This window comes from Eleutherodactylus coqui, chromosome 5 (genome assembly GCF_035609145.1).
Source record: "Eleutherodactylus coqui strain aEleCoq1 chromosome 5, aEleCoq1.hap1, whole genome shotgun sequence".
Taxonomy (NCBI): domain Eukaryota; kingdom Metazoa; phylum Chordata; class Amphibia; order Anura; family Eleutherodactylidae; genus Eleutherodactylus; species Eleutherodactylus coqui.
Genome location: NC_089841.1, coordinates 251,248,192 through 251,320,280, shown reverse-complemented (window position 1 = coordinate 251,320,280; position 72,089 = coordinate 251,248,192).

Genomic DNA, 72,089 nt, shown 5'->3' with positions numbered 1-72,089 from the left:
CGGCGGGAGCACTGTAAAAGGATGGTGAGGGAGTACGTAGCCGATCGCACGACCGTCCTCCGTGACGCCTCTGCCACCTACAACTACTGGGTGTCGAAGCTGGACACGTGGCCTGAAGTAGCGCTGTATGCCCTGGAGGTGCTTGCTTGTCCTGCGGCTAGCGTCTTGTCGGAGAGGGTGTTTAGTGCGGCTGGGGGAATCATCACAGATAAGCGTACCCGCCTGTCAACCGACAGTGCCGACAGGCTAACACTCATCAAGATGAACAAAGCCTGGATTTCCCCAGACTTCTCTTCTCCACCAGCGGACAGCAGCGATACGTAAGCAATACGTAGGCTGCACCCGCGGATGGAAGCTACGTTCTCTCTCACCATCCAAAACGGGGACATTTCTGCTTCATCAATCTGTGTCTAATATTCCTCCTCCTCCTCCTGCTCCTCCTCCTGAAACCTCACGTAATCACGCTGAACGGGCAATTTTTCTTAGGGCCACAAGGCTCACTCATCTAATTTTTCTAAACAATTTTTATATGTTTCAATGCTCTTAAAAGCGTTGAAACTTTAACTTGAACCAATTTTTCGTTAAACTGGGCTGCCTCCAGGCCTAGTTACCACTTAAGCCACATTAACCAAAGCGATTAATGGGTTTCACCTGCCCTCTTGGTTGGCCAGGGCCAATTTTTCTGATGTACATTAGTACAGTTGATACAGCAATTTTTGTGGGCCCTCGCCTACAGTGTAATCAAATTAATTTTTAGCCCACCTGCATTACAGCTAACGTTACATCCGCTGTGTTGGGCAATGCAATGGGATATTTTTATGTACCGCCGGTGGGTTCCAGGGAGCCACCCATGCTGTGGGTCCACAGGGAATTATAAATGCATCTGTTTCCACTTGTAAAGAACCACAGTCTGACTGGGTCATGCAGTGTGGGCCGAAGCCCACCTGCATTAAGCACGACATTACTACCTCAGCTGTGTTGGGCAATGCAATGGGATATTTTTGTGTATCGCCGGTGGGTTCCAGGGAGCCACCCATGCTGTAGGTGCACACAGAGTTTAACCTACATGTGTCCACTTGTAAAGAACCCCAGTCTGACTGGGGCATGCAGTGTGGGCCGAAGCCCACCTGCATTAAGCACGACATTACTACCTCAGCTGTGTTGGGCACTGCAATGGGATATTTTTATTTACCGCCGGTGGGTTCCAGGGAGCCACCCATGCTGTCGGTCGACAGGGACTTCACAATAGGGAGTTGTACGTGCCTGTGTCTATGAATTAAAAAGCCCGGTCTGACTGGGGCATGCAGAGACACCTTGACAGAATGAATAGTGTGTGGCACATAGGTTCCCCATTGCTATGCCCACGTGTGCAGCTCCTGATGGCGGTGGCACAGGATTCTATTTCTCATTGCTTCTGTACAGCATTGTGGGCTATCGCCCTGCCCCTTTTAAAGAGGGTCGCTGCCTAGCCGTGCCAACCTCTGCAGTGTGTGCCTGCGGTTCCTCCTCATGGCAGACGCACTTCTAAATAGACATGAGGGTGGTGTGGCATGAGGGCAGCTGAAGGCTGCGCAGGGACACTTTGGTGTGCGCTGTGGGGGGGGGGGGGGGTAGGGGGGGCGGTTGGGCAGCATGTAAGCCAGGAGAAGTGGCAGTGGAGTGTCATGCAGGCAGTGATTGTGCTTTGTTGGAGGTAGTGTGGTGCTTAGCTAAGGTATGCCATGCTAATGAGGGCTTTTCAGAAGTAAAAGTTTTTGGGAGGGGGGTGGCCCCACTCTTGCCGCTATTGTGGCTTAATAGTGGGACCTGGGAAATTGAGATGCAGCCCAACATGTAGCCCCTCGCCTGCCCTATCCGTTGCTGTGTCGTTCCCATCAATTTCTTGAATTGCCCAGATTTTCACACAAGGAAACCTTAGCGAGCATCGGCGAAATACAAAAATGCTCGGGTCGCCCATTGACTTCAATGGGGTTCGTTACTCGAAACGAACCCTCGAGCATCGCGAAAAGTTCGTCCCGAGTAACGAGCACCCGAGCATTTTGGTGCTCGTTCATCTCTAATGGGCGTTAAAAAAGTTGCGCTCGAGATTCTCGGGCCCAACTCAGATCGGACAGTACATGGATATCCTTTCCATGTGCTGTCCAATATACAGGAGATTGCTTCTGAAGGCCGGCTTTACACGGATGTATTTGCAGGTGCAAACTTTGCCTGGCCAATATGTAGATAATAGAACCCATTGATGTCAATGGATTCATTCACATTTCCATGATTTGGCGCATGCATTTTCGCTGCACAAAAAAGATAGAACGTGTTCTATCTTTCAGTGCATTTGTGCACCAATGGTCCCCATAGAAGTCAATGGGGGGTGCGCTCAAGGAAATGCTTGAAACACTGGGTAATTCTGCTGGAAAAAGAACTCATCTGCAGCTCATTAGAACAGTGGTTCGCAAACTTTTTCAGCCATGGAGCCCTTTTTCAAGCAAAACTTTCTCATGGAGCCCAAAGAAAGCTGGACAGAGTGTGTGGTCATGGGAGGAGTTAGGGGCGTGACCTATCACAATATTTGATTTTAACCTCCACCATTATGAAAAGGACAGGGCCGTTAAAAAAAAGAGGGAGGAATGTTGGAGCACAGGATGGGCTAGTGATATACATTATACTTAAAATCAACATGCTGCAGAATTAAATCCCCCGCATATCAATATCCACACTGGTTTTGGGCAGATTTTTTCCACAGCGTGTGGACGAGATTTTCAAAATGTCATCCACTTTGCTGCTACAGCAACTGTAGATTCCACAGCAAATCCGTCCTGTGTAGTAATAGCGTCCCCTATATTGGTAGCCCCACTAGTAGTAGCATCCCTTGTATTGGGCCGAGTAATAATAGGGTCCCCCATTGTGACCCCAGTAGTAATAGGGTCCCCTATTGCCACCCCTATAGTGATAGGGTCCCCCACTGTGGCCCCAGTAGTAATAGGATCCCTCATTGCTGCCCCAGTAGTATTAGGGTCCCCTATTGTCACCCCAGTAATGATAGGTTCTCCAAATGCCGCTATGCTCTCCAGATGCAGGGAGAGGAAGAGGTTAAATTACTTACTACACCCAGCCTTCCCTGTCTCTGCCGCACTTCCAACCCCTTCCTCTACCTGAAGCTGGAAAAATAACAATAGGGACAAATGAGACAGCAGTGCGCCCCCTTGGAGTCTCAGGCCCCGGGGTGGTCGCCCAAATCACCCCTATTATAATCTTCCATTGGTCCCTGCTCTACTCACCACTGTAGCAGTTTTGGAATAGCCTGTACTGCGGAAATGAACATGCAGGACCAGCGGTCAACATAGGAGTGCAGATCACATGACCGGAGCCGGCTCATACGATCTGCGTTGCTATGCCGACTGTAGGTCCTGCACATTTATTTCCTCAGTACAGGCTTTTTCAAAACTGCTACAGCGATGAGTAGAGCGGGGACCTAGACTCTCCATCGGAGCCCCTGATAATCACTTGCAGAGACCCTGCAGGGCTCTGCAGGGCACACGTGTTCATCTAATTCAGGGTTTCCCAGCCATTTCAATTGGCATTTGTTTGAGTCTCGTGGGCAGAAAAAGTAAAGTAGAATACGCTGACACATGCGCAAAAAATCCTCGATCATAGCGCAAAAATGTTGTGCTAAGGTGTGCGCAATTGCACATATGCTCATGTGTAGATGGCCTTACATGTGCTGTTCTCATCCAGGAATCGGACAACAATAGGACATGGTGAGATTTTATTCACACGGACTATTCCTGAGAAGCCCATGTGCATACAGCTGATCAAATGAATAGGTGCTATTTTCATCCAAAAATCATACAGAAAAACCCCTGTCTGCATGTACCCTTAGCTTGTTAATTCACCTGTTACCTTGCACCATGCCCTCCCCCACACAGTCATACTGTACTCCGACAGAGAACTGAAATAATCAATTCCGCCAACACAATGTTCATATTGAGCACCGTGTCCCTGAATGCTAAAACAGCTGCTTCTGCATCCCGGTGAAGGCTGGGGAATCCGGTGATGTCATTAATAATTTCACAGGGATTACTTGTGCAGCGCGGATTTGGGGGCATGCAGAGACAACATGATCTGCATACTGCATCTGTGTATATAGATGACCGATAAGTGATCTAACGGGCTTTTACTATTAGATCGCTGTCATCTGTGTATGAGGAGTGTAGAGTACACAGACATCATGTGTTCCCTGTTAACCTCAACTCTTCATGAAAAACTACTTGTACCTGAATGGTCATCCACAGTGTGCAAATGCTGCAATTAAAGCTAAAGGAAGGAGATGCACTTACAACCAGCATGGGGCTATAATCTCATCATGTGTTACACAATGTACACAGCGTTTGTATCTTTATGCACAAGAGAATTAGAAGATACATTTTTGAGACATATATCATTTATTGAATTATATATATCACAAAAAAAATGTTCTCAAACATTCCTCTACATTATTTGCCTGTGCAGTATTGCAACAAAGCAGAGCATAGTCAAAAAGAAAGTACTGTCTTCCAAAAATATGGAAACATTTACAAAATGCATAAAATTTTAATCATTAGCACTGAGCTGCCCCTTTGACTCCTGCTTGGCTGAGAGCTTTCCCGCCAAATTTGTGTTTACTTTACCTCTTGCCCTGCTCTTGGTGGTTTTGGAGGGCAGTTGGTAACAGCAGCTGAGTGGCTCAAACCCCTGACCAATGGAACCTTGTTTCTCCAGCAGCATCTTTGTCATATTCTCTCCACTTAAAATCGGTCTCTACAAATCTTATAGAAATATAATCCCATGTAACTTAGGTCATGCATTTCGTACAATGTTTCCATATTTTTGTCCACCCCCTATAACTATACCATACTGCAGAATGCCCTGAAACAAAATAGCCAATTATGTTTTGACTGCCAGCTCCAATCTTAAGTATTAGAAGTTTATTCTTCAAGAAGATGTACCACAATTTCTCCTCTATGAAATAAACATTGTAGTATTTACATGTACTTTAGGTAATACTAATACCGTGTTTTCCCGATAATAAGCCCTACTCTAATTTTCAGGGGGGAAAGGGTGGCTTGAAATATAATCCCTCCCCTGATAAATAAGCCCTAGGTACACTACATGTAAAAAAAAAACAATACTCACCTAGCAGCCGTTCGGGTTCCTGGTGCTGGGCTACGGCGCTGCTGCAGGCTTCCATGTCCTCCTGCACGCCGACACAGAGCAGTTCTTTCTGGTAGCAGGGTTTGAATACCCCGCCTCAAGCAAGCTAATGCTGTGATTGGTTAATCAAGCGCCCCATCAGCCAATGAAAACTGGTGCTTGATTAACCAATCACAATGATGTGATTCAACGAATGGCTTTGATTGGTGTGATTTCAATGGGTTTCTTCACATGTGCGTATTTCTCCTACGCATTTCTGTTGTGCAGAAAAGTCCCAACATGCTTTATTTTCCTGCGCATTTGTGCACCAAATGTCCCCACTGGGGATATGCAAATGTGCACAAAATACGCTAGTAGATGCGTGAAACACTGCGTAATTGTGCAAGAAAAAGAACACGTCTGGAACTCATTAGACTAATTATAACTAGGAACATCGGTACAGTTTTTTTTTGCCACGCGCAATTGTGCAAAACTTGCAAGCACAAAAAGTACAGTAAATTACGCTGATGAGCGTGCAAAAAAGCATGGATTGTTCTGCTAATTGGTGCGCAAATACACATCCGCTCATGTGAATCCAGTCTCAGAAGTCTGCTCTGGTGGGTTCTAGATGTAGGTGACAAACAAAAAAGTGTTTTGTCTGCAATTAGGGCATCCAAGTGCTAAAACAAACCTTGTAAGTTTTGGTATGTGCGCGTGCGAATCTCACTTGAGAAACTTTGAGAACGCTGTCCGGTATTCACAGACCCTACACATTGCAGCTGCTGTTCTTGTAGATTAGGACGTGTAGTGATTATTTTTCTCACCTAAGCCATTGGTCTGTATGGAAGAACGTTCATGTGATCAGCTTCATTGGCCATAATAGAGCTGTGTGTTTGTGTGTTGCCCGTGGAATACAGCGCCAGAGGACCAAATCTACAGCTGTCTGAATGGGCCCTCATCAAATGCTTAACATTTTTTCCCATCCAGTTAGCCCTGCTTTAGCGAATCCTGACTGCTGCGTGACATGTATGCAAGCAACAGGATTAGGGTGGTTTCCCATCTGTGTTGGGGGTTCCGTTACCTAGGGGAGCAGGAAAGGGGAATCTCCTGGCCGAACAGGTCTGTACTAAGATGGAACCGAACAGAGCCAGGCAGCCTCCATTAACTATAATGGGGTCTGTTTAGTTTACGCTCAGCTCGGCTTTTTACAGAGACTTTTCTACCGGTATTGTGTACCGGTTCTGCGACGGAACCATTGACTGGAACCATTGACTGGAACCATTGACTGGAGATGTGAAACTGCCCTTACCAGTTACTGAGAGCAGAAACATAAGGGCACTTTGTAAATACAATAGAGGGTTATTGGAAAAGAAGGAGCAGATTTGGGAATTTACTTGCAAACAAACTACAAAAGACAAATACACAATCCACACATCACTGAAAATAGGAAGGTTCAAACCTTTTTTTATGACATACCAGCAAGTTCCATTTTTCTGCCACATGGCAGCACTGTTTCTTGTTTACAAGTTATTGGAAAATGGACACTCCACAGGGCAAAATTGTTTGTGTGCTTGAGTTTGCTAAGTGTGAATCCATTGCTTAAGTGCAATGTGAATTCTGGCATTGATTCCAAAAACAGCCGCCTCGTCACAAGCAAATTTACGAGTGGCACAGAAAATTTGTTGAACTTAGTCGTATATGTATATGCACCTCAGGGACCATAAAACTGTACATGAGATACCCAGCGCTGTGTAGCATAAAATAGAGCATACTGCTATGTTATGAAAAACTTTGAACCTTCCTCTTTTCAGGATTGTGTACCTCTCTTTTACAGTTTGTTTGTTTGTAATTAAATCCTCAAGTCTGTTCTTTTTGAATAACTCTGTATTATGCCAAAATTCAAGATACAGTTGTTTTCCAGTAAAATAATGAAGCATCAAAGACTGTCTGAGTCCTTGTAAAGAATTTTCTACACGGCCAATTTCATTTGTAATTGTAGCCCTCTTGTAAATTGTTACCAATTAACCAAACTACTTTAAAAATCACAGTTTCATATGACATGACACCCGGATACTTGCAGGCAGTCCTAATGCCACACTTTTTGCTCAAACTTAGGGTTCTTTTCCACGAGCGTATATCGGCCTCCGTTTTCACGGTCGGACGATATACGCTACCTTCTCTGGCATTAAAACTCCTGAATGGGCACACAAATCTAACGTTTGTGCACCCGTTCACACGGCATGGGCCCCGGCGCATATACGCCGAGGCCACCATGCCGTCGCCCCTTTCCCCTCCCTCTCCCTTGCAGGCTCACCTCTGCTAGCCTAGCTCCGCCCTGTTCCGTCCCTTTTCCACAACCAGCAAAGGGAGAAAGCAGGACGGGGTGGCGCTTAGCTCCGCCCTCGTCACCTCCCATTGCAAAGACTGAGTGGGGAGGAGAGCAGAGGGAGGGAGTTTAGCAGCCACGCTGCTAAACTCCCTTCCACCTCCGGCCACTGTCATTGGCTCCCATTGGAGCCCATGTAGCGGCTGACGTATTCCGGCTCAAAAGATAGTTCCAGGACTATCTTTTTGGCCCGATGGAAAAATATATTGGCCGGCCAGTCGCTTTTACGTCACGTGAATATGGCCATGTGATCTGATGCATTGGAATCCAATGCATCAGATCACAGCGTATATCAGCCGGCCGTGAAAACGACGGCCTATATATGCTCATGGGAAAGAAGTCTTATGGAAAGTCAGCTACAGAGTGTGCAAATATCTTCATTTAATTGTATTCATTTGGTAAGGTTATTTAGACAACTGTCTGGCAGTGTTATTCGGGTACAATATGGTGGTGGTATTCAGGTATTCCATGGTATGATTAGTTTTACACTGTAAGATTTGTCAGAGTAACCTGTGTTTATACAATATTTTATTCCGCAGCGGGTTGTGAATATGTGTTCTCTCTGCAAGCCTTAAGATAAGATAAATGCCCATTTCAGCATTTAGCAATTGTATGTTTACAGCAAGCCTGGGATAATGTAACTGTTAGCTTTAGCAATTTTATATGCTGTTTTGCCAACTTGAAAACAAATTTGGATACGGCTTTAAAGAAGGACAAGTGGGTTGATAAAATAACATTTATTATTACAAATGAACAAATGGTAAAAATAAAACAGTTACATAAAAGCAGGTGATATTGCATATACGTTTTGTAAACAATTCTTAAACAATGGTCACATCAATACTCCCATCACCAAGAGTCTTATGTATACTTAATCTGCTTTGTGCATCAGCCTGAGAAGCAGCAGTGAAAAGTCAGAGAATAGGGGGCCTCTTGGGAACCACACTGTGAGAGGGCATTCCCCATCACAGGTCCAAAATGCTTCTAAAGGCACATTTACACACACAGATATCTTTCAAAAGATTGAAAGATCAGGGATCGTTTTGTATAAAGTACAAATAGGCACTAGTTGTTATTACTTTATTAGCTTCATTTGCATACAAATGAGCTTCTGGAAGCTGTTGCAGAACTCAGCAGGAGGTCTGAGCTCTGTAATTAGCTCCATTCTTTAGCTATGGGCTCCCAGTGGAGAATTTAGCACCATGGACAGAAGACACAGTGTGTTGTCCTGCTTATCAGCTGTTCTGCTGGTGGGGCTGAGAACAGCTGTAACAATGTTATTAGCTGTAATTAGCTCCCTGCAGGCAGAACACAGTGTGCGGTCCTGCTTATCAGCTGTTCTGCTGGACAACAGTGTTCAAGCAGAATTGAAAGCCATCATTTGGTCGAACAGTGAAAGCTGGGCACATTTAGATACAATGATTATTGCTCAAAAGACGTCCTTTGAGCGAATTTTGAGCGATAATCATTGTGTCTAAATGGGCCTTAACACTCCAAATCTCTCCTGTGTTTTATATGTTGTATGATTTATAGCTTGAATGTTTGTATTGCAAATATCAATGCATAGAGCTGCTTGTCCGAAAAGGGGACAATCTGACAAACAAAACTGATTTTTAAAACAATGGCAGCACTAAGCTTCAAATATACATAAGCTTCCATCTTAATACAATGATAGATTTGTATGACTAATTAGACAATAGAATCACAAGACTCTATAGATAATGGTGGTAGAATTACAAGACACTAGTGATACTATGTCCATATATTAACATGGTTCCAGCAAGTCTATAAGGCTCAGTTACACAATCCTTATAATTAAAGGCCCGTTTACACTGAAAGATGATTGCTCAAAAATTGCTCAAACGACAGTTCGAGTGACAGTTTTGAGCGATCATCTTTGCATAAACTTTTAAGTAGCTAATTAGCTATTTAAGAGTTAAATGCAGGCGGAGCGGGATACTGCTAACATTTCCGAGAACAGCAGCTGCTTTGTATATGCAAACAGCTGCTTTGTTCTCAGAGCTATGAGCTGGTATACTGCTGAGCAGATAGCGTGGAGGAAAAAAAACAGGAGCTGCTTTGTTCTCGGAACTAAGAGCTCCATGCGGGATACCAGCTGAAAGAATGCTATCAGCTGGTATCCCGCTGCGAACTCAGCGCGCGGCGCTGATAAGGCTTGTCACTGACTTTTAGCTAGCTAAAGTCAACGATCAAAGAATAGTGCACAAACAGTGCACGATGGCAGCGCATTTACACACAACGATTATCGCTCAAGAGATGGCTTTTGAGCGAATTTTGAGCATTAATCGTTGTGTCTAAATGGGCCTTTATCAGGCCTTAGTCAGACGGGCGTTTTTTGCCGCGATTTGCGCATGCGTCCGGCGATTTTATAAAACCATTGCTTTGCAATGGTATCGGACACATGAGCGCTTTTTATGCGCTCGTCCGATTATAGAACAGAAATCGCAGATTGCACCTATCTGCGATCTGCGATTCCTGTTCTCTTCTCTATATGCGCTCAATGGGGCCGGCGGCAGCAGCGCCGACCCCATTGAGAACATATAGAAGACAAATCATTCTTCTCTGCCACAGCTGTAACAGCTGTGGCAGAGAAGAACGATGTTTGCCCATTGAATTCTATGGAGCCGGCAATACAGCCGCTCCATTGAAAGCAATGGGCTGCCGGCGTGCGCGGGGTGAATTGTCGTGAAGGGCTTAAATATATAAGCCCTTCCCTGCAATTCATCCTAAAATGTGTTAAAATAAAAAATAATTGTATACTCACCTTTCCGCTGCAGCCGGAGTCCAGCCGCGGGCGCTGTCAGTTCTCCTGAACTGCTTCTCGGCACTATTCAGCCGGCGGGGCTTTAAAATCCCCGCCTGCTGAATGATCTGCCTCTGATTGGTCACAGCCCTGACCAATCAGAGGCAGGTTTCACTCACACACCCATTCATGAATTCATGAATGGGTGAGTGACTGCTGCCTCTCAGCGCTGAGCCAATCAGGGGCAGGTCTGACTCACATCCATTCATGAATTCATGAATGGGTGTGAGTGAGACATGCCTCTGATTGGCTCAGCGCTAAGCCAATCAGGGGGCAGGTCTGACTCACACCCCCTTCACACCCACTGCAGGACGGCCGCGCGGAGCTCCGGCTGCCGGGAGAGGGTGAGTATATATATATTTTTTATTTTTACACATTTTAGGATGAATTGCAGGGAAGGGCTTATATATTTAAGCCCTTCCCGACAATTCATCCCGGGCTCGCCCGCAGCGCATTGCTTTAAATGGAGCTGGCTCTATTGCCGTCTCCATTGAATGCAATGCGCTGGACAGCTCCGGCCCGTTTCTAATGAAACGCGGCTAGGAGCAGATTTTCGGGCGATTTGCGGGCGACTTGCGCGCACCGGTCACGCGATTTGCGGATGCGCATCCGTCATGCGATCCGCAAATCGCGTGAAAAAACGCCCGCGTGACTAAGGCCTTAGAGATGAGCGAGCATACTCGCTAAGGACAATTACCATTTCAAGCATTGTCCTTAGCGAGTACCTGCCCGCTCGGAAGAAAAGGTTGGGCTGCCAGCATGGGTGACAGGTGAGTTGCGCCAGTGAGCAGGGGTGGCCGGGGGAGAGAGGGAGAGAGAGAGAGATCTCCCCTCCGTTCCTCCCCGCTCTTGCCCCCCGGTGATCCCCGCCCGCCACCGGCAGCCGAACCTTTTTTTCCGAGCGGGCAGGTACTCGCCAAGGGCAATGCTCAATCGAGTAATTGCCCTTAGCGAGTATGCTTGCTCATCTCTAGGCTTTATACATTGAACATTCACGACTGTTTGAATACAAGATGGAGGGTTACAAATAGCCAAATATATTTGTCCCACATATGTTCACATGTAACTTTGAGATAATGTAACTGCCATGTCAATTGTAGCTTTTAGAATAATTTGATGATGATTGCTGAGTTAGAGAACCCAACCCATCTGTTATATGATGATTGGATGACAGGCGGATAGTGCCTGCTCATGATCAGCTTGTGCTACAGTGTGTTTTTCTATATGTACCTTTTACTCAACAAAGAGCTTCAGAAGAGGAAGCGAATCTTGAAACATCACTTGTCTGTTTCACGCTGTATTCTTCTCCAATGCACAGTCAAATTCGGCATACCTGATTGATAAGGCTATGATACCCTGTGAGTATCACCTAAATTAAGTGATTATTCCAACAGATTGTGTTATTTGTGTACAGTATGGCATACGATAAGTGGGAGGTCTTCTAAATCAAGTTCGGCACCACCCAACCTAAAGCACAACTGTACAATATGTACATTCAGTTTTATAAGGGAGCGCATAGTTTTTTTCCCACTAATTTGTGATTGGATTCCATGAGAGAAATGTTCCAAAACAGCTGTATTACAGTATTGCTTCTAGAGAAGAACATATTGCCTCAGAGAGGCGCCCTGCAGTGGCACACAGTGCATACGGCTCTGAACTCCCATGGGCAGTTTATGCAGCTCTGCAGGGTCTAAACTTGCAGCTTTGACATGTGCATAGACCTTAGCCAGGCCCTGATACCTCTCATCCATGAGGAAGCAGCTGTACTATAAATGACATGTCAGAATGGGGTTCTCCTGGTAAAGATTCCTAATGCCCATCAGCTGCCGCTGTCTAGTCACAATGCCTACTGGGCACCAAGAATACATTTACAGCTGAAATACCAAATGTACTATTTGCATAATGAAATACCCTCACATCAGTTATGCTATTTTATCCCATAATTACTGTCTACAAGGTTATATATTCCCCTTTTACCACTAGGGGTCCTACTTTATCTACTTTCCATTAGAATAGAATCAGAGGCACATTTTATTTACGGCACTTGTTATACGTACATGCATGTATTCATTTTCCCAGCATTCATTTAGTGTCAGTTTGCAAACATTTACACTGACATAATCCTCGTAAATGTTTACTTCAAAACAATCTTAACCCCATATCAGTTGAGTATGTTGGTTTTCTTAATTATTTTAAGAAGTGTTTGCAAATTTAAGTGAGAGCTGAGGATCTTTGATATTTCTACTTAAGGATTGTTTGCAAAAGGGTGGAAATTCTTAATTTAAAATCTATCCAAGCAAACATAAATACTTAGAGGGGTTGTCCGATTACTGAAAAACTCAGCTTCAATAGGGCTTAAAATAACAAAATGAAACATACTACTTACCCCTCTGCAGCCACCAGGATCCAGCGCTGCAGCCCCGCTGTGGTCCCGGTGGTTATTTTGATAGCTGTCATTACAGGAACTCAGGCGATCACTGCAGCATCAGCTTTCATTCTCCTGGCATTGCCGCTTACACCCTGACTGCCATGATGCCAGTGATGTGGCGCTTCAGCCTCTCATTGCAGAGTTCATGCGATTTCATGTGATGCTATTGAAACAACCACCCGGACCACAGCGGGCTTCAGCAATGGATCTCGGTGGCCACAGAGGGGTAAGTATTTTTTTTATTTTAACCCTTACAACCATATTGAAGCTGGGTCGTCCGGTAATTGGACAACCTCTTTAAAGGCATAGATTTCTACATTTAAACTACTGATAACTAGGCTATGTTCACATGTGAGTGAATGGCTTCCCCCACAGCCTCTGTCATAGATTCAGTCATATTTGACAGGAAAAAAATGTTTAACAGGGCCTAGGATGGTGGGGAGCCCCTGTTAGGAGGAGGCATGGGCAGGAGAGGAGCCTCAGCCAAGGCCTTACCTAGACTTCACCGATACCCTGGCAGATAGATCCAGCCGTCAAGTTGCTGATATAGGAGAGCTGCGAGGAGGTGCCCACTCCCCGTAACTCGGGCTTAAAAAATTAGAAAAATCATGGTTGCTGGCCATAGGGCTAAATCGTCTTGGGGAAGAATAAAGGTCGCTACCATGCCAAATTGTGCCATGGTACAAACTATAATCAGAACCCAGTTTGTGTGTCTCACTTCAGTTCATGGTTCATGCAGGTGGCTCATAAGTATTGTGGATGGCACGAAGGTTAGCCTTTCTCTACTCCTTCTTCAACTCCAGTTAACACTCTGATCTCATTCTTAGCCCATAACAGTGGTAAGGCCTCGTTCACACAGGCGACAAAGTCAAGTGATTTTGTCGCATTGCGACAATGCTACAAATCGCATGTATGTGAAGCCCATGCTTTCCTATTGGTTACTTCACACATGCAATGTTTTGTAGCATGTGACATCCTGACACAAAAACCTCGTGGATCTCGCGATATGCATGTGACTCGTGAGGTTTTCTAGCCCATGTTTCTCTATAAAGCCTTTGTTTCTGTTGCATTGCACGAAAACACAAAGCCATAACCTAAGCCGTAGCTGCAGGAAAAAATTTAAAAACTCATACATCACCTTAGAAGCGCTGTTAGCTCCGTTGCATCTTCTCCATGGGTCCCCGGCACTATTCTTCTACATCTCTTCTGTTCGGGGATTGAAAAATCCCCGCCTCCTGGAAGCACTGCCTTTGATTGGCTAATGCTTAGCCATTCACAGTCAGCGCTCGATGAACCAATCACAGCCATTCATCGAGCGCTGGCTCTGATTGGCTAAGTGTCAGCCAATCACAGCCAGTGCTTCCAGGCGGCAGAGATTTTTCAATCCTCGAACAGAAAAGATAAAGAACAGTGTCAGGGACCAGGAAAAAGCTGCAGCAGAGCCCCGGACAGCGCTTCTAAGGTGATGTATACTTATTGTTTTCTGCAGTTAGGGCTTATTTTTGGGATAGGGCTTATATTTCATGTGATATTGCTGCGATTTTCACGCGGCAAAGCTGTGTTGCCCGTCTGAACAAGGCCTAATTAGCATTATCTGCTGCCTTTTACGCAGTTGTCTTGAGATGGCTTCAAAACCTCCGCTTACTACTCTGACCTCTCACACAATTTGGTGCCACCTTTTCTTCCGCTGAATAAGGTCCAACAGTATAGGCTGCAATTCATTGATGCCATACCCTGAAGATAGGCCATCCCTTATGTGTCTGGAAGCCTTCTTGTCTTCTTCAATTCTCATCGTCTTTATGTTTTATGATCTTCTAAAATAAAACCATCCTATTCCCAGTAATACAGTTATTTTCCGGTCTCTTTCAGATGCTGTTTACAGAAATCAATTGTGGTGACTGGCAGACAGATTTTTAAAAATCCCAGATCTGTTTTCTGGTAGATGAGACAGATTTCATTCAGATCGATAGGCCATTTACACATAAATTTATACTATTAGTATATTGGATAGAAATTGGAAGATATTGTATGCGGAAAGACACCTTGCTGTAGCTTTTCTTCCTCTTAGTGGATAGCACCATGTCTCAGCTTCTCCTAAAAGGTGATGTGGGAAAAATTACAAATTTGGTTAACTACAGTAGAATTAGAGTTTTCCGATTTAGGGTGAAGTTAGGCATTGAGTATTTAATATTTAGCAAAATATAAGATTATAACCTTGTATCTATTTGAAACTATATTTTGAGTTTATCACTCGACATAAGGTATTGTGTCTTTGCACATGAATGATACAATGTCAGATACATAGTGGATACCGTGTCCTTTACTATAAAATGCATATAGTGCTCAATGACATTAGACTCAATAACCGACCATATTTTACCCTTCCAGATTCTGAAGCTCATCTCTATACTTTGATTCACAATGCAATGCTAGTAATTATGCTTTTGCAGGCAGCCTACTGTACAGTAAGACTGGTAAGGTCTACTTTATGTTACTAGCTTTATCATGTTTTCAAGTTTACAGGTCCCAAAACTGTTGGGATTATTCATTATTTGAGAGGAAGGAAAGGAGACACCAAGGGCAAATGGACAACAGCTAAAACAAAGGACTTTCCTTCTGGATTTGGAACATTTGGCAGCATTCGTTTATGATATATCTTATCGGATATGAAATGCTATAATAAATGGTTGATTACAATATCATAAACATGTTTATATAGTTAATGGGACCCTCCAATTCTCAGGACAAAATTTGTTCCAGGACTGGAAGGGAGGTGTAAGCGTCTTACCGGTGCTGGATTGGAGCCCAGGTGTAGTAGCAGAGTCGGTTGCTGGAGAATAGTCAGAATAGCCGGGAGTCATTATCAGGAAGTCACAGAATGCAGTACCAATGGGATGAGATGGAAGTGTAGTCAATGGAAGCTAAAGGTCAGCGGCAGGAGGTATCGATATGAAATAGAGGAGCAGGAGGAACAGGAGGTTGATCAAAGGGGTGGAAGACAATAACCACGCATTGAGGGAGTGGCAAAGCCAGGCTTTTATAGGAAGTACAATCGGGAAGAGGGGTCAGGACCAGGAGGCAGGAACTAGGTAACTTGAGAAATATGCAACAAGGCTAGGTTTTAGCAGGGGAACTGCCCAAGGACTAGCTTAGCCTAGTGGTGAGAGCTGCTGACTGGGACACAAGAGGTTGTGGGTTTCAGCCCTGACAGGAGGAATAATATTATCTCTTTCTGGCCCTTATCCCCCCAATCTGCCGGTTCTCGGCCTCCTCTTTGGTCTTACAAGATGTCTTGACTACTGTATCAGGTAGTTAAAGGTCCGTTGCAGCCATCTTGGAAGACCAAAGAGGGGCCCAAGAACCATTGGGATCCATAGTAAGTAGAATGCTACAAATAGAGTGCAGCAGGTAATATTACTCTTCTCCTCTGTTCCTGGGGCAAATGTTATTCTCTGGACCAGACAGTTGCTTCAAAGTATAGAAAAAAAGAAATATTCCTTGATGGACTCTGAATTTTATGCAATGTCATTTGTATCTCAAGATTTTATCATGCAAATATTTTACTTCAAAAGAACCTTGTTGAGGCTGTCTAAATATACAGGTTTTATTGGACAAATCAGGAATAGCTGTAGCAGCTGTGGCACTTACTTTGTAACAGGCATTTTGTCAATGTTCTGAGAATTGAACAATGAGACGTTCAGATATTTTCTCGCTCCTAGTGCGGAGCACAAAGTGATGTTCGTTACAGCACACTCATTCTAAACACAATTAAAACAAAGACTTTGCAGTTAACTCTTTTATTGTAAATGTTTAGAGTTTGTATGCCAAGAAAAGGGCTCTGTGACTGCAGTGATCCTTCAAGTTACAATGGCCCCAGGATGCAATATTTTCAACTTACAATGGTCTTTCCTGGGCCAGTGTAACTTGAATCCAGATTGAACATACAATGTCCCAGATATTCTGGACCCGCGGAGCCAACACGTTGACGGAAAATCCAGCCAATCAGCATGAACCTTTCACTGATAAAACATCTGTATTACTGAAGTGCCTGCACCATTTGGCTGTTGAGTAGAGCCCCTCTGTAGTATAATCTGGTAGTATATGCTCTGTCAGGCTATGTACTTGTTTCTGGATGAGCAGCTCCATTGGACACCGGGTGAGTTCTGTACAGAACCCTGAAGACGCTCCTGTCCTCACCATAGAAAGTGACTTACAGTTTCCAGCAGCTCTTACTGACTTTTGTATGGGCTTAATTTATCTTTATCTGCTTAATTCTCTTTAATCTTCATTTTGTATTACTTCTGTTTGATGTTTTAGGGCTTTAGAAGAAATTACCAGTTTTCCATAGAGTTATGTTGTCAATATACAATATTGTCAACATATAATGGTTGTCCCCAAACCAAGTAATGTTGTATGTTGAGGGGCCACTGTATTGCAATTCTACTTTCTCTGCTTCCTGATACTAAATGTGAAATGGTACCCTTCTGGGCATCATTCACACGTGGCAGACTTGTTGCAGAAATTTCTGCACCTGGTCGATTCATCTGAATGTGGCTTTCAAAAATCCTTGTGCAGAAGAACGCCATTCAGAATTATGGAACTAAGTTTCGAGCGCAGAACTTTCTGCAGCAAATCTGCCACGTGTGAATGTACTTTAGAATTCTTTCACTGTAGAGAAAATTCAATGTATGTAACTACAATGAAACTAATTACACCACAGAACTATGTGATTTGCAATGTTGGACTTAAAAGGCATTGTGTGGTTTAGAAAACACATTTTCAAATACCCTCTTAAAGGGGTTGTCCAAAATAATTGTTTTTAAAGATAAAAATTCCTCCACACTAAAGCATAATAAACAAGTTTGCTTGTCTCTCCCCAGATCTCCACATGACCCGCAGTGCAGCTTTTTCCTCCAGGTCCGTTTTTTGTCAATAAGCTGCAGTCAGACTGTGCACAGGATGTGGCAGGCTGCTGCAGCCAATCACAGACCTCAACATGCTACTGACGTCTGTGATTGGCTGCATCAGCTTTTGATGTGCCATAAACAGGCTGCTGCCTGTAAACACTGAGTCACGGGGGATGTGATGTGACATAGGTTATCTAATACGATGCAGACTACAGAGTTACAAAAATAGCAAACTCTTGATTTAAATGAAATACTACAGGAAAACAATATTATTCAACTTTAGAAACAATTGCATTTTAACAGGACCATTACATATCCTAGCTGCTAAAAGCTAAGACTTATAACCATTATGGTATGCGTACCAGTAAATAAGCTTTCCACTCTTTGTACTGGTTGATTACAATGTTAACAACTCACAAAAGGAACAAGGCAAATTAAACTTCAACATACACAATTAAGACAATGCAGCTTAACGTGCACAGTTCATAGGTAGCAACAATGCTCAACGCAATCAGCGGAATCTTGAGGGAGTTTGTAAGACCCCCAACACTAGTGTCTATGAATTTCAGGCTTGAACTTGATAGAAGTTCCAGACTCAGTTCACTGTCAGTAATCCGAGTCTGCTTACAACTACCAGTGTTCCCTGAAGATTGATGTTTAAAACGTCGTTATCAGTCTGCACAATGCTCAGCTTTTATTGAGGCACACCTCACTTACGACCATTCAATGTAGGAGCACTCCTTGCTAGTTGGTCTTGGTTCTGGATGCTCTGGCTTCACCTTACATCAGTGCTTACCCTTACATCTGCGACAGATGGGAGACTTGGAGCTTGTGGTGTAGGACATGCAGGTAGCCGAGAGAGGAGAATATAATCTTATTTAATATGCTTTAGGATTTAGCAGTTTTTTAGAGCTCCATTTTTTCTGGATGCTCTGGCTTTTCTCAGTCCTGATTCACTAGCTCTATAGCACAGTTATCCTGGGACTTTGTTCACACAATGACACAAATAGTACAATTGGGCCCCAGCAGTCCTCTGTTATGCAGCAGCAGCTTCTCCTAGTACACAGGTCTCTGTAGACCCTGCAGTTCATGACGTACTCAGCCTCAGCAGAACACTCTTCATGTCACAGTATCAGCTGCCGCCACTTTCTGCTCCTTTTATTGCAGACAACAGCGGTCCCTCTGCCTGCTGTGCCAGCTCTCTCATAGTCCCTAGTAAGTTTTCAAGCCCTTGCTGGAGGGAAGGACCTCTCTCTGTAGTGCCTAGTAAGTTCCAGGACCTTTCTTTGCACTGTGTAAGGGGGTGCAGTGCTTCCCCTTACATCTGCAACACAAGTGAGACTTGGAGCTTGTGGCATAGGACATGCGGGTAGAAGAGAGAGGAGAATATAATCTTATTTAATATGCTTTAGCATTAGCATTTTTTAAAATTCATCTTGAACAACCCCTTTAAGTCAATCTAAGTTAAAGGGGTTTTCTTCTCTAAGATATTGATGACCTATTATCAGAAAAGGTCATCAATATCAGATCGGTAGTGACCGCCGCTCAAGATCCCATCAGTCAGCTCTCTTTTTTTTTAAGTGGCCACTTCAGTGCATATCAAGCATAACACTTTAACAGCATAACACCTTTAATAGTGGCGGTGCCTGATATAGCAGCTCATTCCTGTTCATTTGAATCATATAGTTGAATTTAGACGAACTGATGGAATATAACGAGTTTCTTCAGCCTTAAAATGATAAGCTAAAATAAAGCCAATTCATAAGTAATGTCATTGAAGATTAATTTATTAGTTAATTAACCCTTAACTACTTGATTAAAATGTTTCTTGTCCCTTCATATGACTAGATAATAGCTTGTTCACAATATCCCCGCAAGAAAATGACAGTGATATTGCATCTGTGTTCTGTGCGATATTACTGCGTTTTCTTGCGGCAATATCGCGATTTTGTGTTAGCTTTGTAGCGCTCTTTTGTCAGGATTTTGGGGGGATTGAATAAGCCTTACCCTGAAAACAAGCCCTGGTTACATTAAAAAAAAACAAAAACAATATATCACCTAAGAGGCACTGTCCGCTCTGCCGCACGTCTCCTTCTGAAGTTCTGGCACTTGTCTGTAGTCTTCTTTCAGTGCTTCCTGGTCGGGGGTTTCAATAACCCCGTCTTCAGGAAGCGATGGCTCTGATTGGTTCTCAAGCACTGCGACTTAGCCAATCACTCACTGCAGCTCTCGATGAACCAATCACAACCATCGCTAATGGGAATTAACCCATTGAAACATTTGTAGCGCTGTCGCATAGAGAGAAAATCACACGTTTTTGTTGCCTGTGTGAAAGCGGCCTAAAGGAAATCAGTGATGGAGGCTCTGAATGGAACCTCTGATACTGTTTAAAACAGGCCCTTAGAAGCACAACTAGAATTCGGTTTGACTGAGACTACAAATGTGGAAAGAATAATGTAAAAAACAGCCAATATTATGCGGGTACAGTATAATGGTGTCAAGAAGTAGCAAGTAACCACGTGGTGATGACATACTAATTCTTATGGCATTGTCAGCACAACTTGTGTCTCCGTGATGCCAAATAGTGCTTCCCCTATCAGCTGCAATGTCTTATAATATTTTCTTTCCCTTCTTACCCTCGGATGACATTGGTAATTTGCATATTGTCCTATGCACGGTATATTAAAGTAAATCTTCAGCTTGTGGATTGTAAATGCTTTGTGCTGGCTCTACTTCTGCATTCTAACATCTTGTGGCTTTATATCCATGATACTCACGTTTCCTGTGCCAGCAAATAGGTGTCAGACTTTGCCGTCTTTTATTATGTTACTTCCCATACAAAGGCAGCAGTTGGCAGGTGCACCGCTATGTGAAAACTATTGGAAAGATATAGCAATTGCCAAAGGAAAGTGACTGCGTCATGGGACATAACTCGAATACAAATGTTTAAGCCGGGTTACCAATGATGGAACATGAATATTATCTGCCAGATCAGAGGCTCATTCAGTGATTTGTATGTCTAGGAATAAGCTGGTAAGTGTAACACTGAATGCTTAATGTCTTTTGGCAAGAGATGCAGTCTGTATCCAGGTCCCAGGGGGTTAGTGAAGCAGTCAGCATGCTTGATTCCAGTCCATTGTGGTCAGTGATACAATCAGTGTTTGGCCACTTGTGGTCAGTAGTAGCCAAGAGTTCAGTGATGTCACCGACGGTCTTGAGAATAATTTTCATATGGAAGTTACATAACTTCTTTTTATATTTAAATTCCATATCTATAATGGATAACATTAGGGCTCCACTAATTGGGGTTTTAGTAATTGATTTCAAGGATCTCTCTAGGATACCATTTCGCACGGAAGAAAATAATAACTTTGTTCTTAATTACTTACAAAGAAGAAATGAATACATGAGTATTCATCAAATGCACCTTCAGAAGTGAATCCTTATGCAGGTGTTGGTTTTCTTAAGAAGTCCAATAAATAGTGGATTAGGGACCACCTGTATATCCAGTAAATGATGTGTTCAGACGGTACCACGGGCAGCAGTCGTGTATTGGAATAGACAGATATTCCTATGCATTGTAGATAAAACACAGTGATCCAGAAAGTCTCTCCAAAATTAGAAGAGGGTAAAGCATGGGGGGTGGGGGTGGTGGTGGTGGGGTTTGGGGGCAGTTTACTTGCTTCCCGTATCTAACACTATATAAGTAATACTGTGCCATGAACAGGACTATCATTGTAGTCCAAGGGTTCGGAGGAGGAAGAAGAGTTATCATCTCTCTAATAAGATATTTCTTTCAGTTCAGCTACATCATTAGGATTCACTGATTTGACAGAAATTACAAAGGAACAAGGTCAAGTAAAAAATGTTTCGTACGGTGGTGAGATCGCAAATGGGTGGAGCTGAGCAAATGCACCAGCAATAATCTTTGTATTTCCTCTCAATGCAGTAATGCTTCAGCACAGTAGCAGTGTATAGCTTTGCAGCTGTTATCTTAACCCTTTCCAATCCAGTTTGTATCCTGGTTTTCCTAGGGGACTTACCCTTTTTTCTGCCGTTATACAACGGCGCTATCTGCTGGCTAAAGCCAGTACTGCATGAGGTGACACATTGGATAGGCTCCGATAGCAGAGAGGCTGGCAATATACAGTAAGAGAACCCCGACACATGTCTTCCAACATCGGAGCTGTACAGCCTTAAATCATAATGTCTTCAGAGGTCAGACAGTGGATTTGAAAGGGTTAATGACTTATTTTTTCAGATGCCAGATACACCCTTATGTTAATTGTCTTTCTTAACATAGATTTCAATTGGCAGGGGTTAACAGACACTGACTATATCCAATGGCTTCCCTGTCTCCTCCATCCACCAGTTGTGGCCATCGGTATTCCTTTATATCAAGTGCCGCAGATGCTACATCATCTGTTCTTCTGCCAGGGCTTCTCTGTAGGAAGCACAAACACCCAGGTTTCCCATCCTTAATGAATTTGGATTGTCCTATGGTTATATGAGGCATCCTTCCACACTGAAGGATGCCTGAAAAATAGGTTTTATTTGTTCCTGTAAAGGTACTATTGATTTCTATCTGATTTCTGGTCTGTGCCTGTTCAACTAGCTTTCCCATTCTAGCAGACAGGGTCAGTTCTTTTCGCCGAGGAAGACGGCAGGGTAAATCCTGATGATGTGTCTACCATCTTCTCCCGGAAGATCCAAAGTGTAGTTGGCCCAGCTGTACACAGGACCCAGTAATAGCAACCATGCTGAATAACTTTGTTACCTGTTTGTTCTCGTGACACCAGTGCCCCTTTACAGTAAGCAAACCAAATAACAAGGTCCACAGTCAAAGGAATAGTTTCAAACTGGAGGCACACGGTTTTCTTTTATTTGTGCAATCAACTTAGATTCTTCCATGACAAAGCGTTACAACAGTCTTAGGGCTGACATTTTCAAGCACATTAGTATTTTTCTTCTCCTCAACAAGTTTGTATCCAGAAGTCACTCATCTCATACCCAACCTCTGTTCTTCTGCAGTCTCAGTTACCTGACGGATGATCCCTGGGGGTGCTTCTGACACTTGAAGGGAACACACCACATCCCCTTCCATTATCCCTTTACGTCCTTTCTTTCGCCGCTCTAGTCACACTTAACAACTTGATAACTCAGTCCTCATTTGCTCCCAACCTTGAGGTAATAATGTGGAGTGACTATGCATTCGCCACCGCCGACTCCAGGAAAACAGAATCTGCACTCCACGCTCCCTGGAGGGGAGATATTCATAGGCACAGGGATAGGCCCGAGACTCGGCTTGGGTACCAGCATCAGCTCTCCTGTCTCCTTCTCCCACGTCTTCCTTTCCCAACTACATCTCTACTCTCTTCTATGTTGACTACTACACCATCGTATCACACCTCCTCTCTCCTTCATGTCCCAACTACCACTCACTCTCTAACTCCTTCCCCAATGTTCCTGACCAACCACACACGTCACACATCCAGCAGGTATGGGAGACAAAACACACAACCAAAATAGGCTGAAGCAACACAAAGCATAGACCAACATGAATACACGTACACAGACACAATTACAATACACAAGAAGAGGACAAACGTCACAGAGAGACACTAACTCTGGGCCACTACACCATCTTCTACTGTCCTGACCTTGGCTTGTTGTTTGAGCATATTTTGCCTAATTGTCATTGACCTTTTGTCTGTCACTCCATTTAAGTAAGAACTCAGCCTGTCCTGACTTTTTTTTCTGTCTTTGCCTGTTCCTGTAAAATAGACATCTGAGTATTATGTGATGACTGCATGATTTAGATGTATACTAGAGCCACTGTATCTCAGTTGGCCATGTTATAAAAGTTGTCTTATAGATATCACATTTTAGGTCCTAGCAGCACCCATGATGGCATGTGCTACACTATTGAGTCACTTAAGAGACCCAGTAAAGCATGCCACCAATGTCAAAGTGTCAGAATTCCTTTAGGGACTTTTTACATGGGTCAAAATAGGACACACGATGCACCGCAAGCCATGGTAAATTCCGCAACTAATCCGCGGGCTACCTGCAGATTTTTATGCAGAATTAGGCCTCAGTCACACGGGTGCATCGGCGCCCGTGTTACTGCAGGAGGAAGACGGCTGTACATCAAGACAGATGTCTCTGTGCAGCGTCGGGAGAAAGAACATGTGACCGTCTTTGTTGCCGGTCATGTGTTCTTTCTTCAGTGCTGCAGAGAGACGTCTGTCTTGAGGTACGGCCGTCTTCTTCCTGCAGGAAGGGCTTAGTCACACGGGCACATCGGCCTGTGTACGGGTGCCGATGCGCCCGTGTGACTGAGCCCTTAAAAGTGGCTTAAAACCTGCAACCAATTTTGCATCAAAATTCCCAGTTAGACTTGTGGATTTTGGTGTGGACTTCTGTCCTTAAGGGGTTAAGGTAAGTAGATTTACCTACTTACAGCACATAGCACATTGTGATAAGGCAATTAGCTGTACTATGAAATGAACACAGATCCCCTTAATCTGTGGGATAGTAATGAACATTCAAGCCCGAGAGAGGATTAATATACAATTTTCTTCAGCTTAAGTTTGTGATTTCCTTTAGAGACCAATAGGTAAACTAAGCAATATGCAAAAAATCAATATTAGTGTAGAAAAGCCTTCACATCATTCAGATTATAGAACACATAAACTTATATAAACATTTGTGAAGGAAAGAAATCCATAAAGTGTTAATTGTTGAATCATTCCTTCACTGATATCTGATCTAGATTCTCCAATACCAATAAGGGCTTTGGGCAGCCGTTTACTACCTAATGCTTCTGACACTATTTAGGCCTTTTGTACATAATGTTATAAAGAACACAATGGAGGAGATTTATTAAGCTAAATGCGACAGAATTCTGGCTCAATGTAGAAACATAAAGGATTGACAGCAGAAAAAGCCCACCTGGTCCATCCGGTCTCCCTTCTTTTATTTCCTTTTTATTCCTCTCTTTGGGCTTATTCACACGAGTGTATATCGGCCGCCGTTTTCATGGCCGGCGAATATATGCTACCATCTAAGCTGTCTTCCTCCTTCCCTCCCCCTTGCGGCCTCTCTGCTCCTCTCCTTCCCTCTGGTTGTTTGCAATGTGAGAGGAAGGATGGAGGCGGAGCTAAGCTCTACCCTGCCCCGTCCCCTCCCATTGTCGGCTGGGACAAGGGGCGGGAGCTTAACTCCACCCCCACCCCGTCCCCCCCAATGCAAACAGCTGGAGGGTAGGAGAGAGGCAGAGAGCCGGCAGGGGGAGGGAAGGGGAAGACAGCTGATATGGTAGCGTACATCGGCTGGCCGTGAAAACAACGGCCGGTATACTCTTGTGTGAATAAGCCCTTAGGCTGCTTTCATATGGCCAAGAAAATCACGTAAGATTTGTGCTCCGCAAAACACACAAAGCTCGCATAAATATAAACCCTGTTCTTTTGAATGGGGTCAAATACATAAACATTTTTTTCCCCACATTGCATTGTGGAACGCCTTTGAATGCCTCGCCCACTGTTTTCAATGAGGCTGGCAAAACATCGAGCGGCATGTGAGGTGGATGCGAATGTGATGCGAGGTTTCTCTAAAGTGAAGTGAGGCGTTTTTAACACAAATGTTTCATTTCCTATTTTACGCAGCTATATAGGCTATGTGCATTAAACATATGTGCAAATAAGCTTTGTACTGCGTATTGTACGCTTGTAAAAAATACAAGTAAATAGGCCGGAGTCCCTGGGAGGCACAATATGTGAGACCAGAAGGCCACAGACTATATATCTTTGTGAGCTGTCCCTGTTTGGCACAGGGTATTTGAATTCTTCTCACCCCACTGCTAGCTGCGTAAGGCCTGCAAATAATTAGTCGTTGCCAGACTCCTGACTTTGAATGACATCTGAGGTCGTTTACACGCACTGTGTGTGTTTGCTGTTTCCCTGTTTGGTTTTCGTTATGTTTTATATTAACACAAAACCCCAATGTCAACTAAATTAGCTACAATCCCTGGGTGGCACAATAAATGATAACAGAAGGCCTCACACCTTGTACATTGGTTCACTGTCCCTGTTTGGTGTGGTATAATTTAATTCCCCAAACCCTCCTGCTAGCTGCATTAGGCCTGTAAATAATTCATAGTGGCTGGACTGGTGACTATGAACGATGTCTGACCATCTTTCATATAGGCATATAAACATGATACAGATTCTTCCTCTGCTCCCTGCAATAGACCCCCTTTAAGTTCTCTGCTGGTATACAAGCTTTCACACCAGCAGCACTATAACCTCTGTAGAATATCTGTCCCTAACAACAGACTACATGTTATATAGGTATAAACATGATGCAGCTTCTCTTTCCTGTGCTCAACTGTAAAATGGTTACATTGTGCCTATGTTATATATGGCTAGGTCATGTGATGCAGGCATCCAATAAAACTGCTTCTCATATCCAAGATGGAGGGTACATTTGGTGACAGCATCAAGGCCCCCTGGCTGTTGATTGGCTGCATTCTGACCTCTGCAGCAAACATAATGGAAAATTCAATTTTCATGCAATTTTTACCAAATATAGGTTTGGACTCAACCAATTTCATTTAGCTAAAATTGCAGTGATTTTATTGCCCAGCCATTTAAGACAAGCAACACTACTCATGATTTAAAGAGCCATCTATATAGATGTGGAACCAGAATTGGGTGAAGATAGATAATGCGCTAGTAGCTTATTCTACTTGCTCCCTGCAAGTACAGTAGTTGTCCTGAAGAGGGCCTTCCCAATTCTCATAACTGATCCCTTATGTTGCGCACTGGTATGCCTTGTTAATTTGTCACTTCAATGCATCCCAATGCATGTACTTACTCAGCGTATGGTTAATTCATGGGGTAAAATAGTGCAAGGCTGTATTGCCCTAATAGACTGTAATGACATCACAAAGATACCTGGCATCATTATATCCCCTAAATGAACCCCACTTTGAGTGGGGAAACGATGCTGTTCCAAGGCCCATAACATTATGTTATCCATCCATGGAGCTGGGTGAGGGCTTGTTTTTGTAGGGTAAACGGTTAGTACTTTTTGGGGGCATATAGTGCATACGACATTTTATCATTTTTTAGCCTGTTTTTTAGAGAAGACAGAAGACCAAAAAAGAGTGATTCTGGCATTTTGTGATCCTTTTTTTAACCATGTTCAGCATTAGAGATGAGCGAACGTACTCGGATAAGCACTACTCGTCCGAGTAATGTGCTTTATCCGAGTACCGCTGTACTCGTCCTGAAAGATTCGGGACGCGCTGCGGAGCGGGGAGCTGCAGGGGAGAGCCGGGAGGAACGGAGGGGAGATCTTTCTCTCCTTCTCTCCCGCCCGCTCTGCCCCGCTCCCCGCTGCGACTCACCTGTCAGCAGCGGAGCGCCCCGAATCTTTCAGGACGAGCACAGCGGTACTCGGATAAAGCACATTACTCGGACGAGTAGTGCTTATCCGAGTACGTTCGCTCATCTCTATTCAGCATGCAAGACGATTAACATGATATTTTAAATTTTGGTGTTTTTCAGAAGCCAGAACACCAATTATAGACTGGAGTGAAAAAGGAGGTGGAGAGACCCCGTGGTGGTGTATGTAGATTAGATGTTGTCTCTGGAGTCCCAAGTGGGATCTCGATGAGGATGTACATCCAAAGATGTGTGTGAACGTGCCACTAACCAAAGTTGTGCCTGTATGGACAGAGCATGAAACGAAAATAGAACGTAGATAGAACTACTGGATTGTGGTGCAGCCCTCCAAAAAGACTTAGTGAAAAATCAGTTAGGTAGAGGAGAAAGTTTTTCAATTGGATGAAATTAAATGTCATCAAAAAATGAGTTCCCAGAACATGTCCTACTCTTGCAGCCTGACTCCTCTGTCTCCATGCATCCCCTGCAGCAGTGATGTCTTCTCTGTTGACTCTCTTTGCATGACCAAGCATCCTCTTATAGCTATGGTTGTGCTTTAACCCAGCCAAAATAAGGAACAGGTTTTATCCTCGAAACACATTTTCTGCTGGCTTTTAATTGCGTCCAATAAAAAAAAATTCTCTTCTACCTAACAGTTTCTTTCAGTAAGTCTTTTTGGAGGGTTGCACCACAATCCAGTAGCTCCATCTTCGTCTTTATATCAACAACACCGATTATGTTTATATTTTTATTGTCTATATACTTTTTCAATTTTCATTTTGTTTTTCTTTTCTTTTTAAAGTTTTATTTACCTGTTTTTATTCACACTACAGGACTTGAACAAATGATTGTACAATACACTGTAATACTTCTGCATTGCAGTGTAATATGACTATACAGATACCCTATTGTGGCGACTCATTTCCCTCCACCACTTTTTGTTCCAGCATAGTGCTGTCTACAGTAACACACTTGACAGCAGACAGGGGGTCAACAATCGGGAGGAAGGGAGCCCCCTAGTGACCAGCATGTTAGAGTAATTTTTCAGCTAAAAAAACCACAATTTAAATAAAGTAAATTACACTTTTGCTAGTCATCACACTGGCTATCATATAAGCACAAGGTGTTTGAATAGTTAGTGACCAGAGATGAGTAAGCCTACTCAGTAAGACAGTTACTCGAGTGAGCATCGCTCTTCTCGAGTAACTGCTTAGTGATCCGAGCAGGCTCGGATGGGCTGCAGGGGGTGGGGGGAGCGGAGCGGTGCGGGAGGAAGAGTGAGAGAGATTTCTCTCTCTTTTCCCCCCGCTCACCCCCGCTGCCCACCCAAGCCTGCTCGGATCACTAAGCAGTTACTCGAGAAGAGCGATGCTCGCTCAATAACTGTCTTACCGAGTAGGCTCGCTCATCTCTATTAGTGACCTTTCAAAGGGGTTTTCAGAAAAAAAAATCCATACTCATTAATAGCCTGTCCCATCCAGTACCACCACTGTGGTCCCTGCCTGTCTGATCCTAGAAGTGACTACATCACTCATATGACCGCTCAGCTCGTCACTGGCTCATTGGATATCTGTCGACTACACTATTCTGTATACGAAAAAAATGCCGGAATCGAATTGAATGGGGTTCCAAATGGTAAGTAAATGTAGCCTGAAGGGGGCAAGAATCTAGGTATTTCTGCCAGATATATGTTCACTGCTTGGCCTGTCCCTCATCGTAAGCATCTCTGAGCAAGAACGTTCTTGCTTCTACTGTCATCTAGAGATTCCCAAATCAGGCCCCAAGAAACTCCAGACTTCTAAGAAACCGAGGTTAGGAAATACTACTGTTGGATGAACATAGTGTTATAGGAGCCTTCATTTTTTTGTACTATCTTGCATTTCATTTATATAATTCTTCTTCAGGGAATACTGTATATAGAAACAGTTTGCAAACTAGTTTAAAACAGGTCAAGAACCAGCAAAGAAGAAATAAATGGAGTGAACCAAAAACTCATGTACACACCCTGAGAAAAATCAATGATCTGCTTTAGGACGACACCTTAGAAGCCAGATGCTGTTTGTGTAAATGGAGCCTTAGTCATTTCGTATAATAAAAGTGTGTCATTTCGCCTGAATGCATCTCATTTTTCATGGTTGGTATAAATAAAAGCTACTCTAAGCAGATTATATTTTGTTGTTGCTTATATTGATGAGCTTCAGAAGCGATACAAGTAGGTTGTGATTAAATTTGATTCATTCTATTGCGTACATATAATTGGAAAATTAGAATTAACGTTTTCACTTTCTATTCCCTACTATAAAAGCTGAACATTTTATGAAGCCACTTACCAGTTGTGTGCACACCAATCTCATGAAATATTGTGGAGTTCTGGATTCCAAATGCAGGTGTAATCATTTCTAATAAATTACTACCCATACCCTATGCTCTATTAATCTACTGTACTTAAATGTATTACCATTTCTCTTTGAATAGCTTTTGATTCGAAAAGTCTGATATAAGTTTTGTATTAAAGGGAATCTATTCTAATAATGGGGTTTAGATCAGAGGCGTAACTAGAAGCTCTTAAGCCTCAATGCAAAATCTGTAACAGGCCCCCTGCCTACCACAAGCTGGTGTCTTCTTATGTGATGGAGGGGCCTTTGGGCCCCATGAGGCTCCAGCGCCCTGCAACCCCTATAGCTATGCCCATGGGTTAGATACCAGAAAAGTTGCATGTGGTTGGGTGATTAATAAAATGCAATCCCTTTTTTAGAAAGGTCCCTCCAATCATAGGCATACGTATAGAGGGTGCGGTCACACCTGGGCCCAGGAGCCCTAGGGGGCCCATAAAGTCTCTCTTCCCTATATTGCAAACCAATACTATCAATGAAGCTTTATAGTTGGGGCCCAGTTCCAGATTTTGCACTGGAGCCCAGCAGCTTCAAGTTACGCCTCTGCCTCCAATGATACATTGATCGGTACAGTAATCCAGCAGTACGTCTTCCATTTCCCTGCAGTGCTATAACAATAATTACTTCCAAAGAACCAATCCATATGTGCTATTTACCAATAGCTCCCACTTTCCATGACTGCGGTTTGCGATGATGTACTCAGCAGGTTTCAGGACTTCGGCTTCCTAAGCTAGTTGAGTGTTTGATCACCTGGATAATGCGTAGCTGGAACCGGAATACATCAATAGCTTAAACCTGTCATTGTTAGAAGCTGCCACAGCAGGAAGACCATGCAGAAACATATTGGTGAGAGCAATTCCATGAGTTGGGAATATGGGAGTAAGTATATGTAGTCAGGCTTGCTGAGGTCAGTAGAGGAAGTCATGCATTACTAGGATGTGCTACTATGAAGCAATCTAAAGAGTAGTCGGTCAAACCGGGTCAACAGAGATAGAAAACAGAAGAACTGGAAGCTCGATTACACAAGCCAAAATTGGGTTAGAACTGCTATTACTGGACTAGAGACCAGTGAGCAGCCATCGTTAATAGTGTGCCTCAGGTTTACATTGGCAGGATGACTGAGTGCATCAAGTATGTGCTGTTTGGTGGCTAAAGGTGGAAAGATGTGTTGATGGAAATATCAGGGGAGAATACAGAGATCTCTCCCATGATCTGTTTATGCCCAGGACTGTAACAAGGAGGCGCCTTCTACATCTAGAGGAAAGAAGGTTTCTACACTAACATAGAACGGGGTTCTTTACAGTAAGAGCAGTGAGACTATGGAACTTTCTGCCTAAGGACGTGGTGATGGTGAATTCGATAAATGAGTTTAAGAGGAGCCTGGACACCTTTCTTGAGAGTTGCAATATCACATGTTATAGTCACTGATTACTTCGGAAGGGTCGGTGATCTAGGGATTATTCTGACTGCCAAATTGAAGTCAGGAAGAAATGAGGAAAATTGGCTTCTCCCATATATGTTTTTTTTTTTGCCTTCCTCTGGATCAAAATTAGGAGGTAACTGGCTGATCTACATGGACATGTGTCTATTTTAAGCCTTACATACTGTTACTAAATTAACACAGAAAGTTATCTTAACTCGTTTTCTCAAGCTAAATTTGGTTGCATTTCTAAATCCTTACTGAATCCACTTCTGGCTTTGGCACAGAAAGTGCATCAAAAGCTGTCACAAAACTGATTTTTTTTGTAAACTGTGTGAACCCCCCCCTAACAGCTGCAGAAGTTATGTAAGATTGTCAGAACACATTGCTAGACACAGTTCCTTGTTGAGTTTGTAATACATTTGCACTATAATTTTGGTTTTCTGAACTTAGATCTTAAAGATGCCATTAATCATATCCGGTTGTCAAGCGGGGTCTATAATTGTCTGTTAACCTACTGCTTGCAGCATGCCTCTTACTTGGACATAGTATGTGTATGCAAACACACATTGTCCATACAGCAATGTTCTCCAAGATCATGTCCTTAAGGGCTATATTGCTATTGCTAACACATTGCAGATCTATTGGCAGTTCCAGCGCTGATCTACCATCTAATTGTTAAAACGACCAGTGCTGTATGTGAAAGAGGGTGGTTAAGATAAAGCACCTGAAATTATGAACTTCATCCCTTACAAGATGTGTGGACTGAGCTGTGTTATCATTTGTTGTGTTGTGGACTGCCAAGGTCCTGGTGACCATAATTGGGACTGTCAAGTTAGCACCACCATATTGATGTTGCACTGTTTTGTCATTTTATATGCCAACCACTGTTCCCTTACAATGCTGTAACTTTATGTTAAATATGACACTAATGTATTATGTGTTGTGCCATGAAGTTTTCTTAGTTACATATTATCATCTTTGTAATTGATTTTGGTTTTCCAAAATTGTCCTTAAAAATTTTTGTTGTTCAACTACCTTCATGCAAGACCCTATTTACATCACATATAGATGAGAGATGAGCGAGCACGCTCGGATAAAGCAGTTACTGAAGTGAGCATCGCTCTTCTTGAATAACTGCTTACTGGTCCGAGCAGGCTCGGGGGAGCGGTGGGTGTTAGCGGAGGGTAGAGAGAGAGATCTCTCTCACTCTCCCCCCCCCCGCTACCCCCGCAGGGTGGCAGATGATCCTCATCTAATGTGGACATCCAACATGGAGAGCGTCAGTTGCAGCTGTCCGATCCAATCCAGTGGTCTGGGATGACAGGTAGGGTGAAGAAACAAAAAGAGGCACAGAGCACTCAGGGAAAATCCTCCAAGAAGAGACTCAATGGTAAGTTACTTACTTCACTAGGGTGGAATGTAGGCGTATAACCTCCCAGTGTCCAGAACGGCTGTATCCAGATGACGTGGTATGAAGTAACAGGAACTGAAAATATAGGTGGTAAATTCTTGGCAATGGGTTTATTGGACGGTACACCAATAAAAACACAATAAGATACTAAAATGACAGTAAAATAATATAGTAAATAAAATAGGATATAAAAAGGAGTGAAAAACAAGAGTCAATTCTGCAATGTGTTTAGGTGAGGGGGGGGGGGTAGGGCTCTGCAATCCCCCAGTTATCAAGCAGAAACTACATGTATATAGTGGAAGTGATATGACCCTCAATTCAATTTTTGGCGGGTAAAAAACACACCAAAGCGTCTGGAAGTGACGTCCTCAGTGTCCGGAAGTTAGCGTGCATTCCAGAATGTGTTTCAGTGAGCCGAACTAGTGCTCATGTGATCCAAAAGGCCCAGAAAAGATGGAGGAATCTTGGATTGGGGGAGAAGAATATGCCGTTGAGATCAAACACTACTTAAACTACAGCTCACATTATATCATCTACCTATTGGACTATTCCTGCCATCTCAGATATATGGGCGCACCATAAATCCCTTGCGAGAAAGGGTGATTAAGCAAAGGTCTAACATCATGAATGGTTAGGACAAACATAGTGTGTCCAGACACTTCTCAGTCTGTCATAATGAAGATCCAGCCCACATGTGTATCACATCAACAGAACAGATTCTGATGGGGAAATACCAGAAACTAAGAAGAAAAGAGATGCACTGGATCCACTGTTTAAACGCCCTGACTCCTTATAGTATCAGCAAAGCACTGGAGAACATCTATTAGATTCTATTCTCTCATTCCTTTTCCTCCTCCACTTTTATGTTTCATGTTTTACATTTTTTACTTTTTAACTTCTGGTTTTATATATTTTCAAAGTATTATCGTTGGATTCTTACATTTGTATCACCATCTTTAACATTGCTTTTATAAAATATAGTTATTTTAACTCTATTTTGTAATATTGTCTAATCTTTTTAGTTTCTGTGACAATGTTTTACTAATTTTTCAATCCTTTTTGAAATGTTATTAAATTATGTTTTAATTCTTTTATCATATTTTTAATTAATATTGATATTATTTTATTATTGCCTTATTTCATCTTTTATTATCTCAATATTTTTTACTGTAATTTTTATTTTTTACATTTTCCCCATCCGTACCTGCACAAAACTAGTAATCCCATATTTTCCACCCCTCCCCCTTATTTTAGGTATTTTACACACCTGATGTATTCTTATGTATTTCTATTTAGTGCATATTACATATGTGTTGAAGATCGGTACAATATAGGCTTTTATATCTGTGTGATAGTATCCTGAATTGTTCTTTATGTCGTTCTGAGCTTCCGAGCGTGCCCAATCTCACGAGATTTCCCTTACATTAAATCCAATATCGACTCCATCTTTCCTGGTCTTTTTGGATTGCTTAGCGGTACTTCCACTTAATGAAGGCACACCGAAAAAAAAAGAGAAGACAGAAGAGTTTTAGCAACTGAGAACCCAATGTTTTCCTGTCAGATTGCAGGCACTCATGTTGTATATTTCCAGAGGCACAGGTTTAAAACCCAAGACCAAGCACTGTATATTTATGGTGCTTGGTCCTTAAAAGATTAAAGAGGATGTACCAGAATTTCAAGTTATTCCCTATACACAGGATAGGGGATAACTTACTGATTGGGGTGGATCTGCTGAGACTCCCGCTGATCTCGAGAAAAGGACTCCCATTTCCCGTTCTCCTGTCACTGCAGGGGTCGCTTCTACTCCCCAGTGACCTCACTCTGAGTGTAGCGCTTGCGCAGTCAGTGCTCCGTTCATTTCCATGCGGCTGATGGAAATACCCGAGGGGGTGCCACTTGGGTATCTTGGCAGTCCAGTTGAAAGTGAATGGAGCAACCAGTGCTTCATTCAGTCTCCTCCTCACTCAGGGGGGCGCAGTAATCCTACAGTGAGGAGGACGGGGGTAACGGACCCCAGTTTTTGAGATTGGCAGGGGTCTCAGCAGTACAATTCTGGTACAATCCCTTTATGGTCTCCAATCCAATATATCATTCATACTAACCTACTATCCTGTTTGACTGAGCAGTGGATTTACCATCACATCTGCGATAGATATTGAAGGATTCTCACCGTGTTCTGCGGACCTTTTAACTTGATGTTCAAATATTTTCTACTTTCTATACATTCTATTAAAATGTATAACGAATGGGAATTCTTTCCTGAGTCAGCGGCACTCATGATGGATTATGGATGCGCTGCTTTTGATCACATATTTATATTCCTCATAATTATCACTTATGAATATATCCTGATGTGCCCACGATGGTCAGATTTTTAAATGTGAAATCTCTCTTTAAAATTATTGCATTTTCTAGCCTTCCAAGCCAATAAGCATAAATTCATCTTCAGAATATTCTATTCCTTTTGTGCAGTAAGTCACAGTATGCTATGTACATTAATGAATCAGCTGGGATACTGGATTACAGGGTCAGAGAATACTTAATTCCATGCTCTTATCTGTGGCCCTGTATGTATCATTTGCCTTAACTTGATCTGCACTTCCAGCTTTATCCTTCACCTATCTTTTTTTAATGAATTAATCACACACCGGTACTGGCACCCTAGGCAGCTGCCTGCTCAGCCTACCCTTTATCTCGCCATTGGCAAATAGGACTTATGTGTACAGGTGGATTAGTCATGTATTGTACTGGGAAACTTACTGGTGGGCTCATCGCTCTTTGAGCCAGCCTCTGCGGTTCGTTATATACAAGGCGGGCCATTGTAAGTGACAACTAACTTCAAGCGGCTTGCCCTATGTATCATGAAGCCCAGCATCAGTGACCCTTGTCAAAACACCCTGCTGCACCGGATTGTGCTCCTCTAGCTGAATAAAAGGAGCTTTATAGTCGGTGGATGAACTATTATTATTTTGGAAATAGTCTGGAAATTCCAGACTGGAATAATGTATAAAAGTTCCGCCATCTCATAGAAGCGGCCTGGGGTTGAATGTCCTATTATAAGCTTTTGCTCCTATTTATATTATATATGGCACTACCACTGAGTCCAGTATATTGTGTAGCTACTTAGGTCGGTCATTATGTATATATATCTATATTATGTATCTCCGACTCTAGGCTGTATATGCAGTATAGCAGACGAATTTGCAAATAAGCATTAACCCGTTAGTGACCAAGCTATTTTGCACCTTAAAGACCAGGCAGGTTTTTGTTTTCCGCCTTTTTCATTATCGCATTCCAAGAGCCATAACATTCTTTATCTTTTTGTCGGCATAGCCATATGAGGCTTATGAGGCTTGTATGAATTGTACTTTAAATGTTATCACTTTGGCGTACATATAAAGTATTGTTTTAATGGTAGTAATTTATTTTTTAAGGGGGGTATTGGGAAAAAAACTGAAATTCCATAATAATTTTTTCAATTTTTTCTTTTTGCAGGGTTTACCGAACCGTATAAATGGTAAGTTGCCTTTTATACTTTGGGTCAGTACGGTTACACTTTAAAGAAATGTTTTCATTGATGCATTCCCAGAACCTTTTTCTCTCCAACTGAGCTATGTGGGATCTTATTTTGTGAGATGGGTTATAGTTTCCATTGGTACCATTTTCAGGTACATGCAATGTTTTGATCACTTTTGATTGGGTTTTTTTGTGAGGCAGATGAATGAAAATGAGCTATTGTGGCATTCTTTTGTAGTTTATGGAACTTACTGTGCAGAATACATCATATGTTAACTTTATTCTTTGAATCAATATGATTTCAGTGATACCAAATTTATATATTTTTTCTACTCTTACACACTAAAACCCAATTTTTTCACAAAAAAAATATATTTGCATCTCATTCAATCATCCATAACATTCTTTTTTTTTCCCCCAGGGAGCAATGTGTAGTCTTGTTTATGGGAAGACGAGTTTCCATTTATACCATTTTGGAGTACATGCAACTTTTGATTGCTTTTTATGGGAGGTGGATGAATGAAAGATAACATTTTTGGCACTGGCTTGTTCACGCCTTTTGTTATGTTGGATAATGGAAATGATACATATTGGAACAGACTTCTGCCAGTTCAAAAATCCACTTACAGATGTAGGAGCGCTAGCACAAATTGCGTTTGCACACTATGGAAATAGCATGGCATGGATGCCCAAGTTACATAGGGCAGCTGGCTATTCAAACCAGATAGCAGCGACCGCACTACGCAACTAGCAAAGCAAATCTTCTCAATTAACAGTGCATCAGCCGTCTTGGTTGGCGGTTCTATATTGGTACAACATGGGTCCACTTTTAGATTTTTTCCAGGGCCACTTTAAGATCCCGTTCTGCCCTGCTTATGTTGGACTTCTTTGAATCAAGATTCTAAAGAGTCATGGCGCTAGGGGAGCTATTTTCCCTCCCTTCTTTACGCTTTAGGGATTTTCCAGGACTACAATATTAGTGGCCTATTCTTAGCATAGGCCATAGATATCAGATCAATGAGGGTCTGACTCCCTACATCACCACTGGACCCTCACAAATGCTATTTTGATGGTCTATCCAAAGTCCTTGTGGTTTACATTGTCTTCATAAGTTTTTTAAATCTAATCCAATGTTTTGGCAATACAGACTGCAAAGCCGCAAATACAACAGGTCGACAGCGGTCTACAGACTAAAGGTTAACAAAACTGATATTCTTTTTTTCATAAATCAGTAGTACGGTTGAATATAAGAAATGTTGTAATATATCTTACTAGAGAAAAATGCTTCTTCCTCCACTTTACAGTCAAGAGAAACCAGCAAAAAAAATGCAGAATTCAAGACATATAATGGCCTGAAAAGCTGTTATTATTCCGGCCCACACACGACAGCTCTTTCTGAAAAGTCATCCAAAAGTGAAGTTGCACTTAATATGTGGTGATCAGAGAGAGTCAGGCCTCATGTCCACGGGCAGGTCGGATTCCGCATGCCGGAGCTCGCAGCAAAATCCAAACCTGCTTGTGGCCAAGGACCGTGCGCACCTGTCTAGGTCTTTTTTTTCTTTATTGCGGATGTGTGCGGAATCCGTGGCCCATCTGCAAATGTGAATAGCGGACGGGCCATGAATTGACTTCAATAGAAGCCATTCATGCGGGAACTACACTGAAATGGAGCATGCTGCTATTTGATGTCCCCATCCAAAGATTTGCAAATCAAATCCACATGGTTTAATCCAGGTACGGGTGCCCATGTTTTCCTATAGGCAGCTTGAACTGTGGATCGTCCGCAATTAAAATCCACCTGTGGACATTGGGCCTCAGCCAGTGTTATTAAAACAAACCCTCATCCCCCAGATGGGCCCTGCCTAAAATAACAAACAGGGGTATAATCACCTCTCCTGGAGCCCCACGATGCAGCTGACAGCCGGCACTGTCATCGGCGGTGACTTCTGGGTAGAGGGGCTGGCGTAAGCACATGATCCCTGCGGCCATCACATCCACAAACTCCTGGCATCATGGCGTACAGAATATGAGAGCTGATGCCAGGAGCGAGGTTGGTGACACTGTGGCTTCTGATTGGTTGCAGCGGTCACGTGCTTCTGCCTGGCCCGTCTACTCACCGCTTATTTCATCTCCAGCTGTCAGCTGCATCTTGGGGCCCCAAAAGAGATGAGAATATGCTTGTTTGTTATTTTAGGCCTAGCTAAGGGACAGGGTTATTTTTGATGATAAAACCCCTTTAAACATTTTTTTCTTCATGACTCGCCCAATCTCTTTTCCCCCAGTAGGTAAACACAGAGATGGTCTTTTGATAACATTGTTGTGATGTTCTAAAGAGTTTCAGCACAAAGTCTAGAAAAGAATTCTATTTATTCTATTTATCCTTTAAATCTGCAATCTGTAAGGAGACAAGGTGAGAGGAGACAGGCCAAGAATCTCAGGATGCTTCTTTGTACATTCCTTAGCTTTATAAGGAAGATTGAAGGGTGAAGAGGAAAATAATGTCTGATTATAATACTTCTACATGAAAGCCTCAGATGTTAAATCACCACTGTTATGTCATTTTATCAAACGTACTTATTTTTAGTCTATGCTTAGAACATGGCCAGCTGCTTTCATTCTAGGTGCCAGTTGCTTAATGTGAGCATATGGATAGCAACAGGGTGATCATTTTTTAACATATTTAAATATGTTGTTTTTTTAATTTAGTACCATAAGGATTACTGCTGCTTAAAGGGAACCTGGCTCTATGTGCATCCTGCTTGAACCATGGGCAGCATGACCCCGGAACAGGTATGTACTCTGCGCACATGTATAGCACGTCTTATTCTGACCAGTCAAGGTTAGTCGGGCCTGTATAAAAACATTATTTAAGAACTTTGAACAAAGTTTTTTAGACACTTTTATCACAAAGACTTGACTATGGGCGGCTTCACACGGATGCAACGTATTTGCGCCATAGACAGGTATGTCTGCGCACTTTACTGTACTTTTTCTGTGCGCAAGGCACTTCTTTGCGGGAGCGGGATACAACCATGCCCTGATTTAAAAGACTATGAGTTCAAAATGTTTTCCCCCCCGCGGTATTGCACAGCGTATTGTGCACCCCTCCATAGACTTCATACAAAAGTAGAGCATGCTTTTATGGGTTCTATTCTCTGTGTATTGCACGTGCAAATGTTGTGGCTCAGAACAATGGGGCCCCTCCATAATGCATGAATGATATTGTCTTGCGCCTACGTGTTTTCAGTGTTTTTTATGTTGCCTGAATATGATATGCATTGCATAGCTGCAGCACTGACTGGGTTAACTGTCTGGATTATATCTGGAAATGTATCTTGTTTTGTCATGTGTTGGTTATATAAGTGGAAGTGAGTGGAGTTGCAGGAGACCCACGCGGACATCATCTTCAGTCCATGGGGGAGCAGTTATGGAAGAGACAGAGGTGACCCTAGCTTTCCTTGGGCCCGTCTACAGAGCCGGACTTGATGTCATAGTCCCAAGAAAAAGATCCTGCTCCAAGGCATTACTGTAGAAGAGGATTATAGATACTGGTAGGTAATGGCTATTTTCCATCCTATGGAAGGACCGTCATTACATCACAGTCACATGACTATGTCTAGACTCAGGCTCCTTCTACCAGGACCAGTTTAAGAAAGTTGGGCAACTGGTCAGGATCTCCATCCACAAAGGGGCTCACCAGGATCCAGACATTTGGCCAGTGCCACTTTCAACTGTATCTGCATCCTCAAAACCAGTAGCAGATGAGGGAGCTATTCTCTCCTTGCTCTACTCTAGACTAAAGTCCTTGGCTTAAAACAACCACTTTGTTTTCTTCAGAGAATTATTTCTAGCTTCTTGGCCTCAATGCAAAGTCTACTGACATTATGCACACCTACATATGCTATGTATAATACTGGAGTCATCTAATAAAACAGAATAGAGATTGGGCCACCTCAGACACCAGGGCCCAGGTCTGATAGGCATCTCTATACCCTTTAGTTTTGTTCCTAATTTTCTTATGCTGGCCAACGATGACAGAGTATGTGAGCCAAGGCATAGCAAAAGGCTAATGGGCCTAGGGGCAAAAATTCACCCTGGGCTACACCCACCTGGCTCTTACATATACACACAACTTCTTTTCATGACGGCTAGCCCCACTGCTTACATAGGGTTTTAAGACACAGGTCTCAAGACATATGTTTCCCCCTCCTCAAAAATAAATACCGGAGACAGCATAATACAATTTGTATGACTTATCGGGGCCCAGACCACCATGAAAATTTCTTCCAGCCACTCCTTTATCTAGTCTCTACACACAAACTCATCATCCTGCTGCTACCTGTGCTCCTCTCAGTGTTTCCCTTTGCGCTCCACACATTATAGTGCTCATCACATTGTAATATTTTCCCTATTGTGCTCACCACAAAATAATGCCTTCTTTATATCTCCCATATAGTAAAAAGTCTACCTTCAAGCCCCCACAAAATAATATGCCTACATGTTATAGTGTGCCCACCAAGCAATGATGCTCCATTAATGTCTCCCACAAAGTAGTAATGCACCATGTGCTGTCCCACAGTTAAAATGCCCTTCTTTGTGCCCTCCACAATGTAACAGTGCTCCCTTAGTACCTCGCAGTCATTTGTGCCCTTCAGAAAATAATAGTGCCATCTTTGTGCCATTTACAAAGTAATAATGCCCTCACAAAATACCAGTGCCCATTTAATGCCCTAACAAAATATCAGTGCCTCCCACCAATAGTGCTTCTTACAAAGTAATGGTGACCCTAATAATGCCCTTCACAAATCAATGGTGCTCCCAGTAGCTCCTGACCCTTATAGTGCCCCTCACAAAGTAATGCTGACACCCAATAGTGCCTTTTGCAAAGTAATAGTACCTCCAAGAGTGCCAGACCCCAATAGTGTCTCTCAAACATTAATGGTAATGTCCATAGTGCCCAAAAATGTATCTCTGTTTGAGATGAGCGAGCACCAAAATGCTCGGGTGCTCGTTACTCGGAACGAACTTCCCGCGATGTTCGAGGGTCGAACCCCATTGAAGTCAATGGGCGACCCGAGCATTTTTGTATTTCGCCGATGCTCGCTAAGGTTTTCATGTGTGAAAATCTGGGCAATTCAAGAAAGTGATGGGAACGACACAGCAACGGATAGGGCAGGCGAGGGGCTACGTGTTGGGCTGCATCTCAAGTTCACAGGTCCCACTATTAAGCCACAATAGCGGCAAGAGTGGGCCCCCCCCCTCCCAACAACTTTTACTTCTGAAAAGCCCTCATTAGCAATGCATACCTTAGCTAAGCACCACACTACCTCCAACAAAGCACAATCACTGCCTGCATGACACTCCACTGCCACTTCTCCTGGGTTACATGCTGACCAACCGCCCCCCCTCCCCCCCACAGCGCACACCAAAGTGTCCCTGCGCAGTCTTCAGCTGCCCTCATGCCACACCACCCTCATGTCTATTTAGAAGTGCGTCTGCCATGAGGAGCAACCGCAGGCACACACTGCAGAGGGGTTGGCACGGCTAGGCAGCGACCCTCTTTAAAAGTGGTGGGGCGATAGCCCACAATGCTGTACAAAAGCAATGAGAAATAGAATCCTGTGCCACCGCCATCAGGAGCTGCACACGTGGGCATAGCAATGGGGAACCTATGTGCCACACACTATTCATTCTGTCAAGGTGTCTCTGCATGCCCCAGTCAGACTGGTAATATGTACCTTAACAGTAACCGCGTTGGTGGTAATGTGGTGGTGACTGCGGACCTAGTAGCGCGGTTTTATTTTGTTGGTTTTCGGAATGTGGCCAGGATTAAGTGGGCCGTGGCGGGGGGATGGTGGGGGGGCTCTCTTGTAGTGTCGGTAAAGGTGAAATTCTTGGACTGCCACCAGACGAACCAATGCAAAGGCATTTGCCAAGAATGTTTTCCCTGTTGGAGGAGGAGGGGGATGTTTTTGAGGCACTACGTGTCCTCTCCACGTGTCCGTGGTTATATGCACCTTAACAGTAACAGCGTTGGTGGGAAATGGCCTCGCCGCCATCATGTCTTTGGGAAGCCTCTGTTTCCACACCCCAGAGACATACCATTAGCAGCGGTATAGGCAGAGCCCAGAATTCGTAACATTTCAGCCGTAGCATTAGGACAGGCCCCACTAACATATCACTAGCAGCATTATAGGAGGAGCGCAGTCTTCGTTCTATGTCAGCAATAGTAGCACTCAAGACAGGCCCCAGTAACAATTCCGAAGCAGCAGTATAGCGGGAGCGCAGTCTTCGTTCCATGTCAGCAATAGTAGCACTCAAGACAGGCCCCAGTAACAATTCCGAAGCAGCAGTATAGCAGGAGCGCAGTCTTCGTTCCATGTCAGCAATAGTAGCACTCAAGACAGGCCCCAGTAACAATTCCAAAGCAGCAGTATAGCGGGAGCGCAGTCTTCGTTCCATGTCAGCAATAGTAGCACTCAAGACAGGCCCCAGTAACAATTCTGAAGCAGCAGTATAGTGGGAGCGCAGTCTTAGTTCCATTTCAGTAGCCTTAGTATAGCCAAGGCCCAAGTTACATTTATGTAGCTAAAGTGTAGGCCAACCCCACACACAGTTCTGTACCATGAGTGCAGGCGAAGAACATACAAATTGCTATGATTACACTGTAGGTGAGGGCCCCAAAAAATTGGTGTACCAACAGTACTAATGTACCTCAGTAAAAATTGGCCATGCCCAACCAAGATGGCAGGTGAAACCCATTAATCGCTTTGGTTAATGTGGCTTAAGTGGTAACAAGGCCTGGAGGCAGCCCAGTTTAACGAAAAATTGGTTCAAGTTAAAGTTTCAACGCTTTTAAGAGCATTGAAACATATAAAAATTGTTTCGAAAAATTAGATGAGTGAGCCTTGTGGCCCTAAGAAAAATTGCCCGTTCAGCGTGATTACGTGAGGTTTCAGGAGGAGGAGCAGGAGGAGGAGGAGGAATATTAGACACAGATTGATGAAGCAGAAATGTCCCCGTTTTGGATGGTGAGAGAGAACGTAGCTTCCATCCGCGAGTGCAGCCTACGTATTGCTTACGTATCGCTGCTGTCCGCTGGTGGAGAAGAGAAGTCTGGGGAAATCCAGGCTTTGTTCATCTTGATGAGTGTTAGCCTGTCGGCACTGTCGGTTGACAGGCGGGTACGCTTATCTGTGATGATTCCCCCAGCCGCACTAAACACCCTCTCCGACAAGACGCTAGCCGCAGGACAAGCAAGCACCTCCAGGGCATACAGCGCTAGTTCAGGCCACGTGTCCAGCTTCGACACCCAGTAGTTGTAGGGGGCAGAGGCGTCACCGAGGATGGTCGTACGATCGGCTACGTACTCCCTCACCATCCTTTTACAGTGCTCCCGCCGACTCAGCCTTGACTGGGGAGCGGTGACACAGTCTTGCTGGGGAGCCATAAAGCTGGCCAGGCCCTTAAAGACTGTTGCACTGTCTGGGCTGTACATGCTGCTCGATCTACGCACCTCCCCTGCTACCTGGCCCTCGGAACTGCGCCTTCTGCCACTAGCGCTGTCGGATGGGAATTTTACCATCAGCTTGTCCGCCAGGGTCCTGTGGTATAGCAACACTCTCGAACTCCTTTCCTCTTCGGGAATGAGACTGGGAAGGTTCTCCTTATAGCGTGGGTCGAGCAGTGTGTACACCCAGTAATCCGTAGTGGCCAGAATGCGTTGAATGCGAGGGTCACGAGAAAGGCATCCTAACATGAAGTCAGCCATGTGTGCCAGGGTACCTGTACGCAACACATGGCTGTCCGCACTAGGAAGATCACTTTCAGGATCCTCCTCCTCCTCCTCCTCCTCCTCCTCAGGCCATACACGCTGAAATGATGACAGGCAAGCAGCATGGGTACCGTCAGCAGTGGGCCAAGCTGTCTCTTCCCCCTCCTCCTCATCCTCCTCATCCTCCTCCTCCTCCTGAACGCGCTGAGATATAGACAGGAGGGTGCTCTGACTATCCAGCGACATACTGTCTTCCCCCGGCTCTGTTTCCGAGCGCAAAGCGGCTGCCTTTATGGTTTGCAGGGAACTTCTCAAGATGCATAGCAGAGGAATGGTGACGCTAATGATTGCAGCATCGCCGCTCACCACCTGGGTAGACTGATCAAAGTTTCGAAGGACCTGGCAGATGTCTGCCAACCAGGCCCACTCTTCTGAAAAGAATTGAGGAGGCTGACTCCCACTGCGCCGCCCATGTTGGAGTTTGTATTCCACTATAGCTCTACGCTGCTCATAGAGCCTAGCCAACATGTGGAGCGTAGAGTTCCACCGTGTGGGCACGTCGCACAGCAGTCGGTGCACTGGCAGATTAAAGCGATGTTACAGGGTGCGCAGGGTGGCAGCGTCCGTGTGGGACTTGCGGAAATGTGCGCAGAGCCGGCGCACCTTTACGAGCAGGTCTGACAAGCGTGGGTAGCTTTTCAGAAAGCGCTGAACCACCAAATTAAAGACGTGGGCCAGGCATGGCACGTGCGTGAGGCTGCCGAGCTGCAGAGCCGCCACCAGGTTACGGCCATTGTCACACACGACCATGCCCGGTTGGAGGCTCAGCGGCGCAAGCCAACGGTCGGTCTGCTCTGTCAGACCCTGCAGCAGTTCGTGGGCCGTGTGCCTCCTATCTCCTAAGCTGAGTAGTTTCAGCGCGGCCTGCTGACGCTTGCCCACCGCTGTGCTGCCACGCCGCGCGACACCGACTGCTGGCGATGTCCTGCTGCTGCTGACACATCTAGATTGCGAGACAGAGGTTGAGGAGGAGGAGGAGGAGGGTGCTTTAGTGGAGGAAGCATACACCGCCGAACATACCACCACCGAGCTGGGGCCCGCAATTCTGGGGGTGGGTAGGACGTGAGCGGTCCCAGGCTCTGACTCTGTCCCAGCCTCCACTAAATTCATCCAATGTGCCCTCAGGGAGATGTAGTGGCCCTGGCCGCCTGTGCTTGTCCACGTGTCCGTAGTTAAGTGGACCTTGCCACTAACCGCATTGGTGAGGGCGCGTACAATGTTGCGGGAGACGTGGTTGTGCAGGGCTGGGACGGCACATCGGGAAAAGTAGTGGCGACTGGGAACTGAGTAGCGCGGGGCCGCCGCCGCCATCATAGCTTTGAAGGACTCCGTTTCCACAACCCTATACGGCAGCATCGCAAGGCTGATAAATTTGGCTATGTGGACGGTTAACGATTGAGCGTGCGGGTGCGTGGCGGCGTACTTGCGCTTGCACTCCAACACTTGCGCTAGCGACGGCTGGACTGTGCGGTGCGAGACATTGCTGGATGGGGCCGAGGACAGCGGAGGTGAGGGTGTGGGTGCAGGCCATGAGACGGTTGTGCCTGTGTCCTGAGAGGGAGGTTGGATCTCAGTGGCAGGTTGGGGCACAGGGGGAGAGGCAGCGGTGCAAACCGGAGGCGGTGAACGGCCTTCGTCCCACCTTGTGGGGTGCTTGGCCATCATATGTCTGCGCATGCTGGTGGTGGTGAGGCTGTTGGTGGTGGCTCCCCGGCTGATCTTGGCGCGACAAAGGTTGCACACCACTGTTCGTCGGTCGTCAGGCGTCTCTGTGAAAAACTGCCAGACCTTAGAGCACCTCGGCCTCTGCAGGGTGGCATGGCGCGAGGGTGTGCTTTGGGAAACACTTGGTGGATTATTCGGTCTGGCCCTGCCTCTACCCCTGGCCACCGCACTGCCTCTTGCAACCTGCCCTGCTGATGCCCTTGCCTCCCCCTCTGAAGACCTGTCCTGAGTAGGCGTTGCACACCAGGTGGGGTCAGTCACCTCATCGTCCTGCTGCTCTTCCTCCGAATCCTCTGTGCGCTGCTACCTTGGACTTACTGCCCTTACTACTACCTCACTGCAAGACAACTGTGTCTCATCGTCATCGTCCTCCTCACCCACAGAAACTTCTTGAGACAGTTGGCGGAAGTCCCCAGCCTCTTCCCCCGGACCCCGGGAACTTTCGAATGGTTGGGCATCAGTGACGATAAAATCCTCTGGTGGGAGAGGAACCACTGCTGCCCAATCTGAGCAGGGGCCCGAGAACAGTTCCTGGGAGTGTTCCCGCTCCTGAGCATGTGTCATTGTAGTGGAGTGAGGAGGCTGGGAGGAAGGAGGAGCAGCAGACAGAGGATTCGGATTTGCAGCAGTGGACGGCGCAGAACTGTGGCTGGACGATAGGTTGCTCGAAGCACTTTCTGCCAGCCAGGACAGGACCTGCTCACACTGCTCATTTTCTAATAAACGTCTCCCACGTGGACCCATTAATTGGGCGATGAATGTGGGGACGCCAGAAACGTGCCTCTCTCCTAATCGCGCAGCAGTCGGCTGCGACACACCTGGATCAGGAGCTCGGCCTGTGCCCACACCCTCACTTGGGCCTACGCGTCCTCGGCCACGTCCACGTCCACGTCCTCTAGGCTTACCCCTACCCCTCAGCATGCTGTATTACCAGTGATTTGATTTCCCAGGTAGGAAATAAATTGGCGCAAGCCTGCAGGCCAAATATAATGTTTTCGCTTTTTTGCAAAGGGAAGGACCCACTGCGTATATTCAATGAACAATAACTTTTAGAACTGTAGTGTGGCCCTGAAAAAGTGACACACAACTTTAGTGTAGCAGAGTTATTAACTCTAGCAGAGCAGGTATTTGCCAGTCAGGAAAGACAATGGCGCAAGCCTGCAGTAAACCGTAGCTGGTTGCGTCTGATTTTTGTACGTTGTCCACGCAGCACACACGTACACGGAGACCTTAGGACTGACACAGGCAGGCCAAATATAATTTCTTTTCCTTTTTTGCAAAGGGAAGGACCCACTGCGTATATTCAATGAACAATAACTTTTAGAACTGTAGTGTGGCCCTGAAAAAGTGACACACAACTTTAGTGTAGCAGAGTTATTAACTCTAGCAGAGCAGGTATTTGCCAGTCAGGAAAGACAATGGCGCAAGCCTGCAGTAAACCGTAGCTGGTTGCGTCTGATTTTTGTACGTTGTCCACGCAGCACACACGTACACGGAGACCTTAGGACTGACACAGGCAGGCCAAATATAATTTCTTTTCCTTTTTTGCAAAGGGAAGGACCCACTGCGTATATTCAATGAACAATAACTTTTAGAACTGTAGTGTGGCCCTGAAAAAGTGACACACAACTTTAGTGTAGCAGAGTTATTAACTCTAGCAGAGCAGGTATTTGCCAGTCAGGAAAGACAATGGCGCAAGCCTGCAGTAAACCGTAGCTGGTTGCGTCTGATTTTTGTACGTTGTCCACGCAGCACACACGTACACGGAGACCTTAGGACTGACACAGGCAGGCCAAATATAATTTCTTTTCCTTTTTTGCAAAGGGAAGGACCCACTGCGTATATTCAATGAACAATAACTTTTAGAACTGTAGTGTGGCCCTGAAAAAGTGACACACAACTTTAGTGTAGCAGAGTTATTAACTCTAGCAGAGCAGGTATTTGCCAGTCAGGAAAGACAATGGCGCAAGCCTGCAGTAAACCGTAGCTGGTTGCGTCTGATTTTTGTACGTTGTCCACGCAGCACACACGTACACGGAGACCTTAGGACTGACACAGGCAGGCCAAATATAATTTATTTTCCTTTTTTGCAAAGGGAAGGACCCACTGCGTATATTCAATGAACAATAACTTTTAGAACTGTAGTGTGGCCCTAAAAAAAAGTGACACACAACTTTAGTGTAGCAGGGTTATTAACTCTAGCAGAGCAGGTATTTGCCAGTCAGGAAAGACAATGGCGCAAGCCTGCAGTAAACCGTAGCTGGTTGCGTCTGATTTTTGTACGTTGTCCACGCAGCACACACGTACACGGAGACCTTAGGACTGACACAGGCAGGCCAAATATAATTTATTTTCCTTTTTTGCAAAGGGAAGGACCCACTGCGTATATTCAATGAACAATAACTTTTAGAACTGTAGTGTGGCCCTGAAAAAGTGACACAACTTTAGTGTAGCAGAGTTATTAACTCTAGCAGAGCAGGTATTTGCCAGTCAGGAAAGACAATGGCGCAAGCCTGCAGTAAACCGTAGCTGGTTGCGTCTGATTTTTGTACGTTGTCCACGCAGCACACACGTACACGGAGACCTTAGGACTGACACAGGCAGGCCAAATATAATTTCTTTTCCTTTTTTGCAAAGGGAAGGACCCACTGCGTATATTCAATGAACAATAACTGTGTTGTGGCCCTGCCTACACAATTCTGTCCCTGTAGTATCAATGGAGGGTGCAATGCTCTGCACAGACGATTTTTAGAAAAAAAAAAATATGCAACACTGCTAACAGCAGCCAGCACAGTACTGCACACGCTTAAATTAGGCCCTAGAAAGGACCGTTGAGGTTCTTGAAGGCTACACTCACTCCTAACACTCTCCCTGCCTATGCACCACTTCTGTCCCTAATGCCGGGTGCAATGCTCTGCACTGCCGATTTTGAGAAAAAAAACAAAAAAAACACTGCTAGCAGCAGCCTGCACACAGGTAGATGTGGCCCTAAGAAGGACCTTTGGGGTTCTTGAAGCCTACACTGACTCCTAACGCTCTCCCTACAGCAGCACCAGCACGATAGTACTTTCCCTCAGCTAACTCACAAGGCATGTGTGGCGAGCCGCGGGAGGGGCCGACTTTTATACTCGGGTGACATCTGATCGCCCCAGCCACTCACAGCAGGGGGGTGGTATAGGGCTTGAACGTCACAGGGGGAAGTTGTAATGCCTTCCCTGTCTTTCAATTGGCCAGAAATGCGCTAACGTCTCAGAGAGGAAACTGAAAGTAACCAGAACACCGCGTGGTGCTCGTTACGAGTAACGAGCATCCCGAACACCCTAATATTCGCACGAATATCAAGCTCGGACGAGTTCGTTCGCTCATCTCTAATCTCTGTCTATTCTGAACTGTGTTTTCACTTTACTAATTGGCTCACAGATCCTCCATGGTTACACACACTGCCCGCGTGGTGGCAGCAGCTTCCTCGGCGTTCCATTCATTTCAGTGGGCAATCCCGTTGAATCTCCATTAAGTGTTTCCCCCAGTGGTGAGACCCCCACCGAACAGCAAGTTATCCACTATCCTGTGTATAGGGAATAACTTGATATTCTGGTACAACCCCTTTGAGTTGCAGTTTTAAGTTACAATTGTTGGGGTATGTTCACATGTTAGAATCCGACATGGTTTTTTTTTGCTTGGATTTCACCTCTAAAACCTGTGGAACAACTCTGCAACTGAGCCGTGGATTTCTGTCTCAACTCTGCAAATGTATGGCTGCAGATCCACATATGGATTTACCATGTTTCACAGAAAATAAGACCCTGTCTTTTATTAATTTTTGTCCCAAAAGAGACACTAGGTCTTATTTTCAGGGGATGTCTTATTATACTTACCTAGCAGGCTCGGTCCAGGTCCCTCCCACTGCTCTTCGGAGCACCGATGCACTGAGCCTAGGTATTGATTGGCCAATTCATAAATCCTGCCTCCACAACGCGATGGCTGTGATTGATTCTTCGACCGCTGCTCAGCCAATCAATGCAGTGCTCTATGAACCAATCAGAGCCAATCGCTTCCTGGAGGTGGGATTTATGAATCTCATAACCAGGAAGTGATCTTCTGTGGGCGGCTGAGGACTGCATAAAGCACATTGGAGGTCCAGAGAGCAGCGGGAGGGATCTGAACCGAGCCTGCTAGGTAATATATTCATTTTTTTAATGTAGTATAGCTAGGGCTTATTGCTGGGGTAGGGCTTACATTCCAAGCCTCCCCGAAAATCCCCCAAAATCAGTGTAGGGCTTATTTTCAGAGTAGGTCTTGTTTTCGGGGAAACAGGGTAGCATTGAATGCAGATTTGCAGTAGAATTGCCTTGGATTCCATCTGGATCCTCTGTTAAATCTGCTGTTAAATCTTACTATCCTAAAACTGCATGTAGTTCATTCATAGATTTGATGGAGAGCTGTAAGTCCTGATGTACAGTATATAAATCATTTTCAGTCGAGTTGTTTTTTTGCTATTAATTGAGTTTACTCTTTGCCAAGATGAAATTTTTCTTCTGCATAATTAATCTCATTTAAATAGGGTAACAGAAAGAAGGTGAACCTGATTAGAATATGAAAGCAGTGATTCACACACTGCTTCGTCATTAATAATTTATGTACTACAGCAGTCTAAACCTTAACATACTGATTTCTACCAAAGAGACAAGAGATTTTCATATTGCTCAACTAAAATCTGCTTGCAGGACTATCAATTAGCAAATTCCTTGAAAGAACCCGGAACTGATGGTGACCCCTTTTTTTCGTAGCTCCCATGCTGCCTTTTTCTGCTTTCAGAGAGAAGTTCTTACATTTTACAGACGGCAGTAACGCAGCCTCGGGATTCTACATGCACAGTAATTATTCACTGAAAGTTTTATCACAGAACCTTAAGGTGTCTAATTAAGCAATACACCACTATGCGAAGTGCTACTAAAAAGATGCGAGAGGAATACAAACATACCGCAAAATATATTTTAATATCTGAAAAAAATAAAATAATAAAGGTAATTAATTCTGCAATGGACTCACTATTATTACAGATGTCGAAAACCACAAAGGTGCAACTGACTACAAATCCTAATTAGATTGTCAGCTCTTACATACAGGATCTTCTCTTTGTTTTTGTGGTTCTCTAATCTGGTGACCTTGAGAATAGCAGGAAATTATTGGGATTTCATTATTTTTTAATTATACCTTTAGGGTAATTGCAATGGTCTCAGTTGCAATTGGGGTTTATGTCTGCGGTGCCTATACGTTCACCTAATAGATAAAGGAACAGTGGCATCATAAGTGTAATCTGCAAATGATTGGTTCATCCTTATTTGGCATTTTAAAGGGCACCTGTGTTGATTGGTAGTGTAAATGGGTGCCTGCCTTACAAAAGAAACATACAGTATTTACCTACATTGTGGGTCTAGGATATGGACATGTTCTATGCTATACACTATATTGACAGAGGTATTGGGGCACACATAGAAGGTGATGAAATTCGATTTTACTCACATTTTCCAATAAGGTGTTGGTCTGCCTTTCCACCAAATTCTGATAGATGTGTCGAGGAATTTGCTTTGATTTCTTAAGGAGAGCTTCAGATAGTCATGAGGGGGATGATGGGCATGCACAGATATGGTACTCTAGTTCATCCCAAAGATTCTTGATGGGATTCAGAGCCAGACTTTAGGCTGGCCAATGTTTGCAGACATTCTGCTTCTTAAACCAAGCCTCACCACTGCGTGCCATATGACATGGTGCTCGATCATGTTGATAGAGACACGGAGCTGTACCAAAGCATTGCCACGGGGTAGGTAATGCCACATTGTCCAGAATCTCTTTGTATCCATTGGTGTTCAGGGTGGACTTGACTATAACCAATGGCCCTAGGCCTTCCCAGCAGAAACACCCCCACACCATAAAAGAACTTCCTCCAAACTTCATTGTTGGCACAATGCAGTTGCGTAGAACCGCATTCCAGGCAACAGCCACACTCAACTGCTGGCATCCGAGTGGAAGATGATGTACTGTGATTCATCTGTCGACAACGCTTTCTTCCACTCATTTATAGTCCAAAAACAACACTTCAAGCACCATCACAGGCCCCTCTGCATTCACAGCTGTGGTGTTGGGCTTGTGTGCAGATGCTCATTCATGGTAACCCTTCACATGCAGTTCCCTACAGATGGTTCTGGTGCCAATAGATGTTCCAATGGCCTGTCAGACAATCTGAGCAAGTGTTTTTGCAAACAGTGTGTATGATGCCTTCACAGCTCATACAAGGCCTTGTTGTCCTTGTTCTATCAGTTTACGAGGTCTCCACAAATGTGGTTGTACTGTACACATACCAGATGTTTTCCATTTCTGAATAACATTGCCAACAGTGGACTTTGTAAGGTCCAAAAGTGCTGCGATGTCCTGTACTGATTGTTTTCTCAGGTGACATCCCACCATACCCTATTGTCAGCTCTATACCTGGTGGCATTCTGATGATTTATGTACTTGGATATTCTCCATTATACCTAATGCCAACACATCTGATTTGCATATTCCCTTCCCCTGACTGCGCAGGATTGGTGGGCGTCCCAATACTTTTGTCAACACAGTGTATGGTTACCTGGGATTTATTCACCCTGCACAACACAACCCCATTTGCCTTATTGATGATCCACAGTACTCCTACATTACAGTATTCCTGTAACTTTCCCTACCATATCATTACCCCTACATATTTGATAAATCTCCTGTTTCTAATGCTTTATGCACACCAAGTTTATAGAAACACTTTCTTTCTTCTGCATTATTTCACATTTATAAGACAGGGCAATCTTCCACAAACAACAGGATCATCAAACGATGTATTGACTTCCTAGCACTTGAGTTCAACACATCACGGATCGGATTGATAGATTACTAGAAGGGGCTGGTGAGGATCCAGTGGTCATGATGCACATTGGTACCAATGACAAACTTAGAGGTAAGTGGAAGTTCCTTAAAAACGATTTCATGGAACCAGGATGTAAGCTTAGGGCAAAAACCTCTAAAGTAGCATTTTCTTAAATACTACTGGAACCACATGTCACACCAGAAACGCAGAGGGAGATCAGGGAGGTAAACAAATGGTTTAAGAGAATAACATGGGTGCAAGTCAGGGCGCAATTGGGTAATAGTGACCATAGAATAATAAATTTCCACTTGTCTTTCAAAGGGAAATTTTATTGTGTAGCTACCAAAATACTAAATCTTAGAAACGCAAAAGTTTGATCAGCTCATAGATACCCTTAATATTATTGATTGGGATAGCGTCCCCAAAAATAAGAGTACAGACAATCAATAGGAAATGTTTAAAAGCATCTTAAATACTTACTGTGAAAAGTTCATACTTTACAGGAATTTTAATTGTTAGGAATAGGGGAAAACTAATGTGGCTCAATAGAGATGTAGAGGAGGCAATAAACAACAAAAAGAAAGCATTTAAATGACTAAAACAAGAAGGCAGTGAAAAAGCAATAAAAACCTATAAGGACAAAAATTAATTATGCAAATCCAGATAAAAGCAGCAAAGGTGGAGACAGAGAGATTTATTGCCAAGAGAGAACAACTAACTCTAAATTGTTCTTCAATTATATAAATAGTAAAAAGATTAATACTGAAAGTATTGGCCCTTTAATAAATAATGTAGTAAAAATTGTAGAGGGTAATGAGCAGAGAGCAAATCTATTAAATATTTTTTCCCCAGGGTATTCACAGATGAAAATGAAATTTCAGATGACATGCAGAGTAATAACGTAAACTCTCCACTAAATGTCACCAGTTTAACCCAGGAAGAAGTACAGAGCTGCATTAAAAAGATTAAAATAGACAAATCACCGGGTTTCCGATGGCATACACCCCCGGGTTTTAAGCGAATTAGGTAATGTGATAGACAAACTGTTGTTTCTTATATTTAAGGATTCTATAGTGACGAGATGTGTTCTACTGGATTGGCGCATAGCCAATGCTGTGCCAATATTCAAAACAAGGTCAAAAAGTGAACTCTGAAACTACAGACCAGTAAGCGTTACTTCTATTGTCGATAAAATGTTTGAAGGGTTTCTAAGAGACACTATTCTGGAAATTAGCTGTATAACTCCGTATCGGCACGGGTTTATGAGAGATCGCTCCTGTCAAACCAACCTGATCAGCTTCTACGAGGAGGTAAGTTCTACACTGGATCTTGTGTATCTGGACTTTTCCAAAGCGTTTCATACTGTGCCACATAAAAGGTTGGTATATAAAATGAAAATGCTTGGTCTGGGTGAGAATGTGTGTAAGTGGGTAAATAACTGACTCAGTGATGACACATAACAAGATCGTTATCCTTTCTCTTTACCAGTCACTGGTCAGACCACACATGGAATATTGTGGACAGTTTTGGGCGCCGGTACTCAAGAAGGACATATCAGAACTTGAACGGGTACAAATGCGACAACTAAATTAATAAATGGAATGGGTGGACTCCAATACCAAGAAAGGTTATCAAAATTAGGGTTATATAGCTTGGTAAAAATATGGTTGATGGGCGACCAAACAACTATGTATAAATATTATCAGGCAACAATACAGAGATCTCTGCCATCATCTATTTATACCCAGGGCTGCAACTGGAACAAGGGTTCAACAATACCGTGACCTGATTTTTGCAGGGCTGCATGGCTTGCGCCTGACAAACCCAGTCACAGTTGTCAAAGTACCTCCTTGCTGTTACTTGAAGGCCAGACTATCTGTTTCAGCTACTCCAGATTGACTACATATAACTATCAAAGGTAGGTGTCTTAGAGTTTGTGATAGTATGCATAGACCTCTTCTCACATTAACGATCCGCACACCAGGAATAAGCCACATCCGCATGTTTTTTACTATCCTGTGGACGCTAATGTGTCCCTATGGGCGGCTTGATTTGTGAATCTCCCGCACGGGTGATACAAATCAAATCTGCCCGTAGACATTGGACCTAAGGTGTCCACATATGAAGTTGTGTTTGGTAGGGCTCCTGTAACAGGCCTATTCTTTCTCCAGGCTCAGCACGAGGATCTCATCCCCCATGTGAGTGCTTTTATATCAGGAATTAACTGTCACTCATAAATGTGTATTAGCCTTGATTCCAGATCCAGACTCAAAAGAGGGGTCGCATAGTTTTGCTGCCAGGTGATTGGGTTGTCCTAAAAGGACATATTGGAAAAAGTTTGGAATAGAGAGTTAATGGTCAATACCAGATCCAGTGGACAATTGACACTTTAGTCAAATTGGAAGGAAAAGACAACTGGATATACACTGGTCAATGCAAGAGAGTCCTCGCAACTTAATACCGTGCACAACTCAATAATGCGTTTTAGTTTATGGTTTATTCATACTATAAATGTGGGATAAGCTAGTGGAAGCTACAAACTATCTAGCCGATCATATTTTCGCAGTATTGGGACTGGTTAATCAAACTAATGCAATCCAGGCTTACGACCCCATTTACACTGAAAGATGATCGCTCAAAAATCGCTCAGACGACAGAGTGACAGTTTTGAGCAACCATCTTTGCATAGTCTATAGTAGCTAATTAGCTATTAAAGAGCTATGCAGGCGGAGCGGGACACCACTGCTATGGCTCGGCAAACAATACAGCTGTTTTGCATAAGCAAACAGCTGCATTGTTTTCCATGCTTACAGCTCTCTGAAAGAATCTTATCAGCGCTGCTGACTGTGAAAACAGCCTACCTCACTGATAAGAGTTCATCGCTCAATTCAAGAAAACTAGAATTGACCGAGGAACGAATCGTGCATGAAAACTGCACAATGTCCGTGCATTTAGACCCAACGATTCTTGCTCAAAAGATGGCTTTGAGTGAATTTAGTTTAGTTATTATTTGTTTAGTTATTCCTTTCTATCTGAAAATTCCTGGAGTCTTTCTCTTTGGTTTGGTCATTGAATCTGATTGTGACAGTCTAAGATTTACTTGGCTCTCTGTTCTCTCAGGTAGTCACTTTTTCAGTTATTATGAAATTGCATGTACTGACTCTTCAAATAGGGATGAGCAGAAACTCCTATCACATTACTGCTAATGAGAGGTTGCTGTCACACAGAGTCTGATGGTTTCTTCTCTATATACTTATAGTCTCTAGCCTATTTAGGTGAATATAGAAAGTAATGATAATTACAGTATCCTCCACTTAGGCAGAGATGCTATTGGCTCTGGATGGTCATGTGATTGCTGGCATGACATAGAGGTAGAGAAAGATCTTAACATTGACGTTGTCTGATAAATATCAGACAGGAGGCTGCACTGCATCGAAGTGAGTGAATGGAGTGTCAGGACTTCCCAGTGCGCTATTCCTCCTGTGGACAGTTTGAACTTGTTCTTGATTCTTTGCTCTTGCTTCTGGTCCTGTGAAGACTCCACCTAGTTAATTGGTCTGGCTATTTAAACCTGGTACTGGCATGCCTCTCTTGCGTGATTATTGAGCCATTAGCCTTTAGTCAGGCTCCTGTACGTAACTACCTGCTGCCTTGCTGAATCAGCTGCTCCATGTATGCCCTGGGCTTCCCGCTGACTATGCTGTTCCTTCTGAGTGGGCCACAACCTGAGGACTCCGATCCAGACCTTTGTCTTAACAAGGAGACACACAAAGGTGAGGGGTGCAGTGATTGGAAAATGAGTTTTCACTGGTGTAGCCCTTTAAAACATCTGCATCCACTGTGACTGATTCAAGTGAACAGAGCAGGTCTGATCAAGGAGACATACACTTTTGACCACATATAGGGTATTTCCATATTTGGGAGACTGTATAACAAATTTTGGAGTGTGTGTCTTCACTGGATCAAGCTGGGCACAACATATTGGGCAATGCCTACTGTTAGACACATTACCATAGCTGTTGTACTGCCTTGAAATAATATATCCACTACTGCTTGGTGTCAGGACGCTATTACACAACCACTAGTACTTGCAATTTCCCGTTAATTGCTGGGCTGAACCTACAGGTCCAGGTACATAGTAACCATTACCGCTATTACAGGAGCAATAATAACTCTAGTGTAATAGTGCCCTCAGTTAAAGGTGAAATTATATAATTGGCATGGGTCAATTGTGGAAGTCATACACGTACGATCACACAATAAAGAGGCTGCACAGAAAGACCAATACATAAACTAAGACATCAGTAGTTTGTATTGTAGAATTTTAATCTGCTTATTACATTTCAGACTTTTTCCTATACTCATACATGCAAACAGTGACAAGGCCTGCACTGTATATCTGGCTTTGTGACTTAGAAGTTTCCTTTTATACAAATGATAATCTTACTATTGGTGGTGCTAAATGATGGTTCTGTATATCAACAAGCAAGTGTATGGTTAAATGCCCGCTGAACTTCCTGGGACTACGTATAAATGATACATTTCTTCACAGACAGAAGTTTGCCAGTTTGTGCTGCTTGGAGCACTTTAGGAAACATTTCTTTCAAAGTATAAATGTCTTTTGTTTCCACTCATTATGCTCTATGCCTGGTAGTAATACTACATTATTTAGGGCTGCAGGATACAACTGAGTCTTCAGCTGAAGTTTTATAAGAAAGTAAGAGCAGTAAGTTGAAGGAGGGTGACAATAATATCTACAGGCTTATGATCAGTAGTACAGTGTTTCTCCAAAAATAAGACCTACCCTGAAAATAAGCCCTAGCTTGATTTTGTAGTATTGACATTACATAAAAAAAGGAATAGATTACCTAGCAGGCTTGATCCAGGTCCCTCCAGCTGCTCTCCTGAGCTCCAGTGCAGTTCCTGCAATCCTCAGACGCTTATATAAGATCCCATTCTGGTTATGGGATTCATTAATCCCACCTCTACTCAAATAACCAATTACAGCCATTGCTTTGTGAAGGCGGTATTTATGAATCCCGTAACCAGGAAGTTATCTTGTGTGGGCGGCTGAGGACTGCAGGAACCACAACGGTGCTCTGGAGAGCAGCGGAAGGGACCTGGACCGAGCCTGCTAGATAAGTACAAATAAGACATCCCTGAAAATAAGACCTAGTGTCTCTTTTGGGCAAAAATTTATATAAGACAGGGTTTTATTATTGGGAAAACACAGTAGTATCAGCTTGGCCTTAAAGGAAAGGTCCACTTATGGTGAACTAATGGCTGTTTATTAGAAGAATGCATATATAGCATTTCTCAAATGTCCTGCTATATAACCCATATTGCTCTTTTTGTATGCTGGAACATTTTCTCTAAAGAAAGAGCAGCTGCAGGGAGATCCAATTGCCCATTGTTGCCTGCTGGATGCTGTTTGCAGAATACAAGCATGACTAATGACTGTCAACATATGACAGTACAGCCAAGGGCACCATAGAGGCAAGCCATGCAGCCCATTAAGGGAAGAAGGCCAGATATTTTTCTAGTTCCACCCTTTTTCTATTGGGTGACTGGAATAAGTGCAGGATTTCACTCTTCAGAGTAACTGAATTGCTCCAAAACATGAGGCTTGGGAAGTGTCTTGAAAAAGCAGAGGAGGAAAACAAACACCAGACCTTTCTGTCCGGGATGACCTAATCCAGAAGTTTAATTAAGGGCTCATTTTTATCTCTGCTATGGTGCCCCCTCTCTTCTATGTATGCCCCAGAGTTTAATGCTCAATTTCGTGCTGGTGCTGCTTTACAATAACTACATGTGATATTTTATCTAAGCTCCCACAATGCCCAGTTAGTAGTGAATAGGGCATTGTGGGAGCTTAGATAACAGATATAAGCTGCTAAGTCAGGTGAAAGCTCCAGAGCTCAGAAACTTACATTCAGGTTCCAAGAAGGAGCTAGTCGAAATTTTACTTTACATTGGTTGTCAATTAAGAAGAAAATGGCAAATACTGTAGCTCATATCAGTACAAGAGGGGTAAAGGAAAAGTGATTACAAAGTTTACATTTAGATCATAAGTTTGGAAAATCTTTTAACCACTTGAAGACTGCAAATAGACTTTACATACCTCAGTCCTCTGCATTTAACTATGTACACATGTGTATATAGATTGTACAGAATTAAGAAAGCTATGCATATTGGGCAAAGCTGCCAATCAGATTGGCTGATCATCTAATATGTGTTAGAGTAACTGATTCTTCCCTTATGGCAGATATTGGGGAGGAAAGATTTCAACATGCTAATCCTATGTTCCCATGGGAGATAAGCCACAGCTAATGAGGCCTGGTAGGGGGTTAAAGCCCATTTACATGTAACGATTATCACTCAAAATTTGTTCAAACGACCGAAAATGAGCGATAATCATTACATGTAAACACAGGCATTGTGCACTTTTCGTTTGAACGATGATTTTAAGGTGAACTTAAAATCCATCGTTCAGCTAGTAAGAGATAAAGTATCTCTCAATAGACTGCATGCTATTATCTCCACGGGAGGTGGCAGATAACATTCTAATCGACAAACAAAACAATGCAGCTGTGTGCACAGCTGGGCGTGTGATTAATCACATGCTGGGTTCTGCAAACAGCCCCTGGAGGCCCTTTTACATGCACATGAAGATGATAAAGCGTTAATGGCCATTAACACTTTATGTAAATAGATCGCAAAATATTTCAATCTTTCAGTCATTTGAAAGATTATCTTTGCATGTGAATGGGCCTTTATTCCTTCCCTCTGCATATTTATGGGAGAAATACAGTAAGGGCTTACTCACACGAATGATATTCTTGCATGGATTTTATGCGATGTGCACTAAACTCGCGCAAATAGGAAATTCAAATTTTTGAATGGATTTATATACATGAGCAGCATGTTCTATCTTTGGTGTTCTGTGGGAACGCCTCGCTCAGTGTTTTCAATGGGATCTTAAAAGACATTGTATGTAGAGATGAGCGAGCATACTCGCTAAGGGCAATTGCTCGAGCGAGCATTGCCCTTAGCGAGTACCTGCCCGCTCGAGACAAAAGATTCGGCTGCCGGCGCGGGGAGCGGTCAGTTGCGGCAGTCAGCAGGGGGGAGCAGGGGGGAGAGAGGGAGAGAAAGATCTCCCCTCTGTTCCTCCCCGCTCTCCCCCACAGTTCCCTGCCCGCCGCCGGCACCCGAACCTTTTGTCTCGAGCGGACAGGTCCTCGCTAAGGGCAATGCTCGCTCGAGCAATTGCCCTTAGCGAGTATGCTCGCTCATCACTAATTGTATGTCTATTGTAGAACGACACACCAAAAGTGAAAAAGGGCATAAAAATGAACTGTTTTTATAGTTCCCTATTGACCAACAGGTGACATCTGGCTATAGCATTTTTTTAATGCTTTCCCTAAAATGCTATGTGCGAAACTCAACTCAGTGTGGAAATCTCTTTTAAGGATTACACGGTTTAAAATACCAATTTGATCTATGCCCTTCCTTTAGATTCACTTTGAATTTAGTTTTCCTTTTCGCTATCCTTAGAAATCAGCTTTTCTTGAATTCTAATCTGATCACATATTATGTTTATTTGTATATCACACTGCTAGATTCCCTTGTCCTTTTCATTTTCTGTCACTCCTTATTTGCTTAGATTGCTTTTGAATGCCATATCTAAGCCAGGCTCGCTGTTTTTTCCCCTCTCTGTTTTCTTATTGATTTCTGGGTCTCCCATTTTTCTAATGTTGTTATCAGACAGGCAATTTATGATAGCAACCTTTTTGACTAGAAAAGCATTACGGCATCCTAACATGAAAAGAGAAGGGCAGATTGTGGTTGACAATGAATTATTTCTTCATGTTAATCTATTTTCTGTATTTCCATTTCTTCTTTGGGGTGAGGTAATTGTCACACTGAATTACTGACATTGCAACGATAATTGATGCTTTACAAGTGCAGATATGTTACTACTTTATTACTTGTCGCTGTTGGTCTTTGACAAATAAAATCTGTAGTGACATATGTATTGTATCTCATTCAGCTCAGTTATATTTTAGCATAGTCTATTGTACTCAGTTTGCACTTACTTGGCAATTATTTTATTAATTTACAAATTTCTTCCATAGTGTTAAGAAAAAATCCTGCACCTAGTAGGAGTTGTCGTTTTGCTACAAAACTCAGCATGCAGTTACATCTTAGCATTGTGGTGTGATTCAATGAACAGTCTTGTCACCTGAGTAGTTCCCCCCATGGCCTACAAAAGGCTCTCGGAGGCTCCTTGTGTGTAGTGACCTCTTCTTCCGCTTGTGTAGAGCTTGTTGACCACAAGACGCCACTATGACGCTGAGAAGAGATTTCACCCTGTTAACAGAGTTTGAGAGTGGCGCATTACTGGGATGTGAGAAGCTGGATGGTTGTGTTGATGAATTGTCCCCAGCTGGGCTGTTCTGACCAGACTGTTGGGGGTGTTGGGGCCAGTGGATGTGTGAGGGCACACAAGCGGGGTTCCCTGCTTGTCTTCTGCATCCAGCTGTTTTCTGCAAGGAGCGCCCAGCTGTTATACAGCCGAGCGCTCCGTGCTGGGTATGGAAAACAGAGCTGGACCCCTCTGTCATTCATACCAAGCCTGTTATCAGGGAGCGGGATACAGCTGAAACAATGGTATCAGCTGTATCCTGCTGTGAATCCCTGATAAGGCTCATCCTCAGCACGCTGAAAGATGACGATGAGCGACGGCTTAACGAAAATTGCACAATGTCAGTGCAGTTACACACGATTATTGCTCAAAAGACGGCTTTTGAGCAAATTTTGAGCGATAATCGTTGTATCTAAATGGGCCTTTACGCCTCCAGCTTCAACAGGGCGAGCAATGCGCAAAAAGTTTCAGTAAAAGTCGGCTTCCCATGGGGTAATCTTCTTTATTAATGTTACTTTTAAAACAGAGACATGACAACCTTCGAAGTGCCAGGCATGTTATGGCTGTAAGCCAGCCTTTTTCACAGCTGAAAGAAATAGCCTTTTTCAATGATTTCAAGCAAGAGGATAACCATGGACGGTGCTGAAGAAAGTTTATAGTAGGGTAAACTTGACTGATATGAAGCACCTTTCATCAACTCAGGGCAGGTGGATAGATGTGGTAAAGAAGATCATTTGCTGCATACAGACATCCTGCTCTGATACAGGAGTTAGGGTTATTTTAAATAAATATCGGACAATCCTAAGAACAGATCCAAATTTTAGCAATGGGATTGGCATAGACAATTCAATTACATACAGAAGTGTAAAAATCTAATAGCTATTCTTCTGCACAGTCACCCTAATCCTCCCTCCAAAGAGGACACCTTTAAAACTAAAAGTGATGGGGTAATTTACCTGTGGCAGTTGTAGATGCTGCAAATGCTTATCGACCATAAGGTCCTTCTGGAATCCAATAGGTACCACAGTACTGGATCTGGCACTATTTAAAGGGGTTGTCCCGCGCCGAAACGGGTTTTTTTTTTTTTCAACCCCCCCCCCGTTCGGCGCGAGACAACCCCGATGCAGGGAAGTAAAGAAAGTTTACCGGAGCGCTTACCTTAATCCCCGCGCTCCGGTGACTTCAATACTTACCGCTGAAGATGGCCGCCGGGATCCTCTGTCTTCGTGGACCGCAGCTCTTCTGTGCGGTCCACTGCCGATTCCAGCCTCCTGATTGGCTGGAATCGGCACGTGACGGGGCGGAGCTACACGGAGCCGCTCTCTGGCACGAGCGGCTCCATAGAAGACTGCTGAAGACCCGGACTGCGCAAGCGCGGCTAATTTGGCCATCGGAGGCCAAAAATTAGTCGGCACCATGGAGACGAGGACGCTAGCAACGGAGCAGGTAAGTAAAAAACTTTTTATAACTTCTGTATGGCTCATAATTAATGCACAATGTACATTACAAAGTGCATTATTATGGCCATACAGAAGTGTATAGACCCACTTGCTGCCTCGGGACAACCCCTTTAAATTGCAGGACTTTATGCAGCCAGCTGTACATGTGTAGTGTACAGAAGTTCACGTATGGAGGTTTCTGATGTATCTATGTAGTCTCGTGCTTATGTGTATTATCAGTGTGTTCTATGTGGATGAATATGCAGTGTATTGCCTAGTCTTTGGGCTGTGGCTTTTTGTCGTCTTGGAGTTGAGTTCTGGTCTGTCCTGTTGGAGTGCTGCCCCCATGTAGGTACCTTCAACCTGCATGTGAAGAAGATGGAAGAAGCGGAGAGGTGGCCTAGAAGTTTTCCATAGGACCCCCACCTACCCCGAAGTGTGATTGAAGTGTGAAGTCAGCTGTGCAGAGTAAAAGTCGTCAGGAGTGAGTGACTGGTAGAGAGTTCGTGCTTTATTAAAGAGTATTTTTCTGGGAGCGGTGCTGCACAGCTAACTTGGACTGTGGGCCCAGTGTCATCCTGTGTCTGCCTCCCTGTCCTCACCACTAATTCTGCCTGCACCGGTATGTTACATTGAAACTCCATCAAGCTGTTGTATCCTGTACCTATCCTCGTTTATTCAAGTAAAGTTGCAGTTGCCGACTGTTCCCGGCAATTGTGTATTTTCACTACTACCCGTGTGTGTGGACTTTATTACATATTCAGTTTCACTGCGGAGGAAGGAACGGTGGCATCACACGTGACAACTGCAGAAGCAAGTAAGCTACCAACCCCATTTAATATCCTGCCCTTGGCTCCTGGGATGCGTCTTTGGTTACCCTCCAGATGGGAGAAGGTAGTGCCACCGTGACAAGGCCCTACTCCAATCCCCGCCGTAGGAAAAAACACCTCTATCCTGACATATTTTTGTACTACCATGATGGTAATTTTTATGCCCTGTGCTTTTAGTCTTTGCAAAATTGGGATCACAGAAAGAGAGACTTGAGTACAAAGCTTCCCGAGAAGGTGACTAAGTGGATACAAAGATTGAAAACTCAGAGTCCACATGGAATTAATTAAGATTTTTAATTTTCTGCATCCCTTTGCTTGCCCAGCTGTAACATTATTGTCATGCCTTCACCATTTAAGGGATATTACCATCTCGACCTTTCATAGCTGGGATGGGAAACCACTGATATGGCTACCATACCAGCCAATAAAAAGAACCAAGTACTTATTGCATCGCTGTTTCCATAGTACTGATTGAAGTGAATGGGAGCTAAGGAAACAGCGTAGCACGATTAGCTCCCATTTATTTCAATGAGTGTTACATTGGGGGTGTAGTAACCACAATAACCATCTGCATTTCTCAGACTATAACCAGCAGCTATCAGACTCCCGCTATGTTCATCCGTGTTAGCCAACATGCGATGTTTCAGTCATTTTGTGAAATGTACTACAGTATTTTAGCTGTACATCAACATGTGATATTTACAATTCATGTTATCTGTTCTATTGCTTTCTAGATTCTGCACATTCTATTATTCAGTAAATTCCATAACTTCATCATAGGCGGCTCTTACAAGTGGAGTGATATTTCGCTTTTGCGAAGCAGACATAAATTCTCCAGAAATGTATCAAAAACTGTTAACATTATTCACACACTTTCGAGGCATTGTGTCTAAAATACACTCAGTTACTGATAAACTGGAGAAAACAATACGAGTACATTTTTCACATGTCTACAATGTCGGATTTCAGAAAAGAAACTAACGCGACTTCCGCAGAATGGCACAATCTCTGATGGCTACTGCTATCTGGCGGCTGCTGCAAGAAATAAAAGAGGCTGGTAGGAGAATTCCTTGATTATGAATAGGGGCAGAAAGAAAAACAAAGTAAGGCTGTCTGTACACAGTGGGGTTTGCATTGCGGAATGCGCAAATTATCTCCCACGTGGATGACCTGCTGCATTCGGCACCAATCGGAACCAATAGAGCATCCGCATGCCCACTCACACAAATGGGCAGCAGCTGCGATTTTCCGCTCACGGTAAAAAATTGTAGCATGCTCTTTTTTTGCACAGATTCCGCTTGGACGGCATATAGTGAAGTCAATCGAAGCCGTCTGATCCGCGGCCCTTCCACAATTTACATTGTGGAAAGGTTGCCGGTTCTGTGTCATCGCTAGGCGATGACACGGGAAAAGCAGGAGTTAAAAAAAAAATCTGTACTGCACATGTCCGACGGTAAGCCGTGCAGACCATCCGTAGTACAGAAGAGAGAACGAAAAGACAGGTATGCAGGTCACCGGCTGGGGACATAGTCAGTTTACGGTGTGGGATCCCACGTCCGGAATCCGACCCGGTCATGTGCAGCCGGCCTAAGTGTTATATATATCATAAATATTTCAAAAGTAAAGTAAAATAAAAACAGAATTATATATACCATATATACTCGAGTAGAAGCCTAGTTTTTCAGCACATTTTTTATGCTGAAAAAGCCCCCCTCGGCTTATGCTTGAGTGAGGTAAAAAAAAAACCAAAAACCCCGCAATACTCATCTCCCAGCCTGCGTCTGTGTCCCCGGCGCGATGGTCTCCCGGGCGGTCCGGCAAGCTTCTTGAGACTTCTCCCCGCTGTCATCTCCCTACTCAGCTTTGAATTCCCCCACAGTCAGCGCTGTGTAAGTAAGTGCTGTGATTGGATCGAGCACCAGCCATTTATAGCTGGCGCTCGATAAACCAATCACAGCCAATCAGTAATGTCATCCACTGAATGGCTGTAAATGATTGAGTACCGGCTGTGATTGGCTGGCGCTCGATCCAATCACAGCGCTTACTTACACAGCGCTGACGGCGGGGGAATTCAATGCTGAGTAGGAGGATGACAGTGGGGAGAAGTCTCAAGCAACTTGCCGCACCGCCGGGGAGATCATTACGCCGGGGACACAGATGCCGGCTGGGAGGTGAGTATGGCATTTTTTCTTTAACTAGTATATACTGGAGTATAGCTCGGCTTATACTTGAGTCAATAAGTTTTGCCATTTTTTTGTGGTAAAACTTATGGTCTCGGCTTATACTCGGGTCGGCTAATACTCTAGTATATACGATAGATGTTGTTTATTCGTTCAGTTGCTTTCGCCAACGTATGTGAATGTATTTATGACATACATTGAGGAGCATTATACCTATGTATCGCGGCACTGGTCTATGGTCTACATGAGGGCCTGTTATTAGAGATGAGCGAACATGCTCGTTTAGGGCAATTACTCGAACGAGCATTGCTTTTTTCGAGTAACTGCCTACTCGGGTGAAAAGATTCGGGGGGCGGGATGGAGCGCGGGGTCTCAGGGGGGAACAGGGGGGAGCTCTCTCTCCCCTGCGCAACTGCCCACTCACCCCCGCCATCCCCCGATGTTTTTATCATCTGGAGCGGGACGGAAGATGACTTGCACAAGTTCCATCAAGAGATCAACAACATTTTGCCATCTCTGAAATTCACGTTATCCTGCTCTGCTAAGGAAATGCAATGTCTTGATGTCCTCATCTACAAGGAGGAGGGTTGTTTGAAAACCAACTTGTATATTAAAGAAACAGACAGAAATGGCCTGTTACTTTAGACAAGTTGTCATCCCCCCACGGATGCGGGACTCCTTGCCTTGGAGTCAGCTGTTGAGGGTGTGGCGCATCGTCAGTGATGAGAAAATAGATGAGCGACTGACAGAAATGTGTGCTAAGTTCAAGAATCGTGGTTATCTTGACAGTCTAATTTCACAACTATGGACCAAAGCGTGTTAGATGATCGCGGCACACTTGTGGTCTCTAAGACCAGAAACAATACACAGATGCGTATCCCGTTTATTTCTAATTTTGCCCCTATAAGTGGCCAGGTTGTACAGATTGTATGCCAACACTGGCCAGTGTTAATGTAATGCCATACGGATGTCCAAGAATTTAACTTGCCTCCTATAATGGCCTACCGGAGGAGTGTCAATTTCAAGGATAGATTGGTGCACACATCACATACTCATAAAACGCTGTCTACACAGCGAGTGTTGGCGCCACGGAGAATGGGTAATTTTCCCTGTTTAAATTGCAGCAGCTGCAATAACATTGTTAAAGGTAACAGCTTTACCCATCCTAGAACGGGTAGAAGATACCCAATCAGGGCACGTTGCACCTGAGATTCATCGTACGACATATATGTCATTTCATGTCCATGTGTGATGTTATATGTGGGTGAAACTACTTTGGAATGCTGAACTCGGTTGTCTAAACACAAGAGCACAATCCGTACCGTTCCATCCCTGTGGCGAGACACTTCCTGGAAAAAGGACATTCGAGTAGTCAGTTGCGTTTCCAAATTATCGACTCTGTACCCCCCCTGGCTAGAGGTGGTGACAGAGAGAAGAAACTAAAGTTTCTTGAATGTAAGTGGATCTTTGAACTTGACACGCTCCATCCACACGGTCTTAATCTAGAATGTAACCCTTTACCTTTTGTATGAACAATACTGTAGTTTGACAGTTTCCATTATTTTTAATATATGTTTGTATTTTTAGGCAGGTCCCCAGTGGTATGGATGTGGCGCTGGGGTACAGGCTGTGGCACCTTTTGGATCAGTGATGGTCAAGAAGAAACCATTAAAGATACTCTATGGATGGCTGAAATGTATTAATAACGACCTGATATAAATTATACCTATACTAATATATATGATATACTGACTATTGCAATGATTACTAGCACTATTGGAAAAGTGACATTGCCTATATTTAGTGGGTACATTAGACTGAGTAGTGGTTACTATATCTATATACATTTTTTGGTCACGTTTGGATCCCAAATGGGGCTTATTATCATATATGATGAACTTTGATTACACTGATTACAGTCTGCTGTATCCGCGGAGTAGCTTTGGAGAAACTTCCATTATTAGCAGCACCCAGAGATAGAGCCACGGTGAGCGCTAATTTTATTTGTGGGCGATTAATTGTGATTTGTTCTCTTTTTTTTAGTCTGGATGCCAATGCCCTTGGGCACAATTAGAAGTGGTCTGTAGTGAAGGTGCTGAATAAAACACGGAGTCAGATATTTGGTTAACTTGCTTTAAACAATGTTATTATTCAATGCGGCAGAGAAATGAGGTAATTTTCTTCAACGTATACAGTGAATAATAAATGATTTACAACATTAAAGATACTTGTGTCTGACACATTCATATCCTGGGAGCTTACTCTGAATTTCTTTTCTCAGTACCTCTTTATATTTACATTTCTTTATTTCTTTATCTCCTTCTCTTCATTTTTACATCTCTTTTATTGTTCCTCTACTCACTGTCAAAGCTGCCTCTCCTTCTCTGTTACTCACTGTTTCTCAGATTTTTCTCATTTCTTTCACTTTCTCTGCCTCTTCTCTCTCCTGCCTGGCACTTTCTTTTCTCTTTCTGGTGCTGCACTTTCTCGTCACTACTCTGCCTCCTACGACCGTTGTCCGGCTATTTACAGCCTCTGTCACCTGACCAGTTTGACTGCAGCCAATCACAACCTATTGGTTGCGGTACTGTTGTACCTTGACGCCACCAGATGCTAGGGGTGTTACAGGACTTCGATAGAGGGACGGCCCAGACACACCCCATGCTCCTGATGGGCTCTTTGTCAGTGTGCTGTCCCCCCAGCTGTGTCACTACCCGTCCGCTCCGTCAGGTGCTGCTGGTGTCTGCTACTGGTGGCAGTGTGCCTCGCCAGTACAGCGGTGAGAAGCTGCCGGGGTGCCTCACTAGCACAGCGCTGAGTGGAGCAGCCGCTGGTGTGCCTTGTCAGCACAGCGGTGAGCCCGCGGGAGCTGAGAGCGCAGCTGACACCTGAGGAAACCCCCTGCAGTGGTGGCCTCTTCAGTCACAGCAGCGCCAGGGTTCTCAGTTACAGTAGCGGCTGCCTCTTCAGTCATAGCAGCGGCGGCCTCTTCAGTCACAGCAGCGGCGGCCTCTTCAATCACAGCAGCGGCGGCCTCTTCACTCACAGCAGCAGCGGCCTCTTCACTCACAGCAGCAGCGGCCTCTTCACTCACAGCAGCAGCGGCCTCTTCACTCACAGCAGCGGCGGCCTCTTCACTTACATCAGTGCTGGGGTTCTCAGTCACACCATCAGCGGCCTCTTCAGTCACTGCAGCAGCGGCGGCCTCTTCAGTCACAATGTCGGCGGCCTCTACAGTCACAGTGGCAGGGGGGTTCCCAGTCACACCATCATCAGCAGCAGCGGCTGAGTCTTCACTCACAGCAGCGGCGGCGTCGTGAGTTACAGTTTCACTGCAGCAGACTCACACACAGTCAATTGGAAGCTAGGGACTCAACAGGGGGCATTAACTGCAACAAACCCAGGTCAGCCCCTAGCTCCGGTGGCGTCAAGGTACAACAGTACCTCTGATTGCTAGGCTACCTGTATCATCTGTGTCAAATGACTCAGATTAAACCCCTAGGACTGGTTATTGTATTACTGGTACCCACAGCTAAACAGCGCTATGTAGTGCCTTTTTTCACGCCACTACAGAACTAGTCCTGCATATTCAAAAGCTGCAGGCTAGCCACACCCACTACGCCATACAGCCAATGGTTGGCAGCTCTCTCACTATGTACTGTAATAGACATACAGCAATCAATCAGCATCTGGAGGGTTGGGGGGAGCTAGCCTGCAGCTCATGAATATCAAGGACTACTTTAAGTGGTCCTCTGTGTCTGGCTGCTACTGATAAAATGCAAGTTTCTTCAAAACTACTGCACAGATCCACACAGCAGACACATCACTGTAATCAATGTGACAGACTCTACCTTATGCAAAATGATGGTGACGGAGTCTCTTTAACATTGAGGAATTGTAATAAATAATTGTTATACAGGTTCATGGAGATATGGGATTTTTAAACTAAGGCTTTATTTACACGAGCGTTTTTATGCGGCTACTTAGCCGTGTTTGTACGTCGTCCGAAATCACGACCATCTGAAGCAGTGGTTTCCAATGCATCTGTTCAGATGACCGATTTTTAGCCACATAAAAACATTGCGCCAGAAAAAATAGGACTGATATTTGCTGGCGGCTCCCATAGACTCCTATTGGAGCTGGAAAAAAGGGAGGGAGTTTAGCAGCGTCCAACGCAGCAAAAGGCTTACAGGTGCCTCTATTAGGCATTTGAAGTCATTCCACGTACTTATGCTGAGCGAGAGATTTCTGGGCTGTGGCGTATTGTTTTGCTAATACATCGCACCCGGCGAGATATGTGAATGGACGAGAAAACGCCAATTAAGCTCTGGACTTGATTGCGCCATTTCTTCATTAACGTGATTTTACTCCAACAGGATGAACTTACAGTCATAGATTACAAATCTTTATCTTACCCCACGCTAAAATAAGAAAAACCCTCCTTAAAATGTCATTTTTATATTGAAGATTTTTAATTTATGTCTCAAGTAAATCTAGTTGGCACATAATTCAGCTGCCCTAAGTACATATTAACCTCTTAGGGACTTATTTTAGCTTTTAACCCTTAGAGACACAGCCTATTTTGGTCCTAATGATGCAGATTTTTGAATGAAATAAAAATGATTTTTTTTTTTATTTTCATCTCCACATTTGAAAAACCATTATTTTTTTTTCGATCATTGCCGTTGACACGGCCATATGAGGACTTGTTTTTTGCATGGTGAGCTGCAGTTTTCATCACTATCATTTTATGGGTACATAGAATGTATTGTATTACTTTTATTAATTTTTTTGGAGGGCAGGAAGAAAAACGTACCTTATTGGTGAACACCCACTGGTGATACAATATCCTTGCGATGCGAGAGTGAGTGAAAACGCATGATAATGAAACCAATGATCTTCAACGGTTTCATTCTCATTAGTGATGTTTTCACTGTAACCTCGCATCGCAAAGAAGAATCTGCGATATCGCCTATTGTTTTCAATGGGGCCGGCAGCAGCAGCGCTGGCCCCATTGAAAACATAGGGAGAACATTGCGCTCCCCTGACACAGCTGTGAAAGAATGGTTGAGTGCTGCCTCTGATTGGCTGAGTGCAGGGAACAATCACAGGCAGCTCTCAGCTGTCATTCAATAGCTGAGAGCTACCTCTGATTGGTCACAGTGCTCAACCAATCAGAGGCAGCCCTTTCAGCAGGGTGCCTGCTGAAAAAAGCGCTTCTTAGCAGTGCAAGAGAAGAGTCGGCTGGACTGCCTGAGCCCTGGCAGCTGCGAAGAGGGGAGCATAGATTTTTTTAAAATTTTTTACACATTTTTGGGATGCTTTTAAGGTAAGGGCTTATATTTTAAGCCCTTCCCGGAAAATCACTGCAGGCCTTGCAAGCAGCCCATTGCTTTCAATGGAGCCGGCTGTATTGCTGGCTCCATTGAATTCAATGGGAGAATATCGTACAGAGGATTGCGATCTTCACTATATGTTCTCAATGGGGTCAGCGCTGCTGTCGCCGGCCCCATTGAGCGTAGGGTGAAACCCCTGGATGCAACAGCTTCCGGGGGTTTCACATACAAAAAACATCAGCTGCCGCAGTTACCTGCGTTTTGCGAATTGGTGCCCTATAATTTTCGCCGCAGCCGTTTTCTGCATTTAAAATTCACACATGTGACCGCTGCTATTGAAAAGCATTGGTTCTATCTAGTGTGATCTTTTTTACGTGCGGAAAACGCAGTAAACGTGTGACCGAGCCCTTATAGGTAAAATGTATTTTTTAAATTACTATAGTTATCCTAAAATAAAGTAAGTCCTGTTATAAAACTAAATGATTCTAAAAGTAAGTGCTGTTATTCTACTATCATGCTTGAGAAAGGAGTATTGAGACTCCGAAACGCATTTCATACAGGTCTGTTACCCTGTTCGTCATATCCACTTTTGTGCTACCATACTATTGGACTAAATAAAGGCACCTATTATACCATATACTGGATCCACAATTCCTCTTAGGGGGGCCTCGAGGACAATGAGACCTCCCTCAGAAGGAAGTTAAACTTCTTTCTTTTGGTCTATAAGTTGTTTCAATTCATCTGCCCCCAAACCTTCATTATGAGCGCTGGATCTTTTTTTTTATACATCGGCTGTACCTCCTGGATTCCATTGTGATATCTGGTGTTGTCCGAATGCTCATCCTCTATGTGGATGCACTTGCATACATAAGCAATAAGGTTGTTTATTGCTTCTTGGGACATTTATGGGCTTAGCGGCCTTCCTATAAATATTTGGGTTTGACCGCTAATGCCAGGTAAGTCCTACATACATTCATATCTACAACAAGGGATATTGTTTTGCTCACGAGCTGCCGGAGCGCTGCCCCTAATCTTGTATTTCTAAAATAAAGTATGGAATGGGTTCCTCATTTTGTTTAGGACATTTTGATATATAATTTGTATAGCCGCAGGCTAATGGGCACATATGGCGATGATTTTGGTTGGCATTGGCGAAAGGTAATTTTCTTGAGAACAGACATACTGAGTGCTGATTAGAAGTGACAGCTAAATGGGTGTGGTTGGAGGAGTTAAAACCTCCAGCCACCCTACTGATGGAGCTACTCTCTGGAACCGGAAACAGCTCAGAAGAAACTGAGAGGGCTGCAAGCCTGAAGTCCAGGCAGACCAAACTGTAATGCCCAGAGCCTGACAGGGAAGGACACCCTTGGACTGACACTTGGTTGGGTTTGCTATCTACTACTATGGGCTGCTGCTGTTTCACAGAAAATTTGTTAGAAGTAGCTGAGAACAACTACTGAGTAGTTAACGCCTTGATGGACAAGTTTTAGTTTTGTTTGCTGCACTGTGTATGTACTGC